General features: G+C 50.5%; 2 protein-coding genes across 2 annotated transcripts; both read left to right on the forward strand.

Annotated features, from left to right (window-relative positions):
* The first annotated feature begins 23,202 nt into the window (after nt 1-23,202).
* LOC144173693 (uncharacterized) lies at nt 23,203-24,382 on the forward strand. Its single transcript, XM_077702010.1, has one exon. The coding sequence runs from the start codon at nt 23,459-23,461 to the stop codon at nt 24,341-24,343; it is 885 nt and encodes a 294-aa protein (XP_077558136.1). The 5' UTR covers nt 23,203-23,458; the 3' UTR covers nt 24,344-24,382.
* Nucleotides 24,383-30,320: 5,938 nt separating this feature from the next.
* Nucleotides 30,321-42,488, forward strand: LOC144156265 (mite allergen Lep d 7-like). The gene is made up of 4 exons (XM_077688191.1): nt 30,321-30,417; nt 36,702-36,761; nt 39,271-39,637; nt 42,211-42,488. Exons 2-4 carry the CDS (start codon nt 36,707-36,709, stop codon nt 42,422-42,424), a joined length of 636 nt encoding a protein of 211 aa, XP_077544317.1. The 5' UTR covers nt 30,321-30,417; nt 36,702-36,706; the 3' UTR covers nt 42,425-42,488.
* The last annotated feature ends 29,136 nt before the right edge of the window (nt 42,489-71,624 follow it).

A 71,624-nucleotide genomic window follows, 5' to 3' on the forward strand; every position in this document is an offset into this window, starting at 1 on the left:
CAACGCAAGGTGGAGAGGACTGAAGGAGAACGACACCCTGAGGCTGGTACAAGCCTTTGTGGTGTCAAGAAGAACGTACGCCACACCTTACCTCCTGATGAACAAGGGAGAAAAGAGCCAGGTGGACACAATAATACGCAAGGCAGTGAAACAAGCCATCGGAGTTCCCATGAGTGCGTCGACGGACAAGTTCCTCCAGATGGCTCTACACAATACAGTGGACGAGCTGGTTGAGGGCCACCTATCCAGCCAAAAACAGAGGCTCAGTCACACTAAGGCGGCCGCCGTGTCCTGGGAAGAATCGGCTGGAACGTGGCAGAGCTGACCTATCGAGAACAGCTTGCCGACAAATGGCTAGACGCAGTCAAGACCAAGCCTCTCCCAAAGAACATGAATCCGGCTCACCATGGCGGCAGGCGTGAGGCTAGGGCTCGTGCCCTCAACAGGCTACTGGAGAGCGAAGATAGTGCCGTCTTCACGGACGCCTTCAAAAACAAGGGGACGACCAGAGCAGTGGCGGTGGTGACAACTAGGGGCGAGCTGTTGACAAGCGCATCGTTTCAAATCAGAGATGTGGAAGAAACGGAAGAGTTGGCAATTGCCCTATCCCTCACCCTTCCGGGAATTTCGAAGGTTGTCACCGACTCACAGCAGGCGTACAGGAACTTCCAGTCAGGCTGGGTGTCCCGGCGGGTACTTCCCCATTGGACCACAGATATCCGTAGGATGTCCGTTTTACAGCCGAACGTCCAAGTCCCGCGCTCGACGTCTGGCGGACGTACTTGGGATGTATTTTTCTGGGAAACGTGAACGTCCGTTCAATTTGGTCCGACGGACGTCCGAGCTACGTTTGTGCATGGACGCATAGGCGTGCGCACAGGGGGGGCAGGGGGGGCGGCCGCCCCCCCTAATCATCGGAAGGGGGGCGCCAAACTGGCCCATATTTTGCCAATGTAATACATTAAAGTAAAAATTTCTGCTCAGAAATATTTTGTGTTGCAATTCCATCGCATTGAAATAAAAATTTTATAACCATCCCTCTTCGCACTGCGTTCGGACCGCTAGGCCTCCAGTGGGAAGAGGTCGGGAGTTGCTGTAAGGGGAGGGGGGGAGGGGCGCAGCGGTAAGACTTTGCCCCACCCTAATCGAGAACTCTGAGCACGCCTATGCATGGACGTTTACTGTGGTCCCATCAATAAAGTCCGCTGGACGCCCATCGTACGTCTGCATGGTTGAAGCGATATTCCTCAATCATGTTAATAACTTATCGTATAGCCCTCGCGCACAAAACACTCGATGCGGGCTGAACGAGTCAACTTGATATATGATATATATCAACTTGATATATGATATGATATATGATACGAATTAAAAAAGGACAGCAGATCTCGTAAAGTTTCATAAAAACAGTTGTTTGATTTGCTGATAATTAGGCTAAAATGTATTCTTTTAGTAACTAAATTTTGTTTGTCTTTTGTGCGATGCGAAGCCAACACTGTGACAAGCCACGTCAAGCCGTATAGCCATAGCCATTCGCTTATGTGCATTATGTAGATAGATAGATAGATACTTGACGGTCGTTCCCTTTGAAGCGGGCGGGCGCCTCAGAATAGGGTCACCCAGACCAAACATGAAAACAAAAAAGCACTAAAGAACAAGGAACAATGGGCTAAGTAAAAAGAGAAAACAATAAATCAAAAACATCACTGCAGAACAAAGAACTATGAATGAAGTGACAGGACGCAAACAGCAAAGAAAAAAAAGGAAAAGAGGGAGCAGATACAACACTAAGTGAAGAACAAAAAGGCGAACAAAAAAAACGAACAAGCAAAAGTCCGATCACACGACAGAGTCCTATATTCTCGGACAGCTGCGTACCATTGTCCACCAGTGCGTTAGGCGGCGCTTCGTCGTGGTTACTACAGCGTCCGCACTTGTACACATGGCACTGTCGGTGGCGTCGTCTGTGGGCTGTGGTGGTTGAAACCCAAGTGCCTTTGGTAGGGTGGCACCCTCTACTGGGGGTGGAGAGACACCCGGACACAGCATCACAATGTGCTCCATCGTCTCCTCGGTGGCACCGCAGGCTCTGCACAGCGCTGCCCGCACTTGGTCGTCACCGTCAAAGCGACGTCTGTAAACGAGCGTGCGCAGTGCTCCTGCTCGGGCCTCAAACAGCAGCGCGCTCCCAGGACTGTTGTCGTAGATCCGCTCCACTCCTATGGAAGACTTGTGTTCACAGTACGTGGCAAGCGTCGATTTGTCCACACTGTTTCTACGCCACTCTGCCTCCTCTTCCTCTTTGATCTGTAGGCCTGCCTGCCGTTTCCACGCTGTCTCAGACTCCGCGCGTAGAGGAGTGCGAAAGAACCCATACTTCTTTTCGAGGTTGTATAGGCGCTTGGTCCACTTGGTGCGGAGGCAACTGGCCGACAGGTGGTCGAATACACGCCTGGCCCACCTCTCACGGCTCATGAATTGCAACCTACCCCGGTATGCCAGTTTGCTTGACGCCTCGCGTGCCTCGAAGCTTGACCAGCCAAGGTCTCCCTGGATAGCTTCCTTGGCCACCGCCCTATGGCACCCCACGGCTGTGCGCCCGACCTCCCTTTGGCGACACTCCAACCACTCTCGGGTGCACGCTGAGAGGCAAACCACTGCGTTTCCAAAGGTGAGGGCCGGCACGTGGACCAGCTTCCACAGGTCGCGCACCATCACATACCTGCTGCAGCCCCACAAACAGCGGCGGCGTAGAATGGCCTGGGCTCGGAGCGCTGACTGACGGATGGCGGCCTCATGCTGCTGAAAAATGTCCAGTTCATTACACAACAACACACCGAGGTAACGGTACGACGCCCCAACGCTGAGGGTTTGGCCATCCAGTGTCAGAGTCAAATTCTCCGTTGCTCCTGCAAACTGCACGACGATGGTTTTCCTTGCACTGAAGCGCAGGCCCAGATCCTCGACTTCGGCAGCGCATATGGAGAGCAATCGCTGCAAGTCCCCTTGGCTCTCGGCCATCAGCACCAGGTCATCCGCAAACGCGAGCCCCGGCAGCCGTCGGCTGTCTACGCCCGTCACGCTGCAATTTAGCCGAAAGCCTGTGTCCGACTGCAGCAGCTTCCTTTCTAACTCGGACACGAACAGCAGGTACAGTATCGGGGATAGTGCGCAGCCTTGTCGCAGGCCTTTGTGGACGCCAATTTGTCCTGTTCGTACCCCTCCAAACTGAGCTGTCACCGTATTGTCCAAATATAGCCGGCTCACCGTGGACAGCAGGGTCTCTGGCAAGCCCAGGCCAGAGAGGCGGTCGAAGAGCTTTATGTGGGGTACATTGTCGTAGGCTTTCTCGACATCCAAGAAGCAGCAAATTAGCTTCCGTCCCTCTTTTCTTGCTATCTCGACACACTGTGTCAGCGAAAACACGTTATCCTCCAGGCGGCGACCACGGCGAAGACCATTTTGCATCTCTGTGAGGCAATGTTTGGCCTCCGCCCACGCACTGATCCAATCCTTTAATATGTGCGTAAAGGCCCTGTACATGACACTTGTGACCGTGAGCGAGCGGTAATCACTGATGTGTTCCGCTTTGCCTCCACGCTTTGGAATCAGTGCCACGCGGCCGTGTTGCCATGCCCGCGGTACCTCAGCCCCGTTGATAATGCCTGTGAACAGGGCAGCAAGCTGCTCACGTGAGTCCGGGCCGAGTAGCTTTAGCAGTCGAGCTGGGATGTCATCAGGCCCCGTCGCCGTGTGTGCACGAAGGTGGGACAACGCCCGATCGACGCTGCGGCTAGTGCACTCCCACTTTGGTTCGCACGAGTCGCGAATAGGCTGTCCCTGTGACGTCCGCATATGCTTGACGGTTTCTCCTGCAGACCCGTACAGAGATGACAGGAAGTCAGTGATGTGTTTTCTCACGTCCATGACGGGCTCTCCTGTATCGGGATCTTCAAGGGCAAAAGGTGGCTCAGCATTCCTGTCCAGCGAACGGACATAACGCCAAAACTTCTGGGACGCCGACTTTCCATCCTCCTTAATGCTCTGCATTTGACGCAGGTTGGCATCCACCAGTTTTGCTTGTACGAGAGCCTGTACCTTGTGCTTCTGCTGAAGATACAGTGCCCAAGCCGCTGCAGTCGCCTTAGAATCCCCCGTTTTCACCATGCGACGGTGGGCCGTCGAGTTGCGAAGCGCCAACTAGCTTCCCTGCTGCTTTCTTCTAGACATCTTTTTGCGTCCTCAATGAAAGGTAGGACATTTTTATAAGTGCCGGTGAGTGGGGAGGGGGCGGGAAACCGTCTTTAGCTTTCCGTGTACTGCAAACGCCGTACGCTGCGCCGAAGTTAGGCATAACTGGCTTAGCGCGTTTTGAATGACAGTGCCAACGCGCTCAGGGAATCATCTTTTCTTCGCAATCATAGGCGCGATAAATTAGTTATACCGTTTCCGTAAAGCTATCAGCGGTGCGTGCACGTGCTCTCGTTGAAAGACACAGTCGTTGAGTGTGCCGGCGTTCGCATTCAGCCCGGCGCTATCTACGACGTGGTGTGCGCAGTGGCTACTTTTACGTCCACTCAAGTTTACGGAAAGGGTTGTAACAATTTTTACTGTGTGAGCTCGTTGCGGAGATGCGTTATGCATTGGCCTTGAGTTGAAATGTAGGCACGGTGTTGCGAAACGTGTAAAAAGCCGTACGGTGCGTTTTAGGTGGGTGATTTCACGACCCTAGAAGAGAGGACGCGGCCGTAGTGTTTACGCCGAGGTGCCCTATAGTGTGGCTTATGCCGGCGAACGCGGCGAAGTAAATGCATTTTGCTGACGTGAGCATGAAGCGTGTACTAATATACTAACCGTGCTTGCCGTATGCGCTTGTAGACGCACGTATCCGTCAATACCCGCCGCGGTGGTTCGGTGGCTAGGGCGTAGTTAGGCCCTAGCGTAGTGCTGCTGAGCCCAAGCACACGGGTTCGATTTTCGGCTGTGGCGGCCGCTTTTGTGATGGAGGCGAAAAGAAAGCGCCCGTGTGTACGACATTTAGGCGCACGTTAAAGATACCTAGGCGGTCAAAATTTATCCGGCGGCCTCCACTACGGCGCGCACACCTCATAATTGATAGATGCCGTCAAAGCGCGTTGGTGAAAACGTATGTTTATATTGTAGAATATTCGGCGGGCATAGAACAGCTTTGCTCGATGCAACCGAGGTATGCAGTTTTTCTTTTTTTAAATTAGGCTAGGCATTTGTTCTGCAGTACCCTATCCGCAAACTGCTTATGCTAGTGCGCAAGGCAGTACAGCTTGTCAGTGAGATCGAGGGAATCTAGCGAAGCACTGCGAATCCTACCAGTTTCAGCTATCATTTGGCTTTGTAGAGGTTTTCAAGAGTCAAAAATTTAGTTCGTCATGAAGTGATGACAGAAGCATGTTCCGACATAAAACCACAACAGTAAAGAATCCCCAATGCCTCGTAAAATTTTTTTGAAGGGTGCAGTCAAAAGTACTTCTAACATCATTGGTATTTGTTTGCATGCCACTACATTAGCTGTATACAGAGTCGACCAAAATAGTTCAAAAGCAGGCTAAAATTCTTTTTGTGTCTAATAATGTAGCCGTATATAGGACAAAAACATGAAATTGTTGCTTTTGGTTTTGCAGGTGCTGACCGAGGAGTTGGGGAAAATTTTGAGCCAAGATGTTCCTGGCATGAAGCGCGATGGACACGTGAAAGGTTGTATTTACATTGGAGGTTATAAAGTGTTAAATAAAGAATTTTCAAGCTTTGCGACTTCGTTTCATCTAGTTTGCATGCCATACTTTGCAACATGTAATCTGCAGTGTGCTAGATCTATTTCATTCAGCATATTTGTTTTCAGCAGCCTGTTTAACTGTTCAATACTTCACTTTTTCAAGCTAACTGTTTGTTCTTTAGCGTGCATTGCTGGAAGTTTTGTCTTACAAATTTAATGGAAATATCCCAAACATACTCGGTATAGATTCATAAAGCTGAGTAGTGTAGGTTTCAGTTTTCTATAATAAACTTGAGAATCTGTACTTGCTGTAAATTTCAGCGCTTTATTGATAACATGCCTTGAAGCACTGCTCCAGCTTTAAGAATACTCGATACAAAAGCCCCGTCTGTAGCTTGTTTTGACAAAACCCTAATTATAAATGCTTGTACCACGCACTGTGTGGGCCGACAACTCCACACCCTATTCATATTTTTCTTGGCAAGAGTGGGAGCAGTGATGTTTGCAGTAGCATAATACAATGAAAAGTTGCGAGCTTATTATCGTAACCGCTTTTCAATACGGAACCATGTGTACACTGCGGGCTGTCATGTTGAAGCATCCTGTTCACCGAGTTGGTAACTGCGTACTACAACTTATTCATATTTATGCTGACACAAAGCCCGGAATGTATGCATAGTCCTTATTGAAAAGTGACGATAAGCTTGCAACGTTCCACTGTATTATACTTCTGTAGCATCACTGTTCGTGCTCTTGGAAAGACATGAATAGGGTGTGGAGTTGTCTATCCACAGAGTGCATGGTGCAAGCATTTATAATTAGCGTTGTGCCAAAACAAGGTACAGAAGGGGCTTTTGTATCAAGTATTCTTAAAGCTGGAGTAGTGCTTCAAGGCATGTTATCAATAAGGCACTGAGGCTTACAGCAAGTACAGGTTCCCCCTGATTCGAAAAATTTTGGACTAGAAGCGGACGTCTGGCGGACATCCAATATCCGCATTTTGTTATCACCTGGACGTTCCCTGTACATCTCGGTTTGGAAATATCCAATTTTGAACATCCGCCGGATGTCGGGAAATCCGGCTGGGACGTCTGTCGGACGTTCGTAGGATAAGCAATTCCTTTGCATCGGACCATCCCACGGACGTCTGTAAAACGTCCGCTGGCTTTCTGCGGATGTCTGACGGACGTCCAAATGTCCGACAGCGGATGTTCGATGGACGTCTGTGGTCCACTGGGTCGCATCCTGAGAGACAATACACCTCCAGATAGCCATGTTGAATTAGCGTGGGTTCCAGCCCCCTCCTTGGTGGAGGGCAACGAGTTTGCCCACCGACAGGCCCGCGCGTTAACATACCGGGCAACGGCTGAGTAGGAGGCCAGAGGTGAACCTATGGTGACCTACAGAGAGATAGTGCGGCACTATCGAGAGGATAGGCAGAAACTTCCTGCCCCGCACCCAGAACTTACGCGGGAGCAGCCAGTACTGTATCGACAGATTCAGTCAGGATCTTTCCCTCGCCCTCGCTTACTGAATAGCATGTTTCCAAATCAGTACAAGACCTGCCTGTTATGCAAGCAGCTCGGTACTCTTCGCCACATGATAGGAGAGTGCGACGTCAGCCCAAAACACCCACCCCCCATCCGCAACTCCTCCACTAAGAACCCCACCTAGCGAGCGATGGGAGATCTTGCTGTCCAGCCCCGCCTTGGAGGATCAGCTACGGCTGGTTACCAAGGGCCAGGTGGCGAAGGCAGCATATGGAATCCTGTGAAGGCATATGGAATCCTGTGAAGAGGGATCCACTCTCATCCAGCGCGTTTAGCGCTGACATGCTCTGCAATTAAAGTTGTTCCTCCTCCTACACGAAAAATGACATTAAGTGCTTAAGCCTTAAGCACTTAATGTCATTAACATTGAATTAGCATTAAAGCTTAAGCATTATTGTAATTAGCATTAAAGCTTAAGGCCTTAATAAGGCCTTAAGCTTTAATGCTAATAATTCGCTGCTACACGCAAAAATCTAATGACATTCGCTATAATGTCATTTTTGGTTTAATGAGTTCCGCACAACTCATTCACCTTCACGAACGCCTTAAATCCGCCTACTCTCGAACGCGATGAGCACGAAATGCAACCAACGAAACTCTCAGCACCAGAGTGTTCACGCGGAAACGTAGCTGAACTTCGAAATAAGACGATTTTTGTACACTTTTGGTGGCGGAGTTCTGAAGAAGACGAAGTTCACTAAAACAGCGGCAAAAGCAAAACATCATCCCCCCTACGTCGAGTCCTTGCTTCTTTATCTCCTTCCTCCCTTCGTGAACTTCGTTTGGTCTGGATACCTGGACATGCAGGTATCTGGCTTAACGAATCGGCGGATGCTCTTGCGGGAATAGCATTGGGCGGTCCAGTAGTGGAGGTTCTGCCGCCAATTTCCCTCATAACTTCGGCTCGCTTCCGTAGTCTGTGCTTACTTCAAAGTCTGCCTGATTCTGCTTACGAAGACTCGGAGCTCGAGCACCTCCGGTACTCATGGAAGTGCACCATAAGCCAGTCGCGAGCTTGCGAAGTCACCCTCACTAGCTTTCGCTGTCGCGTGCCAAATTTAAATTATTACTTGCACCGCTCTAATCTGGCCCAGTCGCCGTTATGCGCCTTTTGCAAAGAACCAGAAACAATCGACCATTTCTTCTTCTCCTGCCGACGGTTCTCCTCGATAAGACGAAGATACTTAGAAAGAACATTCAGCCGGCTAAACCTCCTGCTGTCTGCCACAGTTATTTTGTCATTCGGGGCGAAGGAACTGGGATTCTGCCACGGGGATCTCTGCAGTGCGTTGCACTCATTCATCCTGGAATCAGGCCGTCTGCCGTGCTAGACATCATTTAGCCCTACTGGATTCCTTTGTCAAAAATATGCGCGCCCAGCTCACTGCTTCGTCTGTACCACTTTCTTCGTGTTTCTTACTTCCAATTTTCATTATATGGTGTTCGTTTTTACCTTTTTTTCTTTCTTTCTCTAATCTCCTTACTTTTATTTCTCTAGTAATCTACTGCTAATCCATCCTAATATATAAATATTTTTCTTTCCCCACTAAAATTACCTAATTTCTTTCGGTAAGGCGCCCATTTCCTGGCCAATCCCCCTCATTTCACTGGAACCACCACCACCATCATGTTACTCGTCGTGTTAAATTTTTCGTATTTGGCTACCGCTGCCACGCGACGGCAGCTGCTGAAGCCACTTTCAGAAACGGCTCACACCATTTTCAAGAAAACACTATTTCTCATAATGTTTTCTTCACAAAAAACATTTTAACCTTTGTCAGACGTTTTTCTCTACTTTAAAGACTTCTAAAATATGAGTGAATTTCTCTTTTTGGTCATGATCACCATCATGCCTAAAGCAGTAACCACATGCAGCGATTTTTGCGAGCGACGCGACGAGCGACGCTTCGAGCGATCCCAATATTGCCGCACAGCGCCCAGATCGAAGTACACACGGCCGCAAGGTTTTTTTTATGTGTGCATTTGTCATAAAAACTGGAAATAAACGTATTTCGGTGAGCAGAGGATCGTACTTTTCTAGGATGCATTGTGCCGCCGCTCGCCCCTTCGCCTCGTTCTCTCCCTAAGCCGGAAGTTGCGCCCCTTACCGCTCCCCTATTGAGTAGTCGCTGAGGCCACTTCCGGAAGGGGAGCGACTTGTTCCGGCGACCCAGAACCGAGCGATTCGATGAGCGATGTGGTCCGCGGCGAAAAGTAGTTCGTCGCTAGTGTCGTCGCTCCCCAAATCGCTTGCAAAATCGCTCCACGTGGTTAGAGCTTAACAAATTTAATGCCTTTGCGTTTTCGCGTGTAGCACGGCCCGCCTAACTAATGTCATTCGGTATCTTAAGGCTTTAAACACTTAATGTCATTTTCTGTGTACGTGTGGCGCGGGTTTAAAAAGGGTGTAGCATAAGTGGAAAAAGGGTGCTCGGAGCCCATTACACCCTTTTTCTTGAATTTGAACACCCTTTTCCTAGCTCTACACCCTTTTTGTGTGAAAAAAAGGGTGTTGATCAACTTCAACACCCTTGGTTTTTCTTGGGGTGTGGAAAAGGTGTTCAGCTGTTCATTGATTAAGGCCATGCATACATGTATAATTGCACTATAAAGAACAAGACATCCCCTCATACCCTCCTCCACTCGTAAGAAATATTCAAAAGCAAAAAAAAAGACTGTTCGTCTGCAATGATCGCTCGTTTCCATATACGGTGTGTCCCATGCCCGAAGTTCAGCTTTGGCATGCACGTAAAATATCAATTTGAACATTTAGAATAAAAAAACTATAGTTGTGCGGCAAAAAGGATGTTGAACGACGGTAACACGCTTGGCTTTCTGTAGGGTGTTAAAAAAAATGTTCAGTTGCAAAAAAAGAACAGCGCAGCTGCGGGTCCACCTCGTTTCTTCCGGTGTCGCTAAGTTTTGCTACGTTTTCTAGGCTTTGCGATGTTCTTGCTAAGCTGGGATAAGCTCTCAGGGGTGAGGCCAAGTTTAACCGGATTTTACAAGGCCCTTCCAGTGTGTCCCCCACACTGACAGCGGATCCAAGAAGGAAACAAGCTAGGCCGACCCCAAACTATGCTGTTTCTCCGGCCTTGCACCACTATTGCAAGCTGCGCCAATTCTTTAGAATTCAAAAAAGGCTAGTACCTTTGAAATGAGAAGGAAAGTTTGACATCCACATAAATGCAGCCATACGGCTACAAAGGAAAGCTCTACAGCTTTCTCAGAAACTTCGCAGTTGAAGAAAAATCCTGGACCAGGACGAATTTTTCTTCAACTGCGAAGTTTCTGAGAAAGCTGTATAGCTTTCCTTTGTAGCCGTATGGCTGCATTTATGTGGATGTCAAACTTTCCTTCTCAGAAACTTACTCCACCTTGGGGATTTCCCCTAAATCTGGTCGATTACCTTTGAAATGGTGTAGTAAGAGGTGCGTATACGCTTGCGCCTTCTGTGATAACACTCGAACAGGCTACAAAGCCGGCTTCACTGGTATAATACCTTATTTGTGGTGGTGCACCCTTTACAGGGGGCGCCGTTCGTTTTCTCTGTCTGTTTTTGTTAACGCCACCGAACCTAGTTCAAGGTTAAACAGCTTCACTTGTAATAATTTATGCCAATATATGCTGAGTGAAACATCGTGAGGTACAAAACATACTCCGCTTGTAGAAAATGTTCTATCCACCCGTGTAAACGGGTATGAAATACCTCCAAAGTTGGAGGTCTCTTACACCCTTTTTCTTAGTTTCCAACACCCTAATTTGCAGCTTTACACCCTTTTGGGAAAAAGGGTGTTAAAATACTGAACACCCTTCTTGAAGGGTGTTGAGATGGCAAAGAATATTTGTCTAGTATTTAATAAAATTATATACTTACTGGACATAATAACTACCTCTCGATTAAAAAGTGTTTGCAAATCCGCATGCTGATTTGTATATGCTTACATTAAAATGCATAATTCCGAAATTAGCGCTAAAATATTTTATTTTTGCGACAAGCCCACCGGCTCTATTGGAGGACTTTCCTCTGCTTGCTATAAAAGCATGAAGAGCAGCTGTACTTCTGAGTAAGTATGTACTTGCTGTTCCCATGCATCCAGTTCATTTTCTTGCTGAATTCACTTGATGGTCAAATGTGACTTGTGCACGTAGATGTGTCTATGCTGCGCTCTCGGCCAATCCGCACCGTCACGCGTAGCCCCGCTGCCCACATCCTTATTTTAGGGTGTTGAGCAACCTTACACCCCTTTTTTAGGGTGTTCACACGAACATCCTTTTTTCATCTTTACACCCTTTTTTAGCCAAAACACCTTTTAAAGGTGTTCGCCATGGGACAAGATTGTTACACCCTTTTCGGCCAAAAAGGGTGTAAGAAAGTTTAGTGTGTAGTCCGAAGAAGGAAGATCTGCCGGAAATCCGAGGTGCTCGGGGTTGAGTCAGACTGGGGTGTTTTCCGCAAGAGGACCAGATGGCTGTTTCGCATGGAAGGGTGCAGTAGCTTTCTTTGCAGTGTGTTCTCAAAGACTGTAGCGAGGATTGGGCTTAAACTTTTTGAAACACCTGATAAAATTATGAAACAATCCTGTCTGAACCTGGGTACTTGTTTTTGGAGTCTTTTTATTACGGATTCTACCTACGGAAACCGCTCTCAACTCTCTATAGATTGGAGAGTTGATTGCTTTTTTTAAGTCGTCAGAATTTTTTTGGAGCTCGCTAAGAACGTTCTCGGGGACGGTGCCTAATGCGGTTTGTAAGTTTAAAAGGCGGGAGTAGTAGTCCTCAAAAGCGCTTGCAACTTCCCGCGATCCCCGTTTGAGCTGACCTCAGTGGTGGACGTCAGTGATGTTTTTTCGGCTAGCGTTCTCTATCTCGAGTGTGTGGACGATTTTAGAAAGCTGCATCTCGGACTCAACTCTCTTCTCCCTGCTGCGTACCAAGGAACCGCAGTAGCGATGCTCTAATTCTTTGAACCGCTCTTTCTTCGTTACTCGGATGTTACTCGGAAGCGAACGAGAGAGAGAGAGAGAGAGAGAGAGAGAGAAACATCTTTAATGGGCAAGTGAGAGAGAGATCGATATTTAATGAAGTCTGGCGATGTTAGCTGGGCTAAAATGCCTAACTTGCTATGCCAGTTCATGACGTGATGAAGATGATGGCGATGATGTTTAAGAAGTTGATGCGTACATATACGGCGAGTTATTCACAAGTGAGGTCAGCCAGGCTGGGCGCCCGACTTGCTACACCAAATGGGGTTGAAGGTGGGATGAAAATATATGAAAACTCTCACTTACACAAATGCTCAAACGCACAGACTCACACGAAAACCACACACACAATCAGGCGATATAGTCATTTGTCTGAGAGTTCATAGCTCAATTACAAGTCCAGTGGTGCTGAGGAACGTTAAGAGCGCTTTTGTTGCGCGACTTGCCATGCTGGTTGTTAGCCAGGCCCCAAGGAGGTGCCTCGAAGAGATCTGGGCGGACACGGGCAGTCACAGAGAAAGCTTAGATGTGGTACGCTAAAGTTCGTAGCGAGGGCATGCGCAAAGAATGTGTTTCAGGTCCTCGCGAACTGTACAGGTAGGGCACAGAAGTGAGGAAGCCTGGCGAAGTTTAAAAAAGGAAATGCTTAGTGTAAGCCGCATTGAGTCGGATGCTATGCAGGACAGCTTCGTCTCGCTTGTACAGACCGCTTGGCATCCGAAATCGGCACTCTGGGTCTATTGTGTGCAACGGCACGTAGAACTTATTTGGGTCAGCCCACAGCAGTCGCTGAGAGCTCTTGGCAACCATTGACACCAGAGTCGCTCCGCCTCGCCTTGTGAAAGGCACTGGAGTAATAATTGGGCTGAAATGCGCGGATGCAGCAGCTGTGTCGACTTCGTCGTTGCCAGCCACACCAACGCAGTGAGATGGAAGCCACTGCAGAACAACGACGTGGTGGTTGTTTATTCAGAAGAACTGCGAGCTGGGCGTGTTGGTACATGTTCATGGTGGGAAAAGCGCTACAGCAACAAGGACAACTGAGTACACGGGACAAAGCGCTACTAGCAACTGAAGATTTTATTACTGGAAAAACATACATATATACAAGGAATAAACGCCACAGTCATCACTTCAAATTTCACAATCTACCATCTGAAAAGATCAAGGCGCACCAACAACCAAACTTGTTGTTTGGTTGTTTATTGCCTGCGTGTGCAGCTCGTTAATTTCTTGAGCGAGCTGCTCTTATGGCAGCACCATCAGGTGCTGAAGGGGTGCTCGAGAGTCGGTGAAGATTGCCCATGCCTGAACTGGAGCAGTTAAAATGTGTTGCAATGCAGCACGCAGGGCCGTATAGTTCAGTGATCATCGACGAAGTTTTGTGACCTAGTTTTGCAGTAATTGTTGTGCGGGTTGACGGGATCCATATTCCGATGGAAGATGATGTATCCATCACCGATCCATCCGTGAAAATATTGAGTGTAATTTTGGTAGGTAGTAGCACTGAAAAGAATTTCAAAGCAGCCAGATCACCCACTCAAGGTCAGGGAGTACTTTTGAAAAACTGAATCGTTTCGGTCGTCTTTTCCCCGCAGACAATTCGTCACTGGAACAACTTGCCCTGCGACATCGTATCAGTTGTATCAAATGATTCGTTCGTTTCAAAGTTGGTGAAACGCGTTTTGATTGTTTTGACACTGTTTTTCTTTTCGTTTTATGAACTCAGCGATGTTATGGGTGCTTGTTTGTGGTATATATCTGCATTTTACAGATGTATTGTATGTTTTATACGCTGTAAGGCCGATGTACGGCTGATTGCAACTCTGTATTATTTTGTTGTGCGCTTCACCACCACCACTGTAATGCCCCTGGCGCTATGGGTATTAGATAAATAAAAATAAAAAATAAGTATCCATGGTGGCGGTCGTTCCTGCTTTTGAGGGCGCGCTGAAATACTTTGGCAAAAAAAAATTCTGGGCCATCTTTACTAACGTGAAACCGGGGAGGGGCGAAGCATGCAGTGTCTGTGTCCGCCGGATTTCCCACAGCAAAATTGCTGCTAATAAGCAATGAGAGACGGAACAAGATTTCGCTTCAACTATATATATATGTACATTTATTATATACAATCAACCATCGCGTAGCTAATCCCAGTCAATATGCATACTGTATTTCTTGGATTATTCTCCCTCGTCCTAATGCTTGTTGATGAGCCTCCTGTGCTTCCAAATCGTAGACAGTGCCGAGTTCAGGTACATAGTATACAGCTTTCCTGCGAAAGTGTCGTGTCTTTGAAGCCCGAAGCGTTCTATAGCGCGAGGCGTTGGAAAACGAGTATCCGGGTGTGTTCTTTTAGTACGCGTTTTTGTCCACGGAGATGAAATGCTCTAGCGCGAGGTGTCGGAAAACGAGTGTCCCGGTGTTTCAGTACCGTGACCACACGAGAATACGACGACAGGAGACGCCGACCGCCCGAGCCCCTAAGGTGCTTCGCCCCTAACATAGCCGCCTCCTTCTTGTCTTGCATCACGCCTGCTAGTAGAGGACAAAACGTGCGTCAGCGTCACGCCTTCGAATGAGTAATTTAGTAGTCCTAACCCTATGTGTGGGATCCCTGCCGAAGTAAGGCGCGGCTCAAACCTGGAACTGCCCAGACTAGGGGCCATGATTGTTATATGCGCGAGGCTCCGCTTGAGGTTCCCATGCCGCTGGTGATGATGAAAGCGTCGCGCGTGCGTTTGTGCACGATGGTTGGCGCTGGAGATGAGGTATAATGGTGGAAGCATTGCGATTATGCATGGTTGCCGTGAACAGCAGTGCAGTGCGGTTGTGAAGGCCGTCTTCCCTCAGTACTGTGGTTTCGCCCCCTATCGAGGCACCCGATGACGACCGAGGGTGACAGCTATGGCGGGACCATGGCTAGAGTGCATGCTATAGTACACTCTACCATGGCTGCGCGGACGAGAGCCATCTTGCATGTTGAGCGGCATATATTCCTGCCGCCATCTACGATTTCAACCTGTGAAACAAATAGAGCGACGTGTTTCCCTCTTTGCGTGCCCGTGCCTGTATATGTACTCGTGCTGCAGTTAAGTATGAAATCATTAACGCTGTATGAAATATAAAATGTGGAACGCTGACTGGCTTGCATGATTCACCGCCTTCCTGGTTAACTAGCGGAATAAAAATCTAACTACCGAAACACTTCAAAACAATCATCACCGCAGTGCATCGACTCTGGTTTCTGCTGATGTTGTGCAGCAAACTTGAGGGCAAATTGAGCTCGATAAGCAAGACAGAAGATTACAGGTGCTCAAGGCACGTTCTTCATGGGAATAAGGGGGTCTGGCGGTGCGATAGGTTCGCTAATACGTCCTGCGCCCAAAGAATGGCGTCTGGGGCGAGATGGTCTGAGAGCGGCCGTTACAACATACAGCTGTCGCCAGATAAGTCGAAGTCAACGTGATTGCATCCCTTACCGACACACAGGGTCGCTCTGTTACTGCTTTGCATGCGATTCCCGTCACTTTTCTGGGAAACTGTCGGAGTTACCCCTGCCACAAAATAACCTGTGCTGTCAGAAAAGGCGGTAGACGTGGAACGAATGTAAGCGCAAATTGTGGATGCAGCCAGCCGAAGAATCGGCGAATTTGTGACGCGTGGCGCGCCGTGCACTGCTCATCGAGGGACGGGCTCCTAAATCTGCACGGCACACATGGCGTATCATCAACACAGCCCCCGCGTGGGAATAGAATCCGCCCCCTCGTGCGCAGCAGTAAATATAAATCGATTGTGTTAACTGAAGGGGCTTACCTTGAGTGTCATGAAAACTGCTATAACCAGCTGCAGTGGCGCAGCGGCTATCGCGGTATCGCGATAGCCACTGCACGGTATCGCGGGTTCGGCTCCGAACCGCGGCGGCCCTTTCTATAATGAAGGTGAAAAACAAAAAAAAAAATGTATGCAAAACTATTTCGCAACTCTTCACCAACGCAAGCCTCATAGCCCAGTGGAAGGCTTGGCGCGTAAAACGCCAATTTGAAGAGTAATGTACAGTATAACAGTATTGCAGTATTTATAGTTAATGTCGTTATTGGCGAAATTTACCGTGGACGTCTTCCAGGGCCTGTTCGAAGTTTGACGTTAAAAAAACCATTAAGACAAATTCAAGCTTGGTTCCGTTCACTGAATAATTACAATAACTCACTAACATCCATGCCAATTTTAACGCAAACTTCTAACAGTGAATCTAGATGCTAAGGAAGACATATATCACCAGAAAACAAACACTCGTCACAGCTTGCCGCGTAAGATACTGCTAGTGACACCTTGCAGAATATTCGCCTTCGTCAATCTTAACAACAACGTCAACGCAAACATTTCACATTTCGAAAAAAAGTGCCTAAACCTAACACACCTGGCCAGATGATGCATCTTAAGAAAAATTTTTTATTTATTTTATTTAGACAATACTGCAGGCCAGAATTAGGCTCAAGCAGGAGTGGAAAGATAAAAACATAGCATATCAGGCAACATAGCACATCATATCAGGCATAACAAAACATAGCATAGCATATCAGACTCTAAGAAGAACAGGCCGTGCACTGACACGAGCACAGCCTAGCAAACGAGTTCTCAGTCATCACGGTTCACGAATTGGCTCTCGGTCTACCGATATGCACCTCAAACGACACCCGACTGTTTCACAGCCTCGAGGAACTTCTACAGCAGCACAGAGATAACAAAACAGCAGGCTCTCACAACACGGAGCAAGGGTGCGGCATCCTTAAACGAGCAATCCGCATTTGGCTGGCACAAATCACACGAAGCCCACAAATCCTAGGTAATCTGTAGTGTTTCCAAACATACCCCAAATATTACACCCCGCCTTCACGAAGCCCAACGTCACGCACAAGCAACGAATCACCGCAGCACGGATAAGTGTAACAATATACACCGACGCAGCACTCAAACACGGCATCCTACGCAGCCTTTACACCTGGAAGTGCCCTTTAATAGCCATCGTAACATCCCCGTGTTAGAAACACACGCGATCAAGCGGCTTCACTACTGGCTGAACATGAACATTGCAAGGTGAGCGTCTACCCAGACTCTACCATGGGCATCGGCAAGGGGGTGCAAAAAAGGCACTTGCCCCCCCACCACCCAAGCCACCCTCTCCTATACCTTCTCCCTCTCCCCTTGCGATACAACGGGTCTGCCCCCATCAGGATAAAATCCTGCCGACGCCATGGAGCTCTACCGAAGCGATCCGCAACATACAGCAAAGGCTGCTGGAACCACATCGTAATGGAATCATGCAACCGCGAGAACAATCACCTTGCACTGTATACTTGGCCGTGAACGCATCGAGGGAAAGGAGCTCGCTCATCAGCTTGTCTGCGAAAATCGATCCCCGACCAAATTCATTGTCAGCAGAAGACGCTGCTTGTCCAAGTCTTTTCCAAGTTTTGTTTTGCGCTGTTTCCCATCATGCAAACATACAAGCAAAAATCAAATTCACATACAAAAAGCAAATAGCCGCACACCAGACAAGTACAGGGGAACCCCGATAATACGGCTTTCAAGGGACCGCGAAAAAGCGTCGTATGACGCGGGGCGCGGGTAAATGCCGACCTATAGACGGTCTCACGCGACAGGTGGGAGAAGATCTTATTTAAACTGCTATATTCAGCGCGTTCTCGCATTATTTGCGAACCTTTAGCTGAAATCCCAAGTTAAAAAAACAACGCCTTTGTTGTGCCCCCTCCACTTTATGGCGTCCAGCCACCCGCCAGGAGGAGGAGGAGGACAAACATTTTATTGAGCCTTTAAAGGCCCCTAGGGAGGCGTGGTGACCGGCGTAGCGGTTACCGCCAGCCAAGCGCCGCGAGCTACGCAATACAAGGCTGACGTGGTCGAACAAATTGAGAGAGGAAAAGGCGAGTGTGAAACTGCCAAGGCCAAGCGAAACGAACGATAGTACAATGCCGAGATGAACAAAAAAATTACACCATCTTCCCACGTGGGAAGATGTAAAGCCGTGGAGTAGTAGCGTGTTAATTGGTTGTTAAGTAAAGACACGTGTAGTATCGTATTAACTGTCTTCTTTATTTATCGAGTAGTGGGGAACGTTTTGCGGCTTCTCGTTCTCGAAGCGAGGAATCCGCTGTTCGACGCTGGCGTTGCGAAGCGTTGTCACGTTGCCGAACGCCAGCGTCCATTGTCAGCTCATCGGACGGCGCAGCGTTGTCTTGACAGAAAGCAGCAACTGAAAGGAGCAGCGGCGCGGACAGGTTATCTGATGTGGAGAGGAGGAGGAGCGCGCACAGGTGGTGTGGAGAGGAGGAGGGGAGAGAGAGCGGCGTTATCACAGCTGTTGTGGAGAGGAGGAGAGGTGTGGACGCCGGACCCCGGACGACGGAGCCTCTACTAAGAGATGCTTTGCATCTAAAAACAGCATTGCCGTACATGAAGACATCCTTTGAACGGTACCGTGCCATCGCTATTGGGTCATAGTGCTCAACACATAACTGTTTTCGTTTCACTAATGCGAAATAGATAAGATAATTCAACCTTCGCGAGTAAACCGTGTTGGGGCGAGAATTATAGCGCGGTCTTGCTACAGTGACTTGCTGCGGCGGCCAGCGAGGGACCAAAAATGGCGATGCCAACGGGTATGTGTCTTCCCCCATCGCCTCCTGTATTTTGCTCCACACTTGCAGCGGACGCGCGTGAATCGAGGCGTTCTAGCAAAGAAAAGAGCGGAGTGACAACACGGCTTTTGTTAAGCTGAGCGTCGTGAAAGGAAAAAACTTGAATCAAGCGGGCGGGGGAAGCGGCTGTCTGGTCATCGCCGTGGGGCTGCGTCGTATGTGTTTCATCGTTTGTCGGAGGCTCAACGGGAGCTTCGGATTCACGCTCCACCTGCCACCTGGACTTCGACTTCTTGCGGTTGGCGCGTTGGTGTACTGCTGCTGCGTGGGGCCGTCGCAGGTGAACTCCCGCTCACGAGTACTCGCCTGCTTGCTTGCGTCTGTTCAGTAAGGATCTGACCCGCCTGCGGGCATTTGCACATCAAGCAGCGTCAAACGGGGATTAAGAATAAAGAAGGTCAGGACGAGGCGGCGAAGCGGTGTAAAATATGGGAATAGCGCCGGTTTATCCGCGCTAGGGTCCGTCGTATTAAGCGGACCCTGTGCACCCGAGCGTCATATCATAGGGTTTTTTAATGCATTGTTTCTATGGGGAGTTTGCCGGGACCGCGGTGATCCGTCGTAAGAAGTGGGTCGTCGTACGTCCGGGGGACATATCAGCGGGGTTCCACTGTATTAGAGAAAACTGCACCTTCCTTCGCATCGCAAATCGCAGCATTCACTCAATAAAAAAAATGTACACACTGTACGAAAAGTCGAAACCAATATTCAGCTCACCCCAGCAATGCTCTACGACTTCCGACAGCAAGGAACGGCCCACTGATCCAACGGCTGAGATATCAGGGCGCATGAAGAGCACACCTCTCTGGTGCACGTGCAATGCTGCAATTACACCCACATACCGTAATTACCCGATTCTAACGCGCCCCCGATTCTAACGCGCACCCGATTTCCCTGGCAAAAAAACCGAAAAAAATTGCACCTCCGATTGTAACGCGCACGGAACTTTGTGAGCAAGAAAAACGAATGCGAGAGAAACGGGCGATTTATTTCTCGAAATAATCTCACTCATCTCACTCCTCGTCGCTCTCCGCTGACCACAACATCTCGTTCTTGGTGCCGTCAAGCGCGTTCGCGATGCCACACTTCATAACGAACGTTCAACCATGATCGATGGGATCGTGGCCCATGCCTCGCACGCCCATCCTGCGAGCTTCTCCAGAGGCGCACGCTTCAGCCGACCGCTCGTTTTGAATGCGTGAGAGCCGCTGCCGCCATTGCTGTTATCAAGCGCGCAAGTGGAACGATTTGACGATTTGTGTGAACGCCGATAGAAAAGCCTAGGCGCCTATATGCTATAGTGCCTAGAATATTCTAGGCACTATACCTATGCTTCCTGCGTCTGAAAAATGGTTGCTAAAAGCTTTGGCGCCTGCTTGAGATGGCGATGGTGATGGGCGGGACGAAATTTCCGTTGTTTCGGCAGTTTCGGTTTCGTATCCGATTCTAACGCGCATGCGATTTTTCGACCTATTTTTCCGGAAAAAAAGTGCGCGTTAGAATCGGGTAATTACGGTACTTCCTGCTCGCCCCTCCTGGGGTGTGTTGGTTTACCTCAGGCTCGGCGCGTACCATCATCGAGCCCTTGCAGGGCAAACCCTTCTCTTCACCAGACATTTAATAAAGTTGCCCTCCTCGCGAGCCTCACTCCTGACTCAGTCCTTGTCGGTGCAGTAAAGCTTACCTTACATTTTGAGCTATCCCTCGGGCAAGTTAGCTGCGCTGTAATTCTTCCCCGGCTCCAGGTTTCACTCCCTTTTAAAACGACAAGAAAATGTCACTCTTTTGTTACTTTCAGCTCCTGTAACAAGCACTGCCCAGGATGCTGAACACTCATGCTTTTTATCCAGCACATGTAGATATTTTCAACAGCTAGTTCTGTTCACTGGAAACCCATCGTCCTATTAAAATCATAAGGTCTTTTTATCGTTCGGACTATTTATTTTTGTAGCTGTATATATAGTTGGCATTTCGCCTCACTGTTTGCATCATGCGTGGTCTTGCTATTTCCACAGTGCGCTTTAGTTATGCTGCCCATGTTTAAAATTGTTGCTCTCACGTTACACTTTCGCCTGTAGAGGTTGATCAATGGGATGCAACTGTATGTGCTATAGCGTCATGACAGTCCGCGTTGAAAATTCAGCTTTTGTGTTTTTAACGTGCCAATTAAGGGACAGCCTAAACAACAAATATAATATCTTACTACTTAAATATTATTGGAGGCGTTCTGAATATCATTATTCAGCGCGGAGTGGCTAACACGCTTCCATCATGTGAAAGAGGCAGCCAGGTAGTTGGTTAAATGGGAACGTCCCCGTAGCAACACATGGTACGGATGTAGGACGAGCCCGTAATGTATTCAGGCTGCGTTCAGTCAACTCCGTGGTGATATTTCTAGCACAAATTCAAGATACAAACAAAATAAGTTTTTGAGAAATAGATGTTAGATGTACTGCTAGCTTCACCCACTGTGTGTATTGCCGGAATTCGTTGTTCTCTTAATTTGCTTTTGTTTTGCCATTTATTTTCTTACTGTCTGGCTTCTATGACTGCCAAGCTCTGCCACTCAAGCCGTACGTGGCTTTGGCAGGCCAGACTTTTTGTCCTGTTTCAATAACCAAATAAACGATTCCATCATCATCATCTCCGTAGTCAGCGAGCGCACTTGCCGCGAGAAAAAGAGCTAGCGCGTGCCGCTATTGGCCGCTACGTTCCTACCTTGTTGTTGTTTGTGGTTTTAGGGAAAGGAAAAATAAAGGAAGTGGGGATATTATTGGGCTCGGTAGGGAGCTCACCTGCATAGAACCCAGTGCGGAGGAGGAGGAGTAGAGGAGAATGAAAGGATAGAGCAGAGTGTTAAAGAGATAGAGAAAGCGAGAAGAAAGAGTAAAAGAGAAGGCCAAGTCAGTCCGGGCACATCACGGCAGTCCTGGATACAGCCGCTGTGTGAGGCCGGTCGTCTACAGGTAATGTATCAGATTGGCGAAGACTTCCCGTTTGGTGGCCGCAAGCTTTTTCATGAACAGAAGGTCCTCGATTCCGGCGCAAGGAAGGCCTCAATTGACGCCGGAGCGCTCGGTGGAGCTCTACTTTCGGCACTGCATGTTGTGGGGGCCAGAGCAGAGTAGATGCTCCAGCGTCTCTGGTGGCGTTTCTGGTAGCAGCAGGTAGCGGGCGTCCCTGCTGACGTGTGCATGCGGCGGCCGCGGTGCCAGGCCACTCACAACCCGGGGTCGGGGTGCGATCGTCCGCACCATGCGGGCCAGAACGGCGCGTGCCTCGTCGGAGGCGGTGACGTCCCGGGAGACTGGGGTGCACCCTTCCTGGTAGGCCTCCCTGGCCAGGGCGTCGGCGTCCTCGTTGCCCAGGGTCACGGAGCATGCTCCGGGTGCCACAATGGCCCGGCAGCAAGTGGAGCCGCAGGTCGCAGCCTTGGGAGGCCACCTTGTGCAGCTTGGCCGCAAGGGAGCGCCCCTTCTTCTTCTTAGGTGGTTCGGGTGAAAAGGAAAAGGAAGTGCACTGGGGATATTATTGAGCCCAACTGGGGGCTCACCTGCATACAACCCAGTGCGGTGGGGAGGGGGAGGAGGGGGAAATAAAGATTAGAGAGGAGAAAGGGGGTGGTAAAGAGATAGGACCGCAAGGGAGCGCCCTGGGCAGCCGCTGCTATTGGTGGACTGGTGGGCCGCGTGCAGCCGCAGCAGGGCAGGCGTGCAGGAGTCCGCGAGGATGACCGCCCCGGAGCGGTCCTGGTCGGCCGCTAGGGGCAGTCCGGCCAGCTCCGCCCGAGTGGAGACGGCGGGGAAGGGCAGGCGGCAACTCCGGCTGGGCTCCCAGCTCAGGCACCACGCTGGCAGCCGCCGCCGCCTCGCCCGTGCTGTGCCTAACGGCGCCGTCCGTGAAAAGATGCAGGTAGCCACTCAGCTCGTCCAAAGCCACGTAGAAAGGCTCGTCCTGCAGCAGGGCTGCCGCCTCGTGGCGGATTCCTGCCTTGTGACAACTGGAAGAGAGTTAGTGGCGATGGGACAGTTAGCGCGGCGCCATTGCCATGGCAACTCCCAGAGTCTTCCACTGCAGCGCTTTGCGGTTTGGACTCCTCGACACTCGCCGAGTCCGGGGGTTGACAGCTAGCGCAGTAAATAAAAAACGAAGCCCCGGGTCAGAACTTGTGTAGTTTGTGTGTGGTGCATGACGAAAATGGAATTGTAGCGGCAGCTCCACCGACATCGCTGGATCGAGCGCCGCTCCTCGGCAGCAGCCCGATGGACATGGACACAGGCTGCGTGGCCGCGCGAGCGCACGAGGACACGGGGGTCGCACTGGTGCTGACAAAATAGAATCTGGTTTTGCCTTGCGACGAACGGTCGTCCTGCCTGAGGCTCCTTCCTCTCGCCCGACATAGCGCCCTACAATTGGTGACCCTACCGAACACGCCACCGAGGTTAATGTAGAGCCATGTCCCTCGGCAACCAGGACTCAACCCGTTCGCGAGAAGCCGGCGAAGCAGTCTCAGCCTTGACCGTTCGGCTTCCGCAATTCTGGGAGCGCCACCCGACGACCTGGTTTCTGCAAGCAGAGGCGCAATTCCAGCTAGCTCGGATCACCTCTCAAGAAACCAAATTTCTCCACGTCGTCGGAGCCCTTCCGCCGACAGCCGCAGAGGAGATCTCCGACATCCTCACTTCGTTCAACCACACCCGCCCCACAGCACCTTACGACCAGCTGAAGGCTGCACTCCTGGAGCGCACAGCTGCTTCGGAACGCACGCGCATCCAGCAGCTTCTCTCCTCCGAGGAGCTCGGCGACCGCAGGCCAAGCCAACTGCTACGGCACATGAAGCAAGTCCTTGGCACGCATTCTCACGTCATGGATGACACGCTGCTGCGTGAGCTCTTCCTTCAGCGCCTACCTTCCAACGTCCAAATGGTCCTTGCCACTGCCGCAGCCATGGACCTGCAGGCACTCGCCGCGCTGGCAGACAAAGTCATGGAGGTCGCCACCCCCTTTTCTCAAGTGGCCGCGGTTGCATCGGCTGAGCCTCCGTCTCCTCCCTGCCCCAGGAACCCCGCTTCAGCGTCCAGTGAGTCCGCCGCTTCATCTAGACTCGACAGCCTTTGCGATCGTCTAGAGAAGATCATCGTTGCCGCAACACGCCGCGATGTCTCGCCGCAACGTTCCCGTCAACGCCGTCGCTCGTCGTCGCAGCGACGGCGCCCAGAGCGCCCACGCAGTGAATCGCCTAACCCGGGCATTTGCTACTACCACCGGCGTTTCGGCGCTGATGCCCGCCACTGCCGCCTGCCCTGCGCCTGGACGGGAAACGGCCTGGCCGACCGCTAACGGCAACAAGCGATCTCGGCCCAACACAGGAATGTCGCCTCTTTCACGTCACCGACCGCACCACCGGGCAGAGGTTTCTCGTGGATACCGGTGCCCAGGTTAGCGTTTTGCCCGCTACACGCTCGGATCGTGCTTCTCGTGCCACCTCGCATTTACAAGCAGTGAACGGCACGCGCATACCCGTCTACAAGCAACGCTCACTCACTCTAAACCTGGGGCTCCGCCGAGTTTTCCGGTGGGTTTTTCTCGTCGCCGACGTTCGCACCGCCATCCTCGGTGCCGACTTCCTCGCAAAACATGGCCTTCTCGTCGACCTAAATCGGCAGCGTCTACTTGATGCTACCACAGTCCTCTCAGTGCAAGGTGTGTCAGCGGAGGCAACCGCTAATCTAGCGCCATCCTGTGCTACAGTTGCCGATGAACCGTTCGCCACCTTGCTGCGGGACTTCCCAACCGTGACAGCACCACCTGACTGAACTCAGCCTGTTCGTCATGACGTCCGTCATCACATCATCACCACTGGCCCTCCCGTTTTCTTTCGACCACGGCGGGCTTGCGCCTGACAAGTTCAAAGTCGCCCGAGCGGAATTCTAGCACATGATGGAACTGGGCATCATCCGTCCATCATCCAGTAACCATGCATCACCACTGCACATGGTGCCCAAGAAAACTGGTGACTGGCGCCCCTGCGGAGATTACCGGTCCTTGAACACCAAGACCGTTCCTGACCGCTATCCGTTACCCAACCTCCAAGACTTCACCGCCACTCTCCACGGGGCCACGATATTCTCTAAGGTAGACTTGGTTCGTGCTTACCACCCGATTCCCGTGGCAGAAGAAGACATCCCCAAAACTGCCATCACAACCCCATTCGGCCTGTTCGAATTTGTGCGCATGCCATTTGGACTCCGCAACGCTGCACAAACATTCCAGCGTTTCATTGATCCCGTCACACGAGGGCTACCGTTCGTCTACGCCTACGTTGACGACATTCTGGTGGCCAGCACATCCCTGGAAGAGCATCTGAAGCATCTTCGCCTTCTCTTCGAGCGTCTCGCTGTTCACGGCATCGTCATCAACGTCTCCAAGAGCGAGTTTGGTGCCACTGCCCTCGATTTCCTTGGTCATCGTTTGGACGCCACTGGCATATGTCCACTCCCCGCCAAGGTTCATGCAATCATCGACTTTCCCAAGCCAGCGTCAGTGACAAAGCTCCGCCAGTTCCTAGGGCTGGTAAATTTCTACCGCCGCTTCATTAGGAACTGTGCCACGCTGCTCGAACCTCTCGACAGGCTGCTTTCCACCAAACGGTCATCCACTTCACTTGATTGGGACGATGCTGCTGAAAGGGCATTTACGGCCATCAAACGCGCTCTCGCCGACGCTGCACTGCTGGCTCATCCAAATGCGAGCTTTCCGTTGGCACTCATGACCGACGCGTCAAGTTCTGCCGTCGGAGCTGTCCTTCAGCAGCAAGTTAAAGGTGCATGGCAACCGCTAGCGTTTTTCTCCAAGCGCATGACTCCGGCTCAGACACGATATAGCGTTTTCGGCCGCGAACTGCTAGCCATGTACCTCGCTCTTCGTCACTTCAAACATCACCTCGAAGGACGCACGTTCACGATCTTCACTGATCACAAGCCGCTCACGTTCGCCTTGAACCGCCCTGACACCCTCTACACTCCACGAGAGGTGCGTCAACTAGCATACCTCTCGGAGTTCACGTCCGACATCCAGCACGTCAGTGGTGTGGCCAATTCCCCTGCAGACACACTGAGTCGCATGGACGATGTAAATGCTATTTCACCAGGAACGATGGAAGCAGTCACCGACCCGCTTGACGTACAAGAACTGGCTACGACGCAAGCCAACGACAACGAGCTCTCCCGTCTACGTGGAGCACCTACCGCACTCAAGCTTGAAGATGTACCGTTTCGTGGTGTGACCATCGTCTGCGACACGTCCACAGGTGTTCCTCGACCCTTCCTACCTGCCTCACATCGTCGCCGCATGTTTGACGCTATACACAACATGGCCCACCCCGGCATTCGGGCATCTCAAACTCATTGCGTCCCGCTACGTTTGGCCCCGTATGAACGCTGACATTCGAGACTGGGTACGAGCCTGCACGCCGTGCTAGCGTTCAAAAGTCCAACGCCATTCCGTTCCCCCTGCCAAGCCATTCCTCAGGCCCGATGAACGTTTTTCTGTCGTTCACGTTGACATCGTTGGCCCCCTACTTCCTTGCCAAGGTTACCGGTACATTCTAACCTGTGTTGACCGGTTCACACGTTGGCCCGAAGCCTGCCCTCTTCCCGACATCACGGCCTCCACAGTAGCTTCAGCCTTTGTGTCTACCTGGGTTTCGCGCTACGGATGCCCTTCCACCGTTGTCACCGACCGCGGCCGGCAGTTCGAGTCATCCCTGTTCACCGAACTACTGCGTCTTCTCGGAACGACTCGTCTGCGAACAGCTGCGTACCACCCGCAGTCGAACGGCCTTGTGGAGCGCTTTCATCGACACATCAAGGCTTCACTCACTGCACACGGCTGCCCCACCGAGTGGGTCCAACGGCTACCACTGACGCTTCTCGGAATCCGGAGCGCGTACAAAGTGGACCTCTCGTGCACGTCTGCTGAGCTCGTCTACGGTACACCTCTGCGTTTGCCAGCGGACTTGTTCGACGAGTCTCCGCAACCTGTCCCTGCAAGTGAATACGTTGATAACCTACGAGAGGTTTTTCGACACCTTCGGCCTCAGCCCACACGCCTTGCAAAGAACTCGACGACTTACACGCACCCTGACCTCAAAACTGCCACGCATGTGTTCGTACGCTACGGACCCGTCCGAGGACCACTGCGCCCACATTACCTCGGCCCCTATCCAGTCGTTCAACGTCACTCGACTACTTTCGTACTGGACATCAACGGCTCTCCAGACACCGTGGCAATCGAACGCCTGAAGCCCGCGTACTTCGAGCCGCCCGAAGTCAAATCGTTGGAACCTGCTCTGCCCCCTTTAACAAGACGACCTCGGCGTGTCCACTGGAAACATGCATGACTTTTTCGCTCGTCACCCCCGCTCCTCTCTTGGGGGGGGAGCCCTGTAGCAGCAGCTCCAGCGACATCGCTGGATCGAGCGCCGCTCCCCGGCAGCAGCCCGATGGACATGAACACAGGCTGCGTGGCCGCGCGAGCGCACGAGGACACGGGGGGGGGGTCGCACTGGTGCTGACAAAATAGAATCTGGTTTTGCCTTGCGACGAGCGGTCGTCCTGCCTGAGGCTCCTTCCTCTCGCCCGACATAGCGCCCTACAGAATAAAGTAAATGCACATATTAATGAGTTAATTAATTACTGTTTTTGCGATTCTAAGCACCACCAGCGGCACAACGGCTCGAATGGTAGGTAGCAAAGGTGACCGAGTATGAGATTGAGACGTAAGTGGTGAATTAACTGTTTATACCTATTTTTTTAGAATGTTTACCAAATAAAACATTGGTTCTTGCGCCCGTGTCTCATCGAGATACGGTCGCGCAAAAAATGGTTGTGGGGGCGAGAGTAAATGCGGCAATTGTGGAGTTCAAAGCGCCGAATCTACATGCACCTGCACTATGAGGCGCGCCGTAGTAGAGGGCTCCAGATTAATTTTCGCCACCTGGGGGGGGGGGGGGGGGGGAGGGGGGTTATTTAACGTGCGCCGAATTTCGACACACGGGAGCTTTCGCTTTTCCCCTCCATCAGAAAAGCAGTCACAGCAGCTGGGAAAAAGCCTGTAATGTCCTCGGGCTCAGCAGCGCCACGCCTTATAGCCACTGAGCCATCGCGGCGGGTGGAAAGGATCATACGCATGAAGAAAGTGCACTCGTCGAAACAGTAACGACCGGGACAATACCAATAAGAACAAAATGTTATAAATTGTATTTTTTTTTTCACACCATCTTCCTCCAACGTGGCGGGCTTGAATGGCCTCGTGCCAGCTGATGGGCCAGTCGGCTTTGGTGCACCTGGCCCGGGACATCCTCGCCGCCTAGCGTTGCGTTTTAGCAGCTTTTTTTCGTTGTCCTCCTCAATCGAGAATAGCATGCAACTCCATTACGCGAGCTAACACCGTTACTGATGCGTCAGCAAATAATTTTCTAGTTGGATAATTCGCACAATAGGACAGGCTGAACGGCGCACGTATTTTTCGTATTTTGTAATTTCTACTAAGCATCCTCAAAGGTATCACTGAGGTCAGGATAAGAAATGAAGGAAGCTCACACTAACGCGTAAGATTCGCAGGTAGCGAAGCTGTACGCAACCTCCACGACCATCACGACGGCTTACGTCGGCCATTGCAGCCAATTTTCTTCTTCGCTGCCGCAACGAACTTTATTCCATCATTGTTGCTATAAGGGTGAGCGTCTTTCATTTTTTTGGAGGTGACAATCATTGGACATCACCTTGGAGGGGCATACGCTATGACGTGTCCTCTCAGTCCGAGCAAGTGGTGCCACGATTACGGCGAACGCTGGAGCTTTTTGTTGTTTTTGCCAATCTTCCCCCTAAGTGGGTATGCTTGGCTTGACAAACGTGCGCCAGGGACGCTGGGCGGTCGCCGCGAGGCACGCACACATGAGCGCTCGGCATTTTCTTGGTTTTGTTAACTGCCGCCCGCGCTCACGTGCGCGCCCTCGGCAATTTGTCGGTATTTTTAACTGGGGACACGAAAAATTACGATTTGCTAAACAGCTTCGCTGTTAAAAATGAACTTCACATAGGCTGCTGTATATATATGTGTGTCCATTCAGCAACCACTCATTTTTTTGTAACAACGACGCCTTCTGCAGCAGGCTGTATCCCAGCTTGCCTGAATACCAAGGTAAGCCCAAATATTGGAACATACTGGAACATCCCAAACTGGTGGATATCAAATCCTTGAGTTGAATATGTAATTTAGCCTCACAAAGTGTTTTTTTTTTTCTTGTTCGGGATCTTGCATATTCGCATTTCTCCATTGGCTTGTGAGGTTGTAAGTGATCTGTATTTTTGTGTGTGTGTGTCCATGTGAATTTCCACCCATGGTTTTTATTGCGCTTTTGGTATGGAGAAAATGAGGAGCTGCGTACATGTAAAGACGGTAAATCCTCCGTGTACGCAGTGATTCCTCCATACAGGGACCCTGCTTTTGAAGATGCCCCAGCTTGCTAGCTCCATTCTAAGCTACAATTTTTTTCTATCTTTGCTTTAATTTCTCGACGCAGTGATTTATCTCCAAAATTCGCCTCTTCCATAGACGTCCTAAACGCGGTATCCAGGCAGCACTTTCACAATAAATCCTTACAACCAACACGTACAATGATTATGGACGAATATTCTTAAAAAGGATGGAATGCGGATTTTTCACGGGCCTCAGAAGTGCGCCAATTTCCGTCGCAACACTGATCAGCCCCACGGACACAACTTCACGGTCCCCCGAAAGACTGCAATTCCGAACTGAGAACCCCAAAATGTCCCCATAAATTGCCGGTAAAATACTTTCTGCACACGCGTAGCCATAAAATACTGCAAAAGCTTCGACGCCAATCCGCCGTTGGGGCTCAGAGGATCAACGAGGTCGCGGCTTCGACTCTCGGTCAAGGCCGCTATTTTGCTGATGGAGGCGAAACACGAAAAGAGATCTCGGCGCATATTTAAGATCCCCAGGCGATTTAAATTAATCCTTAGCCTTCCACAACCGTGAACCTTACAGCCTATAGGTGTACTTCGTAGCTTCGACACGTAAGCATGCACCCCCTTCTTTTTCTGTCTTGAGCAACGCCGGCGTATCTATACGTTGGTGCACTCGCCCAGGTCCTCGCACAGCGTACACGTTGGGAAGGGTAGCCGCGGCCCTTGTAGCGGGGGCCGTGGGTTCCCGCCCGTCTGTCTCGCCGACGCGCCTGCAGACGCAGATGGCCTTTTCCCACCAGGCCCCTCATCACCTCGCCACCCTCGCCTGCTCCTGCGGGCTATAAATGCGCGCCACCTCTTCGATCATGGCATCTCCTGTTCTACGGCGTCCTCTAAGGCCTACGGCAGTTTGATCCGGCAGTGAGTATGCTTTTTTTGTGCGGAACAGTTTCTTGTTCTCCTCACATTGGTGTGAGTGTGCGCTTGTACTTGCATTTGTGTCGCGTTTTTGCGTTCTCTCGTGTTTCAAGATCATGGCGTCGTTTAAGAAAATAAATATAGCAATAGTTTTATTGCGCGCTCTTCGTTATCCATTGATACGTCACTGGAATGCAAGCTGCTCGCTAAACTTTATGACCACGAGCATTCCATGACCAAAATAGCCGCTATAGTCACGTCTTCTCTTCTAGTCACTTAGGTTCCGCGAGAGTCAGCGTAAGGAGTCATTAAAAGCTGTTCACTCTTTCGTTTGAATGCTCAAGTATAGTGTGCTAGAGCTCAAGCGAGATTGAAAGAGTTAAAGCAGCTTCGGGGCCAAGTTCGACCGAACTATACTTATTCTGCGGTGGCAAGTGCGGACCGGTCGCGGCGCGGAGGCGCGACGGAGCTGCAGAAGCGTCCTGCAGCCTGCAGGCGGGAGGCGAGCGCTGAGGGGGATGACAGGGAAGTCGCCACGCCCTCGGAACGCGCTTGTTTTGCTAAGCAAAAAGCGTTAGCACACTGTAAATCCGTTAGCGCTCACGCATTCGATAATATATTCGTGTGTCACGTCGGAACGCCCAGCGAAGAGTATACCCCGAACAGCCTCAGTTGGCGTTTCATGCGGCATACACCAGCATAAAATGAAGATGCCGGTTGCAGCGCCAATGTTTGTGCCACTGCACCCATGTGCACATGCAGCGCTCGTGGGCGCGCTCCGTAACACGACTCAGTGTCCGCCAATCGCAGCTCGATCGGCCGCGATTTTCCAAGTCAGGACTCCGCTGCGCGCTGGGCCGCAATACAGTTTCAACTGGGAAGCATCGAAGGGCCTATTGGACGAAAAAGCCGGCGTCGGCGTCGTTTGTAGCAGCAGAGCGGCACCTAAATTCCCATTGGCTACGACGCGTCACGTGGCTCCATAGCAACGGCGGCATCGTTGCTGAGGAACCAACCAAACTGCTGGCGACGCAGCGGGAAAGGAGACGCGGGCAACCGCGGGCAGACCCAGCGGCGCAGCAGTTTACAGCGAGCCACTCAGCGCGGCGCTAGGCCGCACACGAAAATAATAACTATTTTTACAGCTACACTGCTTATGGCCAGGGCTCCGCGCACTCTTCGTAGCCGTCAACAAATCTGGGGTGGCATAAACGCTTTGCGGCAAAGCCAACTTTATCGCGAATGCTTAGCAGAACACGGCTGTGACTCTTATTCCTAAAAACTTTCCCAACAAAAATTTTACGGCACTTAACCGCTAAGATGGCTCTATCATTGCGCCGAGTTTCTTTTCCTGCCATAATTAGTCAGTCTACATGTGAAGTTGTAAACGTTACAGAGTTCTCGTCTGGTGTCAATACGCGGGCTTGTACTGGAGGGAATCGGGCAGCCCCTTGTTTGTTTGCAAGGATAAAGCTCTAGTCCCTCCATGTTTCAGCATGTAACGACAAAGCCGTACTCACTACCACTACCAAATGATAAGGAACACAAACGTGTGTACGCCCTCTAACCATGCGTGATGCGTATTTTACACAGCTTCGTTCGTCATCCACGGAGTGGAATGGCTCCCAATTTTTTTAAAGAAACTGTTTGCGGGTGCCCGAGCCTTGTGAGGCTGCGCCCGGATGCTGGCTACGCATGCGGGAAGTAGCAATAGACAAGCTCAGAACAAATATAGTTCATCCTTGTCGGTGATGAGGAAGAATGTTAAAAATAATAATAAATAAGAAAAAAAATGCCGGAAAAAATACGAAAGAAGTCATTCGAAAAATGTGATCTTCGCATGGAACGTTACGCAATGTAAGCATGACGTTTTGCACTGTTTAATGTCACAGCGCGAGTGACATTTTTTTTGCGGAATCGCGTTTCTGGCATCTTCATCCGCCAATTTTAGCGCGTGTTCATATTCTAAGGCTGCTTCCCCACAGATCTCTCCGCCAGTCTGTATGTGACGCGTGACACTATGCGATCCGTGTAGGTATATATTTATTAAATGGCCCTAGGGCCTATTGTATGCTTATGTAAGACTGCTTATATTGTCCTTGAAAAAAATGTCTTCCCTGCATAGCATAGTAGAGAAGCGGACACTAAAGGGGCGTGGTGTATAGAGGTCAAACCCATTACACATTGGCATCGTCGTATTTGTAAAGTTAGCTATTCCACACAAATTTTGTGTGTTGCAAAGAAGTTTGACGTCAGTAAACGAGCCGTGTAAGAAAACACATAGGAGGACTCTGTGTAGGAGCAACGCATACGGCCAATGTTCTCTCCAGCCATCGAAACAACAGCAAAAACACAAAAAGAAGGCAGGCTGCTACGTCGGGGTGTGATACGGATATAATCGGCTGGAAAGCATGCTTACGCACTATCCGATAATTCTCATTTGAAAGTTCCTGTAAATTTTTATCTCTTAAACTCAACGGTTAGTCACTGATGTGCTTCGTGGCAGAGGAGTATCAAGTTAAAGAGTTTAGTCTACAAGCTATCTGACGAGCGTTTTCACCCCAGTGGCTAGCAATTCATGTCAGAGAATAAGAAATAGGTGGGGAAAAAACAGTCCATCTCCACTAACGTGAAACCTGGGGAGACGCGAAGCATGCAGCGTACAAGTGTATTCTTGGCGCCTTGGCGTTTTTGCCCACGGAGATGAAATAGTTTTGGGGGGGAGGGGGGTAGAGGTATGCAGCTTTGCAGTAAGTTTCATGTCTTTGAAGCACTAAGCGTTGGAAATCCAGTGTCCCGCTGTGTTATTTTAGTACGCGCTACCTACTAGCGCGAGGCGTTGAAAATCGAGTGTCCCAGTGTTTTATTACCATGACTACATGAAACGACGACGCCTACAGCCCGAGTCCCTAAGGGGCTTCGCCCCCAAAAGGAAAGGCAGGGAGCCTAACCCGACAAGGGCGTCGGGCTTCCCTGCCCTTCTCTGCACTTTAGGAGGTTGGACGCAGAAGTGATACATGGGGAGAAAAAGGAGGTTATAGAAAAGAGGAGGAAAAAAAAAGCCTGCACACACGGGTCTTTTCCGTGCAGGGAAAATAAAGCCGGTCAAACAGTCCTGTACATTTTCAGAATTTAAGGCGGGGTCTGAGTGTCCTTTGTGGTGACGATGGGCATAGGTAGTGTCCGAAGGTTTTCACCTCCTTGATCGGGCTGCTATCCGGAAGGCGCACGGCATTGGAAAACGGCCACAGAAAACTCATTGTGGTAGAATTACCTGAGCAGCGTTCTGTGACGTAGTGTGACTCGGCAAATACAGCGTAAATTGAGTTGAAGAATTATTACATGCGCGCTATCTGTAATAGGCCAATTAAAATATAGATCTTGTTACAGTCGTGTTAAATTAAATTAAATTAAATCTATGAGTTAATTATTACCCATGGTGGCCAAAGCGCCTTCGTCGAGCCGGTGCCAACCAAGAACCTTATCTCACAAAAATTGTCTGGGTAGATTTTAATTAGTGTCATTGGTTGCTATCTTTCATGATCACGCACGAATACCTTGATCGGAAAAAGGAAAGTTTTTGCAACGAGATGCCAGTACAGATGCACAAATTTGCAAATATTTTGCTTCCTTGAATAAACAATAACGATATTTAAAAAAAACGTGACAGCACAGATGAACAAATGTGCGAACATTTTGGTTTTCTGAAAAGGAACAGTAAACATTCTAACATACTGAGTGGGAAGGAAATTTTTGTTCGCTATTTGGCATTGCTTGGAAGCTTTGCTTTATAGCGAATCATCTATCTTAATCCACATAGGGATTAAGAGCAGCCTTCGCTGAAACAGGTTGTCCTTTGCACCGTTCTCGGATACACAAAAATGCACGAAACTGATTGTCTGTTTCGAAAAATGAATAGAGGTCTTGCCATACTTGAACGCCCTTGGGGCTTGCCTTTCTGTTGTTGTAGAAGCTCGAATCAACCATAGATTCGTGTTTAATGTCTTGAGCTTCCACATGGCGTCGTTGTTTCCTGCATACGCCCTATGTTTGCCCTGGGCACTTGCATTGTGAATGAGGGGGCGATATATCTCTGGCTGCTGTCGTTTGAAGTTTCAAGCGGTGCTGGCAAGTGTTGACGAAATGTCGCCAGCTAAGAGAAGCAAAGTGACCCATCTAATTTGGGAGGGTGTTTTTGCTTGTTCGCTCTCAAAGGAGAGATAGATGCGATCTTTTGTCCTCAGCAGATGTGCCTGTCTCAAAAATAGACATGCGGCATACAAAACAATACCTGACGCCTTTGTGGATGGTGGGCCGTGAAGTGTTGCATCGAAACAGAAGCCACTCGTCAGCTTCCCGACCGCAGAGCACACGCATCAGCTCCTCGTTTCGTTCGCTTCAACGGGTTGCCGCAATAAAAACAACAAAAAGAACGCGCGCAGAGAGCTAGCCATATGTCATCCGCAAGAAAAAGTTCTTCGCCTGTTCTTATCGCAAGGAGCGACAAGGCTTCAAAAAACCACCACAGTGAGCACGCGCAGTGCATTTCTCGTGACAAGCCGAGCCAAAGTGACATTACGGGGTTCGGCAACCACGGGTAAGGACTCTTCTACATCTGGAATATACATGCGCACAAGAGAAATTGGCTGCAGATTAATTCTCATTGCATATGAAGGCCTGCCCGTGCGCGATCGCCATCGCGCTCTATTTTTCACATACGAGCTCTGTTTAAAAGGCGGTTTAGACCTGGCTGCATAGATAGCGCGACTGCATAGCTATAAGGCCGAAAAAGTGGAATGCGCGGCCCACTTCGCTATCAGGATGATTACCACTACAGTATGCAATGAGTTTGAGCGTTGTATGAAACAGTGAAGTTGGACACAAAGTGTGATTCTAGTACTCGAAAACAGAGGGATCGCGTGAGAATCGCCACCTAGGAGGCCTCGATGCGCGCCCGCTACCGAGGTACGGTAACCGAGGGACGACAGAGAGAGGTGGCCAGACGGTTGAGAGAAAGAGATTCCTGAATGGGCACAAAAGAAATCGCAATCGTGTTATGGCCAAGCAATGGATGACGATGGATATTTGGGCGCAGCAGCAGTGCGCTCAGTCAGCACTCACTCGTGAGTTCTCGCGACAGCAGCGATGATGAGCCTCTGCGTCGGCGGCGCGAAGTGTGCCTCAGGAAGGGACCGCGAACGCACATCATAGACACGCACACGCCTCCCTCACGCTGTCGCCAAGCGTCGCGCCGTCGGGCGCCTCGTGCGGGCACAGCATACTGCGCCCTCCCTTCCCCCCACCGCACTCTTTCGGAGAGTGCTGGCTCGCGCCGCCACGGCGAACCGCCCTCCCCTCCCAATTTGGCGACACTATCCTCCTCTGCTGTCTTTCACTTGTCGGTCTTCCCATCGTTCGCTTTTTCTTTCACTCGTTGGTCTTCCCATCGTTCGATCGGTCACGACGACGACGACGCGGCTCAGCCCAGAGACGGGCGACAAAGGGCTGCGCCCTAAAATGCATTTTTAACTCTCACGCTTTATCCCCTTTGAAGAAATTTCCATCACTCATGTCAAAAGCCCTTCTGTCGAAAGATTGACGCTTTTGACTCACAGCCAGCACCCTTCTCCAGTAGATACTGGTTTTAGCTGACATGTCATTGACGTGGCGCTTAAGTAACATTACGTAGCACGCGCAATAAAAATATTAATGTGCAGCTAATGGATCTTTGATAATATTTTAGGCAGCATTGTTAGGTGTGCCTTCGTTATTGTTTTCACGTGTAAGCTAATAAAGGACAATTGAGCCCTACGTACGATAAGATAATGTGCATGATCGAACAAGTTGACAGTGAGATAAATTACCGAACGCAAACTCGTTGCTGAGTATTGTGCTACTTTGTTCCTTACTACGAAATACCTCGTTGCTGAGTATTGTTCTACTTTGTTCCTCACTACGAAATACCTAGAAATAATGCGGCCCCGCAAGCTACCTTGAACGCACCTCATCGTTTGCCAACGATTGGTTCGTTGTCAGGCGCTTGCCATCTACGCTGAAACGTCCATCTCAGGGCCTTCAAATCTCCAGCTATAAATTTCACGAGTGGCCGTAAAGAAAACGCAATAAAGCGTTCTTGTTTTATAGCTATTTAACGGCGCTCCCGTTCGCGGAGTGTGACCTTCAATAGCGGCCATGCTATCCGCAGCAGAACCTCGTCTGGGAGGCTTCAGCGTGGGGTGGAATGACGCAATGTGAGCGCCAGCAATCTCGCCTTTTCCCTCTCGCAGGTGCCATGTGGAAGAGCACGGTGATCCTGCTGTGCCTCGCAGCCGCGTCGCTGGCTAAGGGTGAGCAGGCGCATACGTCGTTTCGCATGCGTGGTCTGCCAATCGGGCGGGTGCACATGGGTGGCCGATTCGCCGACAGAGTTGTTTATGACGAGCGATGGCATCCCAACGCCAGTGCTCTTCCAATAAGCGCTTTCGCTCTTTCCTTCGCGTCTGGAAGCACTGCGAAAGCTCTAGTTATCGCCAGCACGGAGCGGCACTGCGTGATTTGCTCGCCGCAGCATATACGCCTTCCATTCCGGTTTTGCTTTTGCGGTTTTCTTTTTAAAGTGGCTATCGAATGCGTTCGTTGCTGCAACTGAAGGAAAACCGGCCAACAGCAGCTACACCGCTCTAATGACGTAATTCCAGCGGCCGAAGAACGCCAAGACCTGGAGAGACAGAAAAATCTTTTGAGCAAGCTTCGAAGTTTTTATTTGATTGAGGTACTTTGCGACCCCCTAATATATAAGTACTGGACGAGTTGGTTGACCACGTTCGGCAAGCATTTAGGATTAAAAAAAAAAGTGTTGCAGGGCCCCTTTGAGAGCTTTGAGAGTTTATCCCCCATAACAACGAAATTAAGAGACAGATCGAACCCCGTCATTTGATACGCAATACACGCGTGGCTGCATGCACGACCGGGCTGAGTTTCTTACAGTTTCTTTCAAAACGTCTGAAAACTGCGGATAATAGTGCGCTATTACTTCAGGCAACGGCTTAACGGTTAAAAGTAAAAACAAGTAAAAATCTGCTAAATCTAGTGTCGAAAACCATGCCTTGTTGACTTTGAACATACCTCAAACCTGCGGCGCCTGAAGGAGAAGTAAGAAGTGAAATATAGAAGGTCGCGTAGAACAGAAAAGCGGAATTATTCGATGAGACGTCCGACTGCTGCATAAAAAAAACTGTTTCGTATGCGCATAGGCGTATAGGTTCTTTTCAGTGGGTTGACGAGACAACTATACAACGGAAACCACCGGTGGGCAACAAAAATTACATCTTTCGAAAGTTGCTTAAATAAACTGGGAAGAGAACAGCACGAAAAATATAGGGCAAGGCAAGAAAAGCAAGACCGGCGCACGTTAATGATCCCCAGGTGGTCAAAATTAATCCGGAGCCCTCCACTACCGCGCGCCTCATCGCCTGCGTTGCGTCGGCGCGTTAACCCCTACAATCAATCAATCAATCAATCAATCAATCAATCAATCAAGAAAAGCAAGATATCAGTGCTGAAGCAAGCTAGTATTGTCGAAAAGACTGCAGTTATGGTGCCTTTTAAAACAACGCACGAAATGAGCCCTGGCACTGACTTTAAATGTTTGTTTAAATTCTCATGCAAAGGACACCCGAGGGTGATAAATAGGCGAATTCGGTGGCCCCACAAAGTCGGTCTACGAAGCTGGCGCAGTCTGGTCGCTTTTCCCAAGAAGCCAATTCTTCTCCGAACTCCAGCGAAGGGGGCGAAGAGAATTTGTCAATAATCCTTGCTGCAGCTATAAGATACAAGGCAAAGCACTAAGAATTTGCGTAAACACCCAATGGTGGCTATGTGAATCATCAAAAAGAAATGCGTAAGGAATGCAAAGGATATATCTAAAGACTGACGAATTCAGGTTTACACACAAGCTGAAAATGTAAGCCGTTCAGAATTGGCCAGGCACTCAAAACCGATCGTTGACGCGACGGGTGCTCGGGATGTTCATTCTCGTGGGCAAAATTAATCCGATGCTGCCCGCATATACGTCCACCTATCGTTCAATTGCATTGAGTTCTAGCCAGGAGCACGATTGGCGTGAACTTTTACGATTCAGGCGGGTATACTTGTTGATGAAGTGCGACAAACAACGTTTCATATACAAATTTCGTAACAAATCCTAGCATCATCCAGGACAACTAAGACTAACTGCACGCGTGCAGCAAGCATCGTTTTAAGCTTTGAAACTAGCCTCCTCCAAAATGAGAAACCACAGCAAAGAAATGGACGCAGTTAACACGCAGGTGAAAGCGATTTTCTGGTCAAGCCTCAACGCTCTCTCCGAAACAATGCACAATGTAAAGTTAGTCGACGTGCTCCCAGTAAGCACGGAGCAGAGAGAGATACATCGCACGGCGGACGTGTCATTGAGTTTAGCACCGAAAGCTGGATACGAAAGGGTATACATCATGCCATCTACGACATAAAACTACCTACCTCACGTGACATCCTCTGGGCGAAGGCAATGGCTACCGTTGTCTGAGAAGTAGGTGGTTTCCGTGAGCCCTTCCGACGGTAAGCAGTTCGGAAGCCATCCGGAGAGCAAGTCTAGAAGGACCACAAGTTTAGCTTTGCTGTCGTCGCAGTTGTTTAGCAGTGAAATCATATATATATATATTTTTTGTTATTTTCAGCCGTTGGTTCTTAATCGAACGTTTCTGCCGACGCTTGCCCCGTCGGCCTCTTGGGAAGACAGGCTCACTCGCACAGGCGAGCGAACGCGATAGAAGACTCCACCCATGCACAACTAACACGACTGCGCGGCGTTCGCAGACGAGGCTACAGCCGAGCAGCATGCGAACGAGGTGTTCGACCAGATCCTGGAGAGCGTGAGCCAGTCGGAGGAGCTCGACCCATTCCATCTGCCAGATCAGGTGTCTGGCTTCGACCGCACCATCCTGGTGCGCTGGCACGGCGAGACGCGCATCTACAATGCGACGCTCACCGGCCTGTCGACAGTCCGGCGCACGGGTGACTGTCGATTCCAGATGGACGAGAACGGCATCGACGTGATGGCCGACGTGGGCGTCGGAGCACTGAACCTAAACAGCAAGGCGCACATCAAGTTCATGGGTGTGGGCCCAACCGTCGACCTGCACGTGCACATCGACTACGTGCGCATCCTCCTGGAGGCGCTCCAGTAAGTCGTGCACAGAACGTTTCTCTGGGCGCGTGTTTTTCTTTCTTTCTTTCTTTCTTTCTACGTAAATTAATAAAAACAATATAACTTCACTAACGGTCACAAATAGTCTAACCATTCCCCTATGCCTCCTTTGGCGTTGTAGACTGCCGGCATTTCTTTCTGTATTTCCTAACGAGCCCCTCATTTACAAATATATAAATATAAATATATATATATATATATATATATAAGGGTTGGCAGTCAAGAACACCTCGGAAAGCAAAGGGGAGGTTTTGTTAGCTCATTGAAACAGATAAAGAATTTGGAAAGAAAGAAAGAAAGCGAAGAAAAAATGCCCGCCAGGTGGGATCCGTACCCACGACCTCCAGAATACCGGTCTGGTGCGATAACCACTACGCTACCGGCGGGGCGATTTTCTCCCCCGCTTTCTGGGGTATTTATGTCGATGTAATTTTGTTCCTGTGCTTGGGGGTGGTAACCAGCGCCACTCTGACTTCTCGGGGTGAAGGGGACCTTCTTTTTAATCCCCGCGCCGTGACTCGAGTGTCTACGACATGTCGAAAGTGGTCAACCAGCGTTGAACCCTCTTAAGCTCCCTATGGCACCAAGACTGCCAGAACAGAGGCCCTCGCTATGCATGTAGCGTATCAGAAAAAGAAGTGCACCAAACAAACCCTAGAGCTGGTCGTTGGTACAAAGTTGTGATTTATCAACGGCATCCACCGATATCTCAACTCGGTGTCCGTTGGGAAGCGACGCAGCAAAAACACGTCGCAACCGCACTGCATTTTCTCTAGGCAGTGTAGTGCAGATGCGTGCTGTCGGCGACTTTTTCTCGCTTTTTCTGGTTGTTCGATAACCCACCACCGCACAGTGCTGACCAAGCGACGTTTTCGCCTTGAACGGCATCGCAGAATGGGCTAAAACCAGCTAAAACAGTTGGAAGTTCCGCAAAAACTAAGCACACGGTGCGAAACACTCCCGAACTACGCAGCGGAGTTCAGAAGAACTTGTTGTTGGGCGAGTTGATGCATCTTGGTGAATGAACACGGGCTTTGCGCGAAAAAGACACCACACACAGGACGGACGGGACGAGCGCAAACTCTCAACTTGTTGAGAGTCGGAGCACACCGCGCCGAGCGATGAGCGCGCCCAGGCAACGCTGGTCCGCCGGAAGCGGAAGGCGCGCGGGCCGCCGAGAGAACTGGTTTGCGAGTATTTTCCTTTCCCGGCTCCTTATGGAAAATGGCATTAAGCAGTCCTTCTGTTCCGTCATGTACGTATAGTTCATACCGCACGTTAGCTGCAGCACTGTGGAGGCTACATTGTTGTCAACAGTACGCCCACTGAGGGCGCCTAACGCACCATGAAGGGGGCCCTAAAAGGACATTTCCCTCTCCCCTCTGGGCAGGGGGAACTGCAAGGCCCCGGCGCCTTTTGTAGGCGCCTTGAGAGGGTGGACAGTTGACAACAATGTAGCCTCCACAGTGCTGCAGCTAGCGTGTGGTATGAATTATAGCTACCGTGTTTACCAGGACCCGTCTGGGCACTTGCGCATTCGTCGCGGTAGGGGGATTGGTTCCGCGGGCCTGCCTTCGCCATGTCCGCGCCTCTTCGGCCTTCCGCGCGCGCAGGCGCAGACGGGTCCCGGCAGGGGTTTATGCAGAATTTCGATTTTGGGGGGGTGTCGGTGGTATGTTTGGGGGGGGGGGGTTGTATAAATCCCTAGGCAGGGTGCTTGTGGTTGTAGAATCTTTTTGAGGGGGTGTCGAAGTCCTTCTGGGGGGGTGTTATGGGGGTGTGTATAAATCCCTGGACCGTCCCGGTCAACCCGGTAACAACGTAACCAACGGAACAGACGGACTGCTAAAACTCTCTGGCAGTCTCTGCCAGGGTGGTAAGCCTACACTTACCCGGCGGAGCCAGCCGGCTGTCTCGAGCGCTTCGAAACTGCCGCCATGAGGCGCGCGCCTCCCCATTGGCACAAGTCGTCAGGCTCCTCCCACTGCCGCGCGCGACGCGCGTCAAAATCTAGCCAAGGCAGATGCTGCCGCGGGCGCGGAATCGTCGACGCGGCCGTCGAAAAAACGCACGCGCAACGCCGACGCGCGCGAATCGCGTGAAAAAACGCTCCATGCGGTTCCGCCTTAAGGCGTTGTGCTGCTGAGCAAGAGGACCCGAGTTCGATTCCCGGCCGCCGCGGCCGCTTTTCTGGTGGAGGCGAAAAGAAAAATGCCCGTGTGTGTGCGATTCCGGCGCGCGTTAAAGATCCCCAGGTGGTCAAAATTAATGCGGAGCCCTCCACTACGCCGCCTTATCGCCTGCGTTGCCTCGGTGCGTTAAACCCTACAACAAATCGAACACGCACACAGTTTGAAAACTGAGAATTGTGTGATGCACATACAGCACTTACTGACTTACTTTTACTCTTACAACGACACCGTGGAGGAAACAGGGGTGAAGGTTCTTTGTGCCCTTTCGATGCGGAGCGTTGTCGGTTTCACGGAGGGAGGTTGTTCTGCAGCAGTTGACTCATTCGCGCATGCGCTGTTCCTTTTTTCGCTCCTCAGGGTAGACGGCGTGCTGCAGCTGAGGCAGTTCAAGGTGCAGGAACTGCGGGGTTTCCAGCTCAAGATCAAGGGCCTTGGACCACTTAGCTCGATGTTCAACTTCTTCTCCAAGTACTTCACCAAGGTTTGCAAAGGCCTCGTTCGCTCTCGCGTGGAGAAGGTGCTCAGAAGGCTGATAGAGAAAAAGCTCCAAAATCTCAAGTCCGTCTTTTAAGATCGCACCTCTTGAACCCTATCTATGTTGCGTGATGAATAAAGGCGATGCCGACGGATGCATATTCTTGTGTTCTCTTTTTGTGACTCAACGCTACGGACACATTAAGATTTGAGGCTCTAGCACGACGTACTTACTTTCAGCGCCCCTTCAATCCTCTAGTACTTCATGCACATGCTGCGGAGTCGTTGCGTGTATTGAATGTTTTTTGGCCGCGGCGGATCTCTGGCGTTGGATAGGAACATTAATCAGGATCTCCTGGTGGGTATAAATTGAACTGTAGTCATTGTTACATTTGGGAAGGCGTCCCCGAAGAGCGGTAGCACCAAGGACGGCACATGGGTATACCTGTAAGAAGGTTCCACTCCCACAAGGCTCTGCTTAATAAAGTTTTTTTTCTCTCTCTCTCCCCGAACCGGGCTCCGTCGCCTCCGTCATGTGTGGTAGTGTGGTGGTCGAGCGGCCAGCAAAAGTTGCTTCCTTGGTGATGACGACAAGAAGCCGAAGACAGACTTAACTGGTTTACTGCATGGCGAGAGGTGAACTGCGACGATACAAAAACAATACCCTTACGGGCGAAGTTACAGCAGGACTCGAGCAGAGCAGCGCTCCTATACTCGGTGACAACTTAAAGGGGCCCTGAAAGGCGTTTTGAGCACACTAAATGAACTAGCGCAATCGTTAGATTGGGTCGTCAACGTCATCTGTGCTAAGTATTACTCTTACGCGCAGCGGAAAGCTCACACTTTTGTTGCAAAGTTTGTCGCTTTTTTGTCACCCTTTCCTTCGTGTTTTTGGATGCCGCCATCTTCACATGTCTACATCATCGATTCCCAGATGTTCGTCATGAGCTAGACATCCTGCTATTGGGCGGCTTTTTCACGCACTTCCGGCAAAGAGATGAGTCGTCTGCTCAGCGTCGGCTCGCCGGCTGATCTGCCGGCGGAGTGCCGGAGTGCTTGTACATCTTACGACAAACGAAACAAGTGTAAACAAACGTTTAACCATTTGTATTAAATGCAGCACGGCCATAACACGACATGGATATTCTCTTACCTGAGTACGTTCCATAAATAAAGCGTTGAAGCCCCGTGGCACTTCTTTCGTGCAATCGCAGAGAACGCCCTGAGCCGAATGCCCGGGTTTGACGCATACATTTTATTCTACTTCAAAACAATCCAGAGATGGGTTTCGAACGAACACAACGTCACAACATGCGTTGCTAGTCTGAACCGCGATTGAAAGACGATGGGTTGCCTCCTCCTGCCCGTCGTAAATTCGGCACTCACCTTGCGCGCGGTTTGCGGGGACGAACAGCAAGTCACTTAACTCGGGCGCACAAGCCGAGATGGCTTTTAGCCACGCACACTGCACATACCCCGTGCGAAGTTGAGTCGTACGTCGCTCGAGAAAGATAATCCAGACCATGGGAAGCACTATCCACCCGCAGAAGCACAACGTCGCATTGCATCGCGAAACAAAGGCGTCCACAACACACACACACCATCGCCTGTAATGTCAAACGCATCTCGCACTTCCCAATGGGAGTGGGTGGTACGCCTGCAGTGCCCACATGTCGCGAGGTGGGGCCCCTAGCTGAACCGGGAACACGCAACCGTAACTGAGTTCTACAGTGGTTTGTGCCTTGTTGCCAAGGCAACCGATGTTTGAGATTCTCAAAGAAGTGGCGCTCGCTCCAGCGCTAGAAAGCTCAGAGCCGCGGTGGAGCATGTTTTGCCAACGTTGCCGCTCTCCACCACGCGTCGCCCCAAGCTGAACTGGTCACATGATTGAAGGGTTTTGTGCACGGGTTCTGTATCGGTTTAAAATGTCTTTTTCACATGCCGCCGGCAGGAATTACGACCGCCGCAAAATAAGACCCGGCACCAGCGGGGCCACATCTGATACGGCACTTTTTGGATAAACAGTGTCGGTGCATCAAAGGGAACGAGCGCACGATTTTCCCCGTACCGTACGGCTGCGAGTTCGCCGCCGATAAAAAGTCACGTGCCGTCGATAGCAACTGCACCAACGAACATCGCGAAAGGGCAAGGCCAGGCCACCGCACACATGCGGCCAGGTTTTTCTTTTCCTTTTCCAGCCTTGAACGGAGTGCGGGATTCATGGTGCTAACAAAGCTTGCTCGTAGCAGACAGCAGTCGGAGGATCGTAATAGCGGAAGTACGTCACCGCTGAGGAGCGCAGCATCATGGGAGGGAGTGCTCGCGCGCCGTCAACAGCGAAGAATGAGTAGAAAGGAGGAGGAAACGCGGCGCGACGATAATGCGCGGTTTTTGATTTACGATTTTTCAGCTAATACTCATCGCTTTAACAAAATTCTTGCGGGAGGAGATTGCTAATACATTGCTTTATTTGGTTACATGTACATCCATGCATCGGCGGAAGGTATTTCAGGACCCCTTTAAGAACTGCACCGGAAGTTGCCGCTGTGCCTTATCACCTAGCCCGATGTTTCTCCGCGCGGCGCAAGTAGGGCGTTACTGGGAATATTTTGAACATGGCGTGAGCCGTTCCCGTGATTTTTTGGACTCAATATGCTTATAAACGACTCCAGTGACGACAAACAAACTGCGTGAGACAAGGCACACGATATCACGCATTCATAGCAAACCCCTTTCAAAACGCGCGCGCACTGACGTCACGGGTCCGGCGCTTTGGCGGAGTGATACACTACATGAGGTGGTGCCGTTCTTGAGTTGTAACCGAGTATAACAGCAGCCCGATGAGGTTTCTCATCGGCCACAGAAAGAACTGGATTTACACCCAGAAACAGTAACGGCTCCGCCGCTTCCCTAGTGCTTTTGCACATTGCAAGGTCCGAAAATAGTACAGCCACACAAAAACACGCTTTCCCCGAGATCGCGAGGTGCGGCAGTAGCGGCGCACGTTGAGCCTGAGAGAGGGAGAGAGGAGATCTCGGCGAGCGGCGTCCGCCGGCAGGTTCAAGTCTTGGCATCCCGAGAAGTTAAAAGCTTTTGTAATTTGCAACTGCCGCGGCTCGAGTCATCGCTGGCGAGGAAGGCGGGCTTTCTGCTAGGCACAGGTGCTTCGCCACACTACACCAACTTATAGCACGCGCCAACAGGGTATTGGCGCGCTGAATCAACACCATCCAGCAAGGCGCGCACTTAATAGCCAAGGTAGCATAGGTGCGTACCCCTCTTTTCACTCACTCAATCACTCACTCCCTCACTCCCTCACTCACACACACACACACACACACACACACACACACACACACACACACACACACACACACACACACACACACACACACACACACACGCGCGCGCGCGCGCGCGCGCGCACGTGCACACAGGCGTTGCGCTGCTGCGCACAAGGACGCGGGTTCGATTCCCGGCCGCGGCGGCCGCTTTTTTGATGGAGGTGAAAAGTAAAAAAAAAAAATTGTCTCCAATCCACGCTGCGGAGGTGGTTGGAAAGCAAAGCTTTAAACGACACCCACAACAATTGCCCATGCGACGTCATTTCAATTCACACAAGTGGCTCTACAAATAGGGAAACCAGAGATTCTGCCAGCCGTTACTTGGAATTTGCTGGGGCGGCATCCCGAACGCAGCAGCAGCGTCGGCCACGGCCGGGCTAGAGCGGCGGATGCCGCCGCTGCAGCCCGGCCGTGAGTCGGGAGAACGAAAACGGAGAGGAGCGTCTTTCGAAGGGTGAGACAGCGGAACCTAGCCATCCAGATGTGCCGCGTGACACAAGCGCAGACACCGAAACAATTCGGCACGTGAGCTTAGCAATTCCAATATATACCGATTTAAACTAGTTAGTATAATAAGTTTGAGAATTGCGAGAAAGCTGAGGGAACTTTTATAATCGCTATTTATCAGAACCAGTTGCTACTTTCGCCTCTTGTAATACCTCTTGAAACACAACCGAATTGGTAATAACCAATTTATAAAACGGAGTCCCATTCATGACAAGCAGTGCGCAATAGGTAGCGTTTCTCTAGCGGCCGGATGTCTGTGTGTGGTTTGTACATTTTGTTTCCCCGCCATGCAAACCAATCCTTAACGTATGTTTGCCGTGCGACCACTTAATTTCCTGGTGGTGCTGTCGAACAAGTTAATCAAGCCGGGCCATGGCTTCTTTTATAACGCCTTGTACCTGCTCAGTGCCAGAAATTCCGCCGTTCTCTCTGGTGGCGCCCTAATCCCAGGTTCTCCTGTGTTGGCGAGAGCACGGTCACAATTTGTCTACACACCTGGCAACAATGAGTGGTTTGAAAAAAAGTTGTCAAGGCCCTTCGCAAACAAAAAATACGTGTTGTATAAAGGATACTCTGGCTCTAGCACTGACGGGAAAATCCTGTTTGAACAAAAAAGGTATACAAATTCACGAGGCCAGAAATAAAACCATCTAGCTAGGGCGACGCTAGAACTTAACAGTGTAATTATAAAAGAGATGGTCTTTCTCGGGCTACAAGCTTGTTCGTTCGTAAATAATTTAATGCAAAAGATTTTTTTCTGCGTTTCCCTCGATTCAGCCAGAAATGTTACGGGTGTGGGCTTGTGACCCACTGGGAATTGATCGGTTATTCGGTATGGGGTTGGTAAGGGAAGAATGAATGTACCGGGGAGAAGCAGCGAGAGAAACAAGCTAACTGCATGCTGAATGACTATCCTAAGTGTAGTGTATTCAGGGGTTCTAAAATACTGAGCATCGCCTTGAGCGGAAGCTTGAAGTTTTCATTCTTTGCGCAGCAGCCAGGCATTGCCGATCACCGCGTCGTCAATATACCTACTACATGCGCGATGGCAACTCGTGGAGCAGCGGCGAAGGAGAAGTAGGGAAGGGATGGAGGACGGTGGGCGCGTACCCTTTCGGGGACCGTAAAAAATATTAGCCGCAGGACAAGACTTAATGGACTCGTAAGTAAAAAAGGGGAGCTCAACTGTTTGAACTTCTTGAAACAAAATGTAATTAGTATGACTCAATTATCACGAAACATCGAGTCAAGAATCATTATTTTTCACTCGTCAACTTTTCACTTATCAGCGGGAGAAAAGTTAACTGGCGCTTATCGCAGTGACAACCATGAAATCATGTATACATTTTGTTGGGAAACTGCCGTAGCGAACCCAAAAGGGCGAGAGTGCAGGCGGAAGCAGTACACTGAACGCAGTTTAGTAGTTCTGCGACGCCACGCATAAAGCTTCGGTCTTTAATACTGGCTCATGAAGTTCAAGCTCGCCGTTTTCCGGACTTCTGTAACTGGAAGACGCCTTCGTGTAGCAGACGACGCCGAGGTGCGTTTGAGTTCACCTCCACCTAAAACAGAAAATCGCAGCGGCATGGCCATCAAAAAACCTGGGAACTTGGCGCCCCCACAGTGAACGGGCTGCTGCAATAGGTTTCGGGGCGATAGAGCAGGCACAGTAGGTCATATAGGAGGCTATGGCCGGGCGAAGGCAGCGCGCAATGGACGCAAAGCTCCGCCAGAAGAGGCCCAAAGCAAACGTCGGTAAAGCAGACGACAAAGCCGTACTGCCGACATCACCGCCGGCGAGCAGGCACTCCCGCGCAAGGAACGCCGGGTATTCGCCGCGCCACTTACAGTGTGTTAGTGGCCTCCGAGATTCGCCAGCGAGATTCCCTTATCGCCTCCGAGATTCCCCAGCGAGCAAAACGCGCGCGGGGTGATCGCGGAGGCCATGCCCCCTCCCCCCTCGCCGCCGCCTCCGCCGCGTTGGAAGTTCGTTGTCCCGAACGTCATGAAAGAACCGTTGGCTGGTAGAGGTAGAAAGCTTTGCTTTAAAACAGATGAAATAGTGACGACTCACCACCAACCTTGATTCTCGCCCTGCTCCTACGAAGTCACAGCAACTAGTAGTTTGTGCGACTGGCAGTCGCCGACAAAAGCTGCCGTCAAAAGCATGATTGCGAAATCGTAGTGGGGCCTCTAGCTTCGTTTGATCGCATCATTTAAATGATAACGTGGAGTTGGCACTCTAATTACTTTGCTCTAGCATTTTCCCGACGATTTTACTGCATGCATATACGACGACTAATGAATATGAAAGGTGCTTTGGAAGGATGGTCGCAACTATAGCGTCACTAAATAAAGGCTTATTATATAGTGACGCTAGTCGCAACGATTGCCGTTGTCGCTCGATGTAGCGCAGGGGTCAGTTGCGGCGTCTGGAACTGTTCAATCGATTGGTGTAGGAAGAGGGAGGAGACTGAAAAAACGGTCATTGGAGCCGATATTAAAAAAAAGTACAGCGGGTGTCACCTTGTCATTCGAGAAAGCCGCGGCCTACTGCCGCTGCTCGGGCCCGATTGGCCAGGACTTGGTGATCCTCAAGCCGCGACCTGGTCAGCCCGCCCTCCCACTGCTCTGAAGGAAGGGATAGCACGCGGTGTGAGAGGTGGGGGCATTTGCATACGAGGTGCGTGGCCTCCGCGATCGGCTACCGGAAACGCCGGCAGCAGATCGCGGAGGCCACGAGAGGTGGCATGTGGATCCCGGCAGCGTGAAATGAAATGCCCGGACGCGAAAGGGAGAAAAGGAGGAGTGCGAGTGGTAAAGGCGAAGGGCGCTTGGCTTTTCCGCCGTTGTGCACACTCCCTGCGCTCTGGGACCTGCCGGAGCAGTGTGCCCTCACGCATCCCGGTACGTCGCTGCAGGAAGGGCCCTTGCAGCGGCATGTTGAAGCGCAAATGGGGCGGACCTGGACAGGGATATTGAAAGAGGTATTGTCTTGTCGCCACATGCGTGCGTTTCGGAGGCTGAGTGACCGGTGGGGAGGCGGGTATTCTAAGTTAAAATGGCGGTGATGGTGAAGGAATTCAGTTTATCGGAGTGGGATGGGAGGATAGGTGCGGGGCGGTGCTCGAGCCTTCCTTCCCCTGGAGTGGGAATTCCGCCCGGGGAACGAGGTCGCGGGCAGCGGTGTGAGCAGCCTCAGTTTCTCAAAGGGAGAAGTGCACCGGGAGTCCATATCAGTTTTATGTGGAGAAAATTTTGCTGTCCTTGAGAAATTTGAGAGTTAGTGGTGAGGTGGTGAGGTGCGACCTGTCTGAAAGTTGCGGCACGCTGGCTGCGAGACTGTAAGAATGGTCACGATGGTGGTTGCGAAGGCTACGGCTGTTAGGCGGTGGCGGTTGTGGCGTTAAGAAGGGCGAGGGACGTTGCTGCTGTTTGAGTCGGTTACAGTTAGTGAATGTGCCAATCGATAGCAGTATTGTTGACGTCCGTGTAGCGAGTGTCAGGCAGTAGACGGACCCGGGCTTGTAGTGCCGGATTAAGAAATTTCGGGGCCCGGGGATAAGTGCCTCCTGGAGGCCCTAAAGACGACGACGATGAAGATGACTACGCGTGGCCGTTCTCTCGCGTGGCCATTCTCTCGCGTGGCCATTCATCACAATGATGATGACTACGACTATTATAATAGTATGAATCTTTCAAAGCCCACATGTTACGCTCGCTGATCAGCGATAAAATACAGATCATTTTTATGGGTCTGTGAAAATAGTTTCTTAGCCCCATTTCTAGTAATATTCAAACGTTTTTATCTGATGCATACATTGGTATGTTTTAATAATCAGTTCATCTCGAATTCAGAATTAATCGTAGTGCCGCGTCGGCACGCAACACAGACAAATAAAAGACAAGCACATTCTTCAAAAGAAGAAACATTTTACTAAGCTTCCAAAATTCAAGCTACAAATGCATAAACTTTCGGAAAACGTATGTACAGTTCCAACCTTTCCATGTTGAAATGGCCACATGAATCAAATACAATGATTTTACTCTTGCAACAATGTTCACATTCAATAAAATAAGAAAAGGCAGTAAAGTCTCACTCACACACCGTTCCTCGTGATAAAATAGGAACAAAGAACTACCCTATACACTACGTTGATCGAAAACGAGGAAATGAGAGAAAGTAGCACTAGGCTAAAACATGAATAAATATAGCATTTAAAACAGTATCTCACACTTGAGCTATACCCCTCCAGAAAAAGAAGTATATCTCAACAGGTTCCTTTCATTCGACAGGCTGAGTAAAAAATTTGGCTTTTCACCGAGAGTGAAGCGGAAGCAGTTTTAATTTAATGGCTGTTTTTAAAAGCAGTGCTCAGTCTCGCAGTTTGCTACAGGAACGGTTAGGTATAACCCCAGGGGAGTGGAAACAGGAAGACGCATACAAGATCATTTTGCCCTAACATTCTGAGCAGACCGCTGGCGTCTTTGTCTTGACAACTGCACCTCTGCAGGTGTTGAAAGAACTAGACCAGTTAAGTGAAAAAGGTCGAGTCGAGATCACCTCGTACGCGTCCGCTAATCCAGCTGCTTGATCTACCAGGTTGTTTTTGCAATGAGCTTCATTGACAACGCTACACACTAAAATTTCTGGAAGATACTGGTGTACAGATTTCCGAGCTCGTAAGGCTGTACTTAACTTGTAAATAATTACAAAAAAAAAATGCGCGCCAATCCACCCTGTGAAGGTGGTTGGAAAGCGAAGCTGTACACGACACCCATGTGCACAACGATTACCCATGCGATGTCACTTGAACTCACACACGTGGCTCTACAAAGAGTGAAACCAGAGACAAGTGAAATGCACTTAACCACACCCTTTATTAGTTCAAAGAGATATTCTTTGCTAAGGTTAAATCAATGCAGGATTCATGAACGGTGGTTGGTTGAGCTGTATTGGTGAAGCACATGAGTGGAAACTCTTTTTTTATATAAAATTAAAAGAAGCTCAAACCCGGTGTTAAACGATCTCACTTCTCCGTCTCTGCCGCCGCCGACGGAGGCGACGAGATCGGCAGCGGAGACGGAGAAGTGCGATGCCATGCGTAGGTGTGAGGTTCCTTCAATTTTTATAACTCCTAGCGCATACGCAAGGCGCGCACACGGCCGCTACACGTGTCATGGGCGGAGCGCACAGCGGTGCGAGAGGTCGCGTGACGCTATCACGTGGCATTCAGCGAGAACGGAGGGGGCAAACCCGCAGATGTTCTCGGTGAGTGCACCGTCTGTCTCCCCCGTCTCCGCGTGGGCGCGTAGCTCAATCGGTAAGACAACTGGCTCTCGCTCCGTTTCTCCATTCGTTCCAGGTCCGATTCTGCAAGCAACTTCTTTTATTTGTTCGTGGGAGTTTTCTGTTGACACCAACGGTCCCAACAGAACCCGGGGGGGGGGGGGTAGAGGTAAAAAGCTTTGGTTTAAAAACTTCACTTGGGTTTAAACAGTTCAAAATGTTTTTCAGAAACAGTCAATGATTCGCACGCGTAAACCCCTCCTTGCACCGAAACGTGCACCTATAAGGTTCATGTACCGAAAAGACTACCAACACGCGCTGTATCGAAAAGACTGGATCCGAGCGCGCGGCTTTCGCCGAAAGGAACGCCAAGGCTGTCAACCATACGGTGCGGAGACGAGCGGATCGTCCCTGCGTATCACAAGTTAGTCAGCTTCCGTATGAAGTTGATGTTGAGGCCACAGCAATAGGTTTTCAATGCTAAGGTGACCAGTAAGCCCGCTCAGCGACGTTTTTTTTTTTCAAATGGTCTAGCAGGACCACTGAAAGCTGGGGCCCGGGGCTGCAGCCCCCATAGCCCCCCCCCCCCCATAATCCGGAACTGTGGGCTTGTTGTCTTCTTTGGTTGTAGGTGGGGTGCAAATTCTTCGATCGGGATCGCGAGATTTTTACGGATTTTGTTACTTCGAATTTTGTTTTGGAATTCTTCGGGATTTTTTTACCCATGTCTGAGGGGGCGCAGTGAGCGCAGTTTACACAAAACAGAACGACTACAGGTTTTCCCGCTCAATTTAATCCAATCGCCATACAATTTAATCCAAACGCCAGCCAATTTAATCCAAGTGCTATCTAATTTAATACAAACGCCATCGAATTTAATCCAGGTGCCAGCGAATTTAATCCAAGTGCCAACCAATTTAATCCAAGTGCCAACCAATTTAATCCAGCTTTTGGAAGGTTGTTCAGGAGTGTTTTGTGCGTCATTAGGCGAGCTTTGCGGGCGTTGATGCGCGTGATGTGATGAAAACGTGGTGCTCCTTCATGTCTTACGTGCGAAATGTCATGTGCGCGTAGCTCAATGGACATTTACTAACAACCGCAGATCAGGAGAGCGGTCTCGTTTGACCCGTAGGTGGCGTGGGGTGATCGTCTGCGAGATCGTCAGAAGTGTCGTCTGCTCGCGTATTGTTACCCCAGCATATTTGCCAGCGTATTTTCATGCGAGTAGACGACAATTCTGCCGCCAGCAGGCGTTATTTCTGACGATCTCGCAGACGATATTATAATTCAGAAATATTGCTTAACACTTCAGAAAATCATGAATGAGTTTTTACCAACGAAATGTCTTAAGGCATTGTTACGTGAGGAGCAGACGATAACTCTGACGCGAGTTACGCTACGCTGGCAAGTCGGGTGGCGTAACAATACCGGAACACACGATACGTCTAAGAAACTCGCAGACGATCACCACACGGCACTGACGGATTAAAAATACCGCTGTCCTGGCCTGCGGGTGTTAGAAACTGTCCCGAGGAAGACCGAAGAAAGCGTCGGGTGAAGGCAAGAAAAAGTACAACTCCGTTCCAAATGTCGACAAAGCCCGGATAGTTGAGGTTTATGGGCATGGTGGCGACTTGAAGCTTCTAGCTGAGACGCTTGCCATAAACGTTAAAACGGCCATTGAGAACATCAGTCCCCTTTAATGTGCAACGTATGACAGACACAACGTTTCGTTAGTTCGCGCTGCCATTAACATGGAGAATATGTAACCACATTCAGTACGATGGCTACATATTTCACCTCGAGATATCGCGAGGTGTCGTAAGACTGTTCACTTTTTTCTTGTGTGCTGTAATGTGAAAGACCCACTAAATAAAGAATTTTACATGGTCAAGTCATATAGCCGTTATGACCACATGCAATTTTATAAGACGTGCGGATCGTGTGTCATGAAAACGAGTAAATCAAAGGGGCTTATTTCATATCCGTTTGGCCATAACCGGGTAACGGCAGAATCGAGGGGGGGGGGGGTAAAAGTGGTGAGATGTCTAAGTGATTATTTAACACTCTCAAGTCTGACTGCAACTACAGGTTTTCCGGCTCAGGTTAATCCAAATGTCCATAAAATATTTAATCCAAGCGCTAACCACTTTAATTCCTTCGCCATCAAAATTCACCCAGGTACCGCAAGAATGTTCAGGAGAGTTTTGGGCGAAATTGGGCACAGCTTTGCGGACTTTGTTGCGAGTGGTGTCGTGAAAACGTGGTGTTTCTTGATCCATTATGGGCAAAATGTCTTATGCGAACACCTCAATATACATTTACCAACACGCGCGGATCATTTCTGTGAGCTGATCGTCTGCAACAGTACCGTCGATAACACATGTCAGAAGTACTGTCTCATCTTCGTGTAACAATGCCCTCAGAATTTCCTTTGATAAAGACACATTACATAAATGCCCTTTGCATTTTGATTTTCAATAATTCAATGATTTTATGCAGTGTTAGGCAATATTTCCGAATTATAGTATCGTCTGCGAGATCGTCAGAAATATAGCCTGCTGGCGACGGAAGTGTCGTCTGCTCGTGTAAAAATACGCTGAAAAATCTGCTGAGGTAACAATACGCGAGCAGACGACACATCTGACGATCTCGCAGACGATCACCCCACGTCACCTACGGATCAAACGAGACCGCTCTCCTGATCTGCGGTTGTTAGTAAATGTCCATTGAGCTACGCGCACATGACATTTCGCACGTAAGACATCAAGGAGCACCACGTTTTCATCACATCACGCGCATCAAAGCCCGCAAAGCTCGCCTAATGACGCACAAAACACCCCTGAACAACCTTCCAAAAGCTGGATTAAATTGGTTGGCACTTGGATTAAATTGGTTGGCACTTGGATTAAATTCGCTGGCACCTGGATTAAATTCGATGGCGTTTGGATTAAATTAGATGGCACTTGGATTAAATTGGCTGGCGCTTGGATTAAATTGTATGGCGATTGGATTAAATTGAGCGGGAAAACCTGTAGTTGAGGTAAGAGCGAGACGGTTAAGTTGATTAACTTGCTGCGCTTAGATTAATTCGGGGAGGGCGTTATTGAAATTGCTTTTATTGTCTCTTTTTCATTTTCACGTAATACACGCACGGGTGTCTTGATCCTTAGCCTTATGGCTAGTAATGGATCCATTAAAAACAAATCACAGAGGTAATCAAGGGCTATGCTACGTGCAATCACACGTTTGAAAGAAATACAGTATCTACATTGTCAACAATAGTAAAAGCATCTAAGGAACAGAAAAAGATGCATTCAAGATTGATTACGGTGCAAAAACAAACTCTCGGTTCTAAACAGACCAATGAAACTAACGACAAACCAGATATCTAGTTCACATTGCAATAACGCAAACACAACCAGACCACCTGTCAGGAATGAAGTACATGGTCAGTGGTAAAATGCTAAAGATGTGATTTTTGTCACCAAGCCAGGAGCAGTGGAAATTTCGTGCAAGGCATTGCAAGGCGATATATATATATATATATATATATATATATATATATATATATATATATATATATATATATATATATATATATATATATATATATATATATATATATATATATATATATATATATATATATTCACTTTTTTTTACTCTTTGTTCATCGATGTGTCGGATATTGTTTGATGTGAAAAAAAAAAGTATTTCAAAGCATGATCAACCCTGGTTGACCCTAAAGGTGACGAGGGAAGATCATTCCAATTTTTTTCTCCAACGTACTTGAGGCGGCGTTGTTCGTATGCGTGTTATGCGAGAGAGGAATTAAAGGTTTCCCCTCGGAGGCAGGGCGACTACTTCTACCGAGTGTTTGGAAGATAATTAATTCTGGTGTTAAGGAAAGTTGCCACAAATTATACTATATACCAAGACAGCAATACGGTAGTAACTATATAGTGCAAGCAGAGGCATTATTGCGGTTTTGGAAAATTGAGATAGAGAGGGTGTACGAGGGGGAACATGGCTTATTATTCTCAATGCTTTCTTTTGGAGGCATATCATGCGCTTAATGGATGTGTGATAGGCAAATTCCCAAGACTCGATATAGTATGCTAACTGGTATTGGAAAAGAGAGAACTATATATAGGGTGCGCAAGATACCAGTTTCAAGATATTGTCGGGCTTCAGCTAGAGCAAAGCAAACGGAGGAAAGTTTTTCCCCAGCCTGTTTAAATGGGTCGACTTTTTCTATTCCTTTACCATTGATTTCGAGCTTGCCCATAGTTTTGCCCATAATCTACAGTTTTGTAGGGTGATCTAAAACATCTATATTTGGTTTTGCCGGTGTCCAAAGAGACGGGCTGATGAAAAGTGTTGGGACTCGCCTTCCCAGCGCTGTCACCACTGTTGGGAATCAGCCATCCCGGCGCTGTCACCACTGTTGGGACTGACCATCCAAGCGCAGTCACCGGTGTAGCGACATTGCCTTGCTCCGTCCGCTATCGACGGGGCGCAGAGCAGAGCGATGAGGTTCTCGGAGAAAGCCGACGAAAAGTTGAAGCAACATTTATATACAGTATGTACAAGGGTAACAAAGGCTTTACATGGCTCACACAAAGGCGACAGCACCTCTCCACTCGGTGACCCCGAAAAGTGCCACCGATAAGTGCCACCCTCGCTGTGCTTCCGGGCGAGTTTTATATCCCCGGGAGTCTGTTGTTTGAATCGCTCCAATCAGGGCTCTCGCTGGCCGAAGTTTGAATTCCGACGAATGGAGGCGAAGCGGTTGCGTCAGCCGAGCCGCCCCGACGGGGAAAGGGAAGGCGACACCGTCGCCGTCAGGCATGCAGCGACATGTCGGCCGCGGCCGTTCGCCCGATGCATGATTCGGCCGAGCCGCCACGACGGGAAAAGGAGAGGTGACTCTGCGACGATGCAAGTTTGGGCCTGTCGGCCGCGGGCGGTTTGGTCGAGGCGCGAATCGGCCCCGCTGTCGGCGCGTCTCCCCGTGCAACGAATTTGGGTCGGGCGCTCTGGCACAACAAAAGTAGCGCTGTGTCATCCGCGTACATTGGGGAACTTGTTTAGAAAGGCAATAGGTTAAATCATTATTATATAACCTAGTAGGTCCCAGAAGTGGGTCCCTGCGGCACTTCCGTACAGACTGCAGCTGACCCTCGTTATATACACGTTCATTCTATAAACTTGCTATTCTCCATTTTGAATTTCTATTCTCTTTTCTCGTCGTTGCTCATACCTTTTATATTTATTCGGTGACACAAAATTTGCGACCTTAACGTGTGTCGTTGCTGAAATGCTTCGCTGGTCAGTTTATCGGGCATAGCCCTCGTGATGGCGGTATTCTGTCGCGTCAACATCACGATGTCTGGGCGGATGTGCAATTTCTTCGCCAGTGCTCGCGCTCGCTCCTCCCGCATGGCTCACGCAATCAAAAGCCTTCGTAAGATCCAACCCCATGATTACCCGCGCGTCGAGGGGGGATGCTTCAGGGTTGTCAATTATCTCATGTTGCAGCTGCAGCATCACATCCTGAGTAGATAAGCCGGGCCTAAATCCTACCATGGTGTGAGGAAATAACTGTCGTTCTTCCATGTGCTGGTGCAGTCGACTGAGAACTACATGCTCCAGTAGCTTAGGCATGATGTTAGTGAGATGGGCCTGAGATTTGGACAATAGGTGGTAGTGCTGCGGAGATACAGGAACGCCTGCAAGCAGCCGCTAATGTTGTACATACATACCTACACGATAGAGGTTTGGCCTATTCCCCGCAGAAATCAGAGATCCTTCTGTACAACCCCACAAGGCCAGGCAGGCGACCATCATCTGCTCCAGACATTCAAGTATTCCTCCAAGAGAACGCCATCCCCAAAACTGACTGCATTCGCATTCTGGGTCTGCGGATCCACGAGAAAGGCACCAACACAGCAACCATTCAAGCATTGCACAATGCAGCTGCCCAGATTACCATATTAATAACAAGGATCGCAAACAAACAGCATGGCCTCAAGGAGCCCAACCTCCTCCGCCTTGTACAGACCTTTATAATCAGTAGAATTACGTACGTCGCCCCAAATCTCAAGCTCATGGAAAGCAGAAATAGAAAAAAATAATCGAATCATTCGAAAAGCCACCAAGGCAGCAGTCGGCGTCCCTATCAGCGCCGCCACAGACCGCCTGCTAGAGATGGGCGTTCATAACACCTTGGACGAGCTCATTGAAGCCCAACGTACGGCCCAATACAATCGTTTAGCAGCTACCATCACCGGGAGAACCATCCTAGAATCCTTGCGCATTCCTTACGCCCATCAACACGGACACAAGACCACCTTACATCGGGAAATCCGGGAGCACATCAGTGTGGCACCGATCCCCCGCAACATGCATCCATCACACCACCAGGAGCGCCGACAAGCAAGGGCCATGGCACTGCACAAGCAGTACCACTCTAACCCAGAGGTCTGCTACGTCGACACGGCAAGCTACCCTGGCCGAAGCGCGGTAACGGCAGTGGTGGTTGACCACCAAGGTAATGCGGTATCCTCGTGCTCAGTCAACACGTCCCGCACAGATACGGGAGAAGTGGCCATCGCCCTCGCCATCACGGGTACACGGGCCAGCGTAATCATATCCGATTCCAAAACCGCCATGCGCAATTACGCAAGAGAGAGAGTTTCTACGGAAGCGGCGCATATACTACGGACCCGCTCTGAGAACACATCAAGACAAGTCCGTCTCGTTTGGACACCAGCGCACTCGTCCCTCCCGGGGAACGAGATGGCACACGAGGCAGCCCGAGGATTCTGAAACCAGGCTGACTCCGAGCCCGAAGAGGTGCCATCTGACACGTGGGGGAGGGATCGGCTCTGGACATATCAGGAAATCACCCAGCACTATAGGCTGAGTCGCCTGAAACTTCCGGCAGCTCACAGATCCCTCACAAGAGGACAATCACAGACATTCACTGTCCCCCACCCCGCCCTATGCCATCGACAGTACCCAGAAAGGTACCAGGGCACATGCAAATGGTGTGTTCTGCCAGCTGCTTCACTGACCCACATGGTTTGGGCCTGCCATCTCAAACCCCAGTCCGCCAACCCCGGATTCCACATCAGTAATTCCGAGCAGTGGGAGGCCGCGCTGCTCAGCTGCATTCCCGGAGTACAAGCTGCGGTCATCCAGCTGGCGGAAGACGCCGCCAGGGTCCATGGGCTCCTGGCCCACATAGTTTGGGCCTGCCATCTCAAACCCCAGTCCGCCAACCCCGGATTCCACCTCAGTAATTCCGAGCAGTGGGAGGCCGCGCTGCTCAGCTGCATTCCCGAAGTACAAGCTGCGGTCATCCAGCTGGCGGAAGACGCCGCCAGGGTCCATGGGCTCCTGGCCCACATGGTTTGGGCCTGCCATCTCAAACCCCAGTCCGCCAACCCCGGATTCCACCTCAGTAATTCCGAGCAGTGGGAGGCCGCGCTGCTCAGCTGCATTCCCGAAGTACAAGCTGCAGTCATCCAGCTGGCGGAAGACGCCGCCAGGGTCCATGGGCTCCTGGCCCACATGGTTTGGGCCTGCCATCTCAAACCCCAGTCCGCCAACCCCGGATTCCACCTCAGTAATTCCGAGCAGTGGGAGGCCGCGCTGCTCAGCTGCATTCCCGAAGTACAAGTTGCGGTCATCCAGCTGGCGGAAGACGCCGCCAGGGTCAATGGGCTCCTGGCCCACATGGTTTGGGCCTGCCATCTCAAACCCCAGTCCGCCAACCCCGGATTCCACCTCAGTAATTCCGAGCAGTGGGAGGCCGCGCTGCTCAGCTGCATTCCCGAAGTACAAGTTGCGGTCATCCAGCTGGCGGAAGACGCCGCCAGGGTCCATGGGCTCCTGGCCCACATGGTTTGGGCCTGCCATCTCAAACCCCAGTCCGCCAACCCCGGATTCCACCTCAGTAATTCCGAGCAGGGGGAGGCCACGCTGCTCAGCTGCATTCCTGAAGTACAAGCTGCGGTCATCCAGCTGGCGGAAGACGCCGCCAGGGTCCATGGGCTCCTGGCCCACATGGTTTGGGCCTGCCATCTCAAACCCCAGTCCGCCAACCCCGGATTCCACCTCAGTAATTCCGAGCAGTGGGAGGCCGCGCTGCTCAGCTGCATTCCCGAAGTACAAGCTGCGGTCATCCAGCTGGCGGAAGACGCCGCCAGGGTCCATGGGCTCCTGGCCCACATGGTTTGGGCCTGCCATCTCAAACCCCAGTCCGCCAACCCCGGATTCCACCTCAGTAATTCCGAGCAGTGGGAGGCCGCGCTGCTCAGCTGCATTCCCGAAGTACAAGTTGCGGTCATCCAGCTGGCGGAAGACGCCGCCAGGGTCCATGGGCTCCTGGCCCACATGGTTTGGGCCTGCCATCTCAAACCCCAGTCCGCCAACCCCGGATTCCACCTCAGTAATTCCGAGCAGTGGGAGGCCACGCTGCTCAGCTGCATTCCCGAAGTACAAGCTGCGGTCATCCAGCTGGCGGAAGACGCCGCCAGGGTCCATGGGCTCCTGGCCCACATGGTTTGGGCCTGCCATCTCAAACCCCAGTCCGCCAACCCCGGATTCCACCTCAGTAATTCCGAGCAGTGGGAGGCCGCGCTGCTCAGCTGCATTCCCGAAGTACAAGTTGCGGTCATCCAGCTGGCGGAAGACGCCGCCAGGGTCCATGGGCTCCTGGCCCACATGGTTTGGGCCTGCCATCTCAAACCCCAGTCCGCCAACCCCGGATTCCACCTCAGTAATTCCGAGCAGTGGGAGGCCGCGCTGCTCAGCTGCATTCCTGAAGTACAAGCTGCGGTCATCCAGCTGGCGGAAGACGCCGCCAGGGTCCATGGGCTCCTGGCCCACATGGTTTGGGCCTGCCATCTCAAACCCCAGTCCGCCAACCCCGGATTCCACCTCAGTAATTCCGAGCAGTGGGAGGCCGCGCTGCTCAGCTGCATTCCTGAAGTACAAGCTGCGGTCATCCAGCTGGCGGAAGACGCCGCCAGGGTCAATGGGCTCCTGGCCCACATGGTTTGGGCCTGCCATCTCAAACCCCAGTCCGCCAACCCCGGATTCCACCTCAGTAATTCCGAGCAGTGGGAGGCCGCGCTGCTCAGCTGCATTCCCGAATTACAAGTTGCGGTCATCCAGCTGGCGGAAGACGCCGCCAGGGTCCATGGGCTCCTGGCCCACATGGTTTGGGCCTGCCATCTCAAACCCCAGTCCGCCAACCCCGGATTCCACCTCAGTAATTCCGAGCAGTGGGAGGCCGCGCTGCTCAGCTGCATTCCCGAAATACAAGCTGCGGTCATCCAGCTGGCGGAAGACGCCGCCAGGGTCCATGGGCTCCTGGCCCACATGGTTTGGGCCTGCCATCTCAAACCCCAGTCCGCCAACCCCGGATTCCACCTCAGTAATTCCGAGCAGTGGGAGGCCGCGCTGCTCAGCTGCATTCCTGAAGTACAAGCTGCGGTCATCCAGCTGGCGGAAGACGCCGCCAGGGTCCATGGGCTCCTGGCCCACATGGTTTGGGCCTGCCATCTCAAACCCCAGTCCGCCAACCCCGGATTCCACCTCAGTAATTCCGAGCAGTGGGAGGCCGCGCTGCTCAGCTGCATTCCCGAAGTACAAGTTGCGGTCATCCAGCTGGCGGAAGACGCCGCCAGGGTCCATGGGCTCCTGGCCCACATGGTTTGGGCCTGCCATCTCAAACCCCAGTCCGCCAACCCCGGATTCCACCTCAGTAATTCCGAGCAGTGGGAGGCCGCGCTGGTCAGCTGCATTCCCGAAGTACAAGCTGCGGTCATCCAGCTGGCGGAAGACGCCGCCAGGGTCCATGGGCTCCTGGCCCACATGGTTTGGGCCTGCCATCTCAAACCCCAGTCCGCCAACCCCGGATTCCACCTCAGTAATTCCGAGCAGTGGGAGGCCGCGCTGCTCAGCTGCATTCCCGAAGTACAAGCTGCGGTCATCCAGCTGGCGGAAGACGCCGCCAGGGTCCATGGGCTCCTGGCCCACATGGTTTGGGCCTGCCATCTCAAACCCCAGTCCGCCAACCCCGGATTCCACCTCAGTAATTCCGAGCAGTGGGAGGCCGCGCTGCTCAGCTGCATTCCCGAAGTACAAGTTGCGGTCATCCAGCTGGCGGAAGACGCCGCCAGGGTCCATGGGCTCCTGGCCCACATGGTTTGGGCCTGCCATCTCAAACCCCAGTCCGCCAACCCCGGATTCCACCTCAGTAATTCCGAGCAGTGGGAGGCCGCGCTGCTCAGCTGCATTCCTGAAGTACAAGCTGCGGTCATCCAGCTGGCGGAAGACGCCGCCAGGGTCCATGGGCTCCTGGCCGCCGTCTGACGAAGCGCCCACCCGGAACCTCTCTCTCGGGTGGTTACGCTCAGCAAAGATGACAAATAAAGTTTTATCTCTCTCTCTCTCTCTCTCTCTCCTCCCTGCGAGCCATGTGGTGCCCGAGGTGCATGTTCCGCGGGAGGGGACGAACGCGGAGACAGGCATGGGTGGTTCTTGGATGGGGACGTTCGGGTCGGAGATCTCTGGTGCACGGATACTGTTGCGACCGGGCGGGGGCACCCGATCCGAGCTCCGTGGCCTCCGACATACGAGTGGTAGCGTGTATGATGCGAGCGGCCAGCCGCTGTTGCAGCCGTGAAGAAGTCCAGAAGCCGTAGGCTAACGTAACTGTTTACTTCATAGCGAGAGGTGAGCCGAAGCCAAAGAACAATGCCCCGACGGGCGAGGTTACAATACAGGACTCGAGCAGAGCGACAACATCGATTCGCTGCTCAAACAGGAATGAGTTACAACGCTTGGACAGCTCTATTTATACCCAAAAGCGATAACGGTCAAACGCAACAAGCGGGAACACGCACGAACGTCACAGACACACACAACACTCTTTCCAGAGTTCGTAAGCCGTTCATAGCCTCGGGCACGTTGAGTCCGAGAGAGGGGAGAGAGGAGGACTCCGTTGCGATCGACGGGGCCTCTGTGTCCTTGAAGAGCGTGGAGACGAGCCTCGCAGGCAACCGCCGAAGTATTGAAATGCGCTGAGAGCGAAGCGTCTGACGCGGCTTGTCGCAACTTGTTACTGACATGGTTGCGCTTGTTTTCGAAGGCGCACGAGTGGCTTCGCCGCACTGCCGAGGAGTGATGCGGGGAAGTACTGCGGCGCTGGCCGATTCGTAACAATACCCAAACTTTTTAGAATGTGCTCACGAGTGGAGGTAGTGGAACGTCGGCGGAGTTGGTTGATGTGATGGGCTTCAATCAGTTCTGAGCCGTATTGTGGATCCCTATAGGCGTTCAAGTCTGGCAGTGGGTGCATTCTGGGGGAATTTTAAGTGCTGTCCTGTATGCCTTCCTAATTAGATTATCAACTTTGGCCAGATCCGAATTGGTGACTCAGAGGTGGGGGAGGGCATAAGTAATACGGCTGATGACAAATGTCTGTACGAGTCGGAGCCTCTCCTGTTCTTTGAGTCCTTGATGTCGACCGGAAATTCGTTTAAGGAGTCAAATTGTTTGATTTACATGTATGGGAACTTAATTTCGAGATGTATCGCGAGTTGCCCCGGTTGCGTTGTATTACCAGGCCTAGCACTTTAAGGGTAGGCACCTTTGGGATCAGATGACCATCCATGGGAACCTTTGTGGCGTGTCCGAGACGCCGTTCTACAACGAGCCGCCCAACGCTGGATTACCAGAGGTGGCCCCTGGCGTCCCCTGACGCTTCAGCCTCGGTGGTCCGAAGGGCTTCGACGTTAGGCAGATTTCTTGTCTGTAGCCAACATGACGTCCATCTGTGTAAGAGGGAAAGTTGCCCTCTCTGTGTGAGTGTGTAGGCGTCGATTTCAGCGCCAGGGGTTTTTTTCTGATTAATGCGTTTTTGAACACAGCGTAGAAAAATAATGAAAAGGGACGAACACAATTTGCTCATTTAATCTCGCGCTCGCAGGGGAGAACTGCTCTGTTCACTCAGTCTCAAACTATGTAAATTTGCCTCTTTCTTCGACCTACTAGGCCTCAATGTTTGCCCCAACTCAGGACCAACGGAAGCACACGCTAGCAGATCCGCAACACCGGCCACACGACCTGACCGAGGAGCTACTAACAGGAAGATCGTAACAGAGCCAGCGTTAGCCGTGCTAACAGGGCTAACATGGCAGGCAAAAGAAAATATCTCGATGTGAGGTTGCGGTGGGGCCCGGATGCAAAGAAATCGGCTCCTGGAGCGGAAAAAGCAGCTGCTGACAAGGAAAAGCTATCGGAAGTGTTGAAAAGCAGCGGTAAAGCATCAGTGGATCACCCCGAACTGGTGGGTGCAGAAAAACCACATGGATCCGGTAGGCATTTCTGTCTTAGTATATTTTATATTGTCTTGGCGGAAGTGGAGAGAAACCTTTTATAGTCTTCTGTCGCATGCATTCTAAAATGCCAATCACAACTATAATTTATTGTGTTCGCCGGTGAAAGCCGTCATTCCTTTGATTAGTTTTCGTTTAACAAATGAGTTGAATGGTGGCTTGGTTTCGTGACCAAGTACATGAGAACTTTACAAAAGACAGCGTATTACGCAAAGTAAAAAACTGTCGATTTGCTTCTTGAGGAGCTTTTTTTTTTTTAATCTCGTTCGACCACAAACTCTAGCTCGTAGTATTTCTCTGTGAAATACTTGTGTTTCAATAACCGTAGTTTTCAACTTCGCAGGGTTTTGAACTTCGTCTAGAATGCCCCTGCGCAGAGCTATTCAACACTTGATTTTGTAGCATTTCGTCCTAATTCATTGATATATGTTCGTCTTTTCGGGAGGAAATCGGTGTTCGGGAAAATAAATTATATGAGCGTTACGTACCCACATGCTGCACCCGCCGCGGTGGCTCAGTGGCTAAGGCGTTCCACTGCTGAGCACAAGGACGCGGGTTCGATTCCCGGACGCGGCGGCCGCTTTTCTGATGGAGGCGAAAAGCTCCAACAAAGTTTTGCCTTGGACTCCGACTCGCAAACACGTAAATGAGCTGGGAGCATTTCTGAGCATTTTTCACTAAAGAAAGTTTACTAAACCTCTGATGGAATTGCGTGTAATGGTTGCTTTATTTTATAACGAGTATACGTCGGTTCGTGGCAAAAAAAGGTGCCGTAATAAAAAAAAAGAATCATGTAGATATCGCGCCGTGGTGAGCCGGCATTTCAGCGAAGCTGTTATCTGTGCTCGCGCTGATTATTGGTGCTTTTGGCTCCGTGTATTTGATTATTGGTGCTTTTGACTCCGTTTATTGACGTCGTTCATGTGCAATGCAACACTATAGTGACGTGTCGGCGCAGTAGTCCAGTACCGCGATTGTTCACTACCGGATTGTTTACACATTTTTCCCCTTCGGTATTACGACCCAATACGGACTCGCCTTCAAAGCTATCCTTTGCGACGTATCGAACCTGTTCCGCTTTATGTTAACAAGCGTAACTGATGATGATATTGACTCGGCGTGTCATCAACTAAAGATTGCCTGTCATCCATCTTCCGTCACAAGCAATGCGTTGAGGCTACGTGACTTCGACACCTGCTTCCTTCACGATGCGCGCGGAACTGCCGTCCCGTGGCATTTTTCATATTTCACGGCGTTTCTTTATCAGCCAGAAAAAATGGGCACGCAGTTAGTTCGTCGCAGAAAATAACGCAGTGAGATGCATATCGTGGGTACCTACAAGTGCCTCATTGACATTAATGATCAGGACAGTACTTCTCGAGTTAGATTATTCATTACAATTAATTACTTCTCATTAACAAAAAATACTGGCAGCTACTCCACTGTACTGGAAACATTATACAGTAGGTTTTCTCTGAGAAGCGCCATTGCTCTTTTTAAAATCTTGGTGCATGATAGCTGGGACACTCTGTATAAACCGACATCGCTTCGAAAAGCATGTACGTTCTCAGTCAGCAAATACTTTAGTCATTCGCTTAGGTATTTTGGACTCCCGTATGTCCCGCCCTTATCTTTCCATCAGTTTTTCCAGCCGTGAGCGAAGTGCAGGATTCATTAGCAAAATGATAAAAAATTCGAGCATCTCCACTCCGTGGATGATGGCAAGGGTGCGGAGTACGGGGACTCGAAATGACATCCAAGTTGCGCCCCGAGTGACATCCGATTTGAGCCGTGAGTTGCACCTTGATTATTCCCTAAATGAAACTGCAACTCACGGCTCAAATCGAATTTCACTTGATTTTCGCTTGATGGTGGTGTGCGCACGGATGGACGCGGACGGATAGTTGGAGGTCCTAAGGTACTTCACACCGTTACAGGCGAGGGAGTAAGCCGTTTGACTCTCGGGTACTAACTCACGGAGGCACCAATTAGTGTGTGGGAATTAGACAACGCACTAGATGATCTGAACACCTGTAAGTCACCCGGGCCAGACGGGTTCAGCGCGGAATTTTACAAGGCTTTCAAAAGGGAGGTAGCGGTATCTTTATATGAAGTATTGGTATACGAGGCTTACAAATTATATGTTCTACCGCAGTCTTTTAAGGAGACGCACATCATCTTGATACCGAAGTGTGAAGATGCAGTAAAACTGCTGTCCGTAAAGGCGTACAGGCCAATTAGTCTAACCAACGTCGACTACAATGGGGCTCTTGGATTTACACTCTCGGAGTCACCGCGGATAGTCCGCGGGTAGTCCGAGGATTCCACGAAGCCATAGGGATACATGGGAAAATCGAATGCCGGAGTGCTTCTCGGGGAGTCCGCGGTGAGTCCGAGACTGTAAATCGAAGAGCTCCAATATTTACATGAAAGTCTTAGCTAGACGGTTGCAAAACGTAATTCAGTTTTTGGTGGGAACGCATCAAACTTGCGGTATTAAGAATCGCACGATAAGTACCAATGTGCACGTCGCCAGAAGTGTGTTAGAGTGCTGTGATGCCTTCTCAGGTCGTGTGGCGATGGTGCAACTCGACCTTGAGAAGGCTTTTGACCGGGTGTCCCATGACATACTTTTCAGAATCTTAGAATACACGAATGTTGGGTCTGTTATCTCTAAGGGTATAAAAGATGGCGTATGCCAGATGCAAGGCGACCATAATTGTTAACAAAAATTTGAGTGAAGGTATAAATGTTAGTTGTTCGGTCAGGCAAGGTTGTCCGTTATCGCCACTTCTTTTTGCGTTGTATCTCGAGCCTTTCTGTTTAAAAATAATCAAGAATGAATGAATACGGGGGTTTGCATTACAGAACACTGGAGTAAAACTGCTCGCACACGCAGATGATATAGCGGTTTTCTGTCGCAATCAAAAGAGCATAAGCAAAGCAGTTAAGGTGGTTAAGTCCTTTTGTGAAAAATCTGGGGCTGCAATTAACTGGGATAAATGTTCGGGGTTTTGGCACGGGAACTGGTGCTCAACCCCTGCCGTTTTTGAATGCATACAATGAACCACGGCACCAACAAAATATCTAGGAGTGCCTCTGAAGCATTATAGGGATAGCCGAGACTACTGGAGTAATGAGACCGAAAAGTTGAGGGACAAAACCAGAAACTGGCAAGGGCGCAATTTTTCTATGTTTGCCCGTGCCACTATCTGCAACTTTTTTTTGTCAGCCAAAGTGTGGTACGTGCTGCAAGTGTTGCGTATGTCACGTGCTATGTACAAAAAATCCAGAGTATTTGCGGTCTTTATTTGGCCTTCCAGCTGGTAAAGAACCAGTCGCTCTAACATTTTTCGACCAGTCAAAAAGGGAGGACTTGGTCTTTGTCATTTATTTTTACGACAAGTTGTCGCAAGGTTTTGTTTTGTGCGGGATCAAAAAGACGCCTTCTTGCGCACTGTAATTCAAGTGCGATTGAAAAATGTGCAGCCTGACTTTGTTGTGTCCTCAAGTTAATTGTTTGCAGGGGGGTGAAAGGATATTTGCAAGAAGTTGCTCTGTCTGTTGAATTCTTAAAGGTACGGTTTTCTTTCGACTACCTGTGTAGTGTTTCCAGGAAGCGCCTGTACAAAGTTTAGTGGATGTTTGTTTACCCGTGCCACTGTATAGGTCCTTATACGGTACGGGCACTGGGCTTGATGTTTTAAGGAGGGTGAAAAGTATGCCTGCGAAAGCTGCAATGAAGTCCTTTTTTTTTAAGCTACACAGTGACACCCTTCCCGTAAATACTTGGTTAGCAGAAAGAGGCATTTTTGTGCCGTGGACAACCGACTGCAGTCTGTGCAAAAAGCCGGAAACAATTAATCACGTCTTCATTGACTGTTGGGACCCAGTGTTCCACTGGGACGTCCTCCAACGTACGTTAAAGAAAGACACCCATAACACCGCGCGGAATTCGGTTCCTACCCGTGAAAAATGAGGGTGGTGTGCCGTTACGATCTGATCATGCTCCTCAGTCTTCATAGTATATGGAAGACGAGAATGGCGGTGAGGAATGCGGATATAAATGTCCGGCCTGTCAGGGAAAATTTCATTGAAAGCGTACGGTATAGTAGGAGAAGTGTTTCGTGCAAAGGATGATCCCCCTGAGTGGTTGCCTGTGCTTGACGATTTAGTGTGTCTTAGAAGGTTTTAAAGCCGCTGAGCCAGCCGAGTAGGGTTGAGTAGGGTTGAGTAGGGTTAATATGACATGATGTGTGATGTGCTGTAGAAATGTCGAAGCAGGCAATAAAACAAAAAACGGTCGTAGCCCAATGGGTAAGACGAATGACACTAACTCTGTCTGGTCTACCAGATACAGGCTCGAATCCCGCCGGTGCCGGAGTGATTTTTTTGCGATTGTAAATGCTATGCGCACGGACGCGGACGGACATTTTGCGGTCCTAAGGTGCTCCGCACCTAAAAATTTAGTGCCCTTCCACTCTGTGCAGAAGGATGACCTGCGAAGCTAGATGCGGTCTATTGAGTGCATTTAACAACAGACTTTTTTTTTTTTGTAATTTGCCATCGAGCATACTTCCTGTCCAATGGACCTTTTCCACTACAAGAACAGGGCTATAGTAGCGGCGAACCTGGAAATCACAATTGGTGGCTCTTTAGGACACGATTGCCGGTGACGCTCTCGTCCAGTATTGCTAATCGCGGGGCGCGCCCGTAGTGATAGCAAAGAGGCCTGCTTCGCACGAACATTCCGCTTCGCTTTTCTAACTTAATGCGCAGGCGTCGCTCTTTGGGTGCGCCCTTGACGAAGTTTAGCACGTAATTCGCCACTGCCAATGATTGGCCGTGCAATGACTTGGCGCTTTCGCAGTGTCCACCGAATGCCAACCAGAACCTCTTTGAAGTTCGCCCCGGTATCCCGGTATCCGTAATAGGCGGCAATTGCGATAAGAGCGAGCCACCAAAAGTAATGGCGGCGCTTGCAAGCGCATGCGTAGATAAAGTTCGTGGGAAAGGTCCATTTGCTGAAACTTGGGAGGATTCGAGCTCGCCGTAAGCACGCCATAAACGTCCTCTTCAGCTTTGGAAACGAAATGCTAGAAGTAAAAGAATATAGCTACCTTGGACAGATGGTTAGTGCCGACCCCAACCACGAGAGAGAAATCCGGTGCAGAATAGGTATGGGTTGGGGAGCACTCGGCAAGCACTCCCAAATAATGAACAGTAAGCTACCTTTGTCACTCAAAAGAAAAATCAACAACCGGTGCATACTGCCAGTAAAGTTTGGTTCGTTGAAGATGGTGAGTGGTGTCGTCGTGGAGGCTGGTGAAGGACCCGAAGACGCTGACGCGGCAAGAAGATGATGAAGAAAAAGAAGTCTATTTACACTTATTTACAGGAGACGACGAAACAAAGCACAAGACAAAACGAAAACTGAATTACAATTACACGGGCGCCGCAGCGCACAAAGGGGGGTATCGCGGCGCCATCCCTGATGTGGGCCCGGAGGCCAAAAAAGGTGCCGAACCGCCGCACGGTTGGCGAGGAATTCGTGGGGCTCTGGCGCCCAGAAACCGCCACGGGAGCGAGTCTTCGTGCGACCGCTCGCAGTCGCAGCTCTCTACAAACTCGTTGAAGCATGCGCGAGCAGGGCGCAAGCAATGCCGCCTCCCCCACGGCAGCGCACATGCCAATAAGGGTTTTGACCTCCGCTCCCCCCCTGGCCGTCCCCGAAGGTCAGGATGAAAGGAAAGCCTTCCCCGACGCCGCGTAAAAGCCGCCGGCGAGGCCCATACGAAGGGTTGCGACTCGCTGGCGTCGGCGGAGGCCGCCCCGACATTCCGCCACCGGATGGGGAGACACAACAAGGCCACGAGAAGGGAGGGGGGTCATCGTCAAGACGGGGTTCATCGGCGCTGTCATCATTACACTGCCGGTTATCAGATATGGAGCTGAAACTTGGTGCCTTACTAAACAACTAGAAAACAAACTTAGGTCAGCTCAACGGGCCATGGAACGAATAATGTTAGGAACAACACTCAGGGACAGGAAATGAGCTAGCTAGATCAGAGAACTAACTACAGTATACAGATCATCATCATCACCACCACCACCACCAGCCTATCTACGCCCACTGCAGGGCAAAGGCCTCTCCCATTAATCTCCGATTGCCCCGGTCCTGCACTAACTGCGACCAATTTATCCTCGCAAACTTCTTGATCTCATCTGCCCATCTAACTTTCTGCCGCCCCCTGCCACGCTTGCCTTCTCTAGGGGTCCACTCTGTTACCCTTAAAGGAGCCATGAAGAGAAAATACAACTTTGTTTAATTTGAAAGAACCAGGATTCAGTATCTCACTCAGCTCCATTACAGCCACAAAAGATGTTTTTTAACGAAAAAAAAGCAAGAAGTATTTAGAAACTTTCAAATTTTGGGCCAGAGTGACGTGTTATGAGCAAGAATGACGTCATACGGGCCAACAATAAAACATAATTTTCAGTGCATTAACTGCACGTTAGCATTCAAGTGATGCGGTCAAATGGAACTAGAGGCCCCATTACAGACGTCCAGTCATGAGTCGTCGCGACAGGTCAGTTAGGCGGCCGCCAATCGCACAAACAAGGTTCCGTGAAGTCATAGAAAAGTTGCGGGAAATTGGCTAGGGGGTCGCGACTGCTTCACACGTTTTCTTTAATATATCCGTTATTTGTTCGAAGATTGTGATGATACTGGTATCATTGTTATCGGGACTAAGCAGTCTTTCTAATAAACCCAGCTTGTATTTTGTCTTCATGGCTTCTTTAATGACCAACAGTAGAAGATATCATAGTTCAAATAAAGAAAAATAAATGGACCTGCGCTGGCCGTGTAGTGAGACGAACCGACAACCGGTGGACAATTAGGGTAACAGTGGATCCAAGAGATAGGTCTAGAAGAAGGGGAAGGCCATCATTCCGATGAAGGTAAAAAATCCTGCAGCGGACCAGAGTAGGCTGATGATGATGATAAGCAATACAACACACAAAACATTTTCAAATACAGTGGAACCCCGCTGATACGTCTCCCGTACTTGCGACGACCCGCTTCTTACGACGGATCACCGCGGTCCCGGCAAACTCCGCATAGAAACAATGCAACAAAAACCCCGATATGGCGCTCCGGTGCACGCGATCCACTTCATACGTCACGGACGCTGGCGCGGATAAACCGGCGTTGTTTCCATATTTTGCACTGCTTCGCCGCCTCGTTCCGACTTTTATTCTTAACCCCTGTTTGACGCTGCTTGCTGTGCAAAGGTCCGAAGGCGGGCCAGACCACTTGCTGAAACGCCGCAAGCAGGCGGCTGCTCGTGAGCGGGAGTTAACCTGCGACGGCCCCACGCGGCAGCAGTACGCCAACGCCCCAACCGCGAGAAGTGGAAGTTCAGGTGGCAGGCGGACCGTGAATTTGAAGCTCTCGTCAAGCCGCCGACGAACGCTAACATACGACTCAGCCCCTCGGCGATGACCCCTCTCTTTGCTTATCAGTCTTTCAAAGCCGTGTTTTCACTCCACTGCTTTCTTTGGTGAACTCAATTCACGCGCGTCCGCCGCAACAGTAGACATTTACGTTACACCGTCATTTTGGGTTAATCGCTGGCCGCCGTCACTGTAGCAAGATCGCGCTACAAGCTTCGCCACAACACGGTTTACTCGCGAAGTTTGGATAATCTAATCTATTTCGCTTTGCTGGAACTT

Source organism: Haemaphysalis longicornis, unplaced genomic scaffold (genome assembly GCF_048455015.1).
Source record: "Haemaphysalis longicornis isolate Haplotype H1 unplaced genomic scaffold, Haemaphysalis longicornis Haplotype H1 scaffold_1, whole genome shotgun sequence".
Lineage (NCBI taxonomy): Eukaryota > Metazoa > Arthropoda > Arachnida > Ixodida > Ixodidae > Haemaphysalis > Haemaphysalis longicornis.

What these genes read in the sequence shown, in the direction of transcription:
- LOC144173693 (XM_077702010.1), top strand. Translation starts at nt 23,459, where the DNA reads ATGTCCCTCGGCAACCAGGACTCAACCCGTTCGCGAGAAGCCGGCGAA.
- LOC144156265 (XM_077688191.1), top strand. Translation starts at nt 36,707, where the DNA reads ATGTGGAAGAGCACGGTGATCCTGCTGTGCCTCGCAGCCGCGTCGCTG. An exon ending in AGCCGCGTCGCTGGCTAAGG is followed by an intron (nt 36,762 to 39,270) that starts GTGAGCAGGCGC and finishes CGGCGTTCGCAG; the next exon opens with ACGAGGCTACAGCCGAGCAG. An exon ending in ATCCTCCTGGAGGCGCTCCA is followed by an intron (nt 39,638 to 42,210) that starts GTAAGTCGTGCA and finishes TTCGCTCCTCAG; the next exon opens with GGTAGACGGCGTGCTGCAGC.